Source organism: Cyanistes caeruleus, chromosome 7 (genome assembly GCF_971803275.1).
Source record: "Cyanistes caeruleus chromosome 7, bCyaCae1.hap1.1, whole genome shotgun sequence".
Taxonomy (NCBI): Eukaryota; Metazoa; Chordata; class Aves; order Passeriformes; family Paridae; genus Cyanistes; species Cyanistes caeruleus.
Window position 1 is genome coordinate 5,552,801 of NC_141707.1, and position 67,281 is coordinate 5,620,081.

Here is a 67,281-nt window from a genome sequence, read left to right on the forward strand (position 1 = left end):
CGCAATGCATGTGGGCTTTGGCTTTGGCCCTCTGGCACAGAAACCCCCCAGGGGCACAGGTCTCTGGGGCAGGAGAAGGGCACCAGCACTGCCAGGGCTTGGCTGGGGTGGCAGGTCTGCCTCGGTGGGGACTCTGCCACACCTGCTGATTTCAGTGCTGCCAGGCCCCTGTACAGATTCTGTGCAAGGCCCCGTGCCCTTCCTGCTGCGCCTGCGTCGGCAGCCCTGGGGGCTCCTTCTGCTGCCCTGAGCCTGCAGAGCAGGGCAGTGTTTGCTGATGGTTTGAGGTGTTCCTAAAGATCCTGTCTTAGACACTTTGGGCAAGGGATTCCTTCCAACATAGGCCACGCTGGGGGGATGGGGCAGAACCAGGAAGGTGGCAGGGCGTGCAAGGGCCGTTAGTGACACGGCGCAGCCTGGTAACCGTGGAATGGAACGGTGCAATGGACAAGAGCTGGCGGTGACAAGACCACACCAGTATGCCTGGTGCATGTGACGGGACAGGACACGCCAGAGCGGTGCTGTGAGGAGCCCCCACACAGCCCACTCGTTAGTGCCTGACCCGGAGCTTTTCCAAGGCGTAATTCCTACAGCTCACATTGTGAGCAGACTGTGGGAATTGGTGAGCCGGAGCTTCCTGATAACATCTCTTTAGAAGGTGCTCCCAAGGCCCGATTTTGTCATGGCGGGCAGATTCTTCAGGCTATTCAGGGTGTTCCGACGGAATAGAAGCACAGACCGTGGAGCTGCCCCAGCAGAACACCCTGAAGAGTCGGAGCAGTTCCAGCAAGGGCAGGATGGTGAGTGGCAGAGCTGGGCCGCAGGGCTGAAGCTGCAGCCAGCTGGGCCCTGCACCACCCCACCCCATCCCATCCCATCCCATCCCATCCCATCCCATCCCATCCCATCCCATCCCATCCCATCCCATCCCATCCCATCCCATCCCATGTGGACATGCCCAAGGACAGGACAGAAGAAGGGCCGGGGCTGACCCCCGACAGTGACCGTGCTCCATCCCCTGAGCCACCCCAGGGCTGTCCCTGCCTGGGGAGTGCAAGGCTGGGCTGTGTTCTCCGGCCTCTCCCGCAGTCCCTCAGCTCGGGCTGCTCTTTTCCAGATGCAGCCATGGACAAGAGACAAGAGCAGGAGCCTGCCCAGGGCCGCTTCCGCAAAACGCTGAAGGTACCTGCAGCCATCCCCACCTGGGCTGGGCCTGCTGTCACTGCTCAGGCCAGCTCTGCACTTGCAGCACTCCATGGAACATGCCTCTCTTCCCTGTCCTTTCTTCATTCTGCACAGAGGTTCCGCCAGTTCCTGCCAAGTCGGCATAGAAAGATCAGCCCCATAGGAACTGAGGGCACAGCTGAGCCTGACTCCGGGCTGACCGAGCTCCAGGCAGAGCCTGATGTCAGCCCAGATTCAGCTGCGCCCTCACAAGACTCGGACGCTGTGGTGAGTGATGACAGGGCAAACTCTGATGTGGTACTGATTGAGGACATGGCCATTCCAAACCCCAGAGAGACTCAGGGCATCACAAATACTGACACTGTGCCCCCTCCCACCATGAGTCATGCACCTAATATGGATTTTTTTGAAAGGGGACTGTTCCTTCTGACCAGCAGGTAGCCAGCCAGGGGCCGGAACTGGAGGTCTCCCAGGATCCTGTGCCCCTTCAAGCCACATCCACAGGGCCCCCTCAGCCTTTGAGGCCAGCAGAGTGTGATGGGATGGTAAGCACTTCTTGGGAGAAGCTGGGGAAGTTGCTGCCTTGGACAGCGCTCCAAGTCTTCCCCATTCCTACTCTAGGTGCCAGCTATTGTACGGAGCATCCACCAGCATCTAATGTGCTCCGTTACGGTGGATGCCAGGCTGCCAACTAACATGGTGAAGCTGGCTGAAGAACACCCGGACGATGTGGTACTGACCCTCCTGCGCTGTGCCCCATCGTGTGACAGGTATGGGGCCCACGTGCCTTGAGAGCTCAGGGCTCAGCGGCCTTTAGGGCCCATCGCCCTGCACAGCCTGTCCAATGGGCTCTGCCCAACAGGCAGAGAGGCCCAGGAGCCTCGGGCCCCTCTGTTTCCTGAGGCTGCTGCCAGTGCTCCCTCCCTGCCCCTCAGGGCACTGGGGCTCTGTCACCTGGGACCCCACAGCTACACAGGGCATGGCTCTGTGACTGAGACACCCCTGACACAGAGCTCTGATCCCACAGAGCTGCTGCCATGATGTGGCAAGCCATAGCCTCATCAGGACCAGCAATGGAGAAGGTGCTGCCAACTCTGCTCCATGTGATGGAGAACTGGCCCCTTTGCAGCATCTGCACCTCTGATGAGGACAACAAGGACGTTTTTGCTCTGGCTGTGAGTTTCTGGAACTGGCCTTGCCTGTCACCCAGGTTGCTTCTCCAGCAGCTCTTCATCCTCTCCTTGCCTCAGGCTGGGCTGAAACCTGGGCTAGGGGCAAGCTCAGGGGGCACCGGGCTCGCTGCTCCCCGTGCATCTCCCCTCGGGCTCTGCCCCATGGACGCCTTAGCACTGAGCGCTGTCTTGGTGTGATTCTTTTGCAGGCAACTCTGGTGCTCTGGGTGATTATGCAAGTGCCTCAGAGCCATGAGGCCATGATGCATTATTCCGACTCTCTCTTTGCGGCTCTGCTGTTGCACGTTTTCACCACCACACAGCTGATGCCAGCAGAAGTTGATAACTTCTGGAGAGAATGCCAGGAGCAACACCGCCTTCCCGGAGAACCCAACAGGTGCCAGTCCTCCTGTCCTTCCCATGCCCTTGTGGCTGACACCAGTGCACCCAATGTGACCTGGCCTTTGCTCTGCACACAGCTTTGCAGTGCAGGCCATGAAGGCTCTGCTCTGCTTTCTGCACTATGACAACGAGTTGATGGCCATGGAGCGCAAGTGTGGCTGGGAAACGCTGCTCCATGCTGACACCCAGCACTATGCCGTGGGTCTGTTGGCCAGGTGAGACCCCTTCTCGCCACTGCCTCTGAAATGTGTGCCCTGTGCCCAGGGTGCCCTACCACAGTCCCTGTGGTCCTGGCCAGAGGGCTTTGCCATTGACGGATGGCTGAGCAGACTAGAGAAGTCTGAGAGGAGGGTGCCCAGAAGGAGCCCCATGGTCCCAAAACACCCATGGTCCCCCCCCAGGGATGCTGGGGAAAGGCCAGATCTCCATGAGTCATCCCTGGGAGAGGTTTGGCCTCCCCCCACCCCCCACCTCTGTGTCTTGGTGCCATTTCCCCCCTTCCAGGGTGATGCGCCGTGACTTGACGCCCTTGTGTTACCATGTGGCACACCAATTTGTCCGGAGGCTCATCAGGGAGGAGGCACCTTGGGATCTGTGCTCCCTGGCATTCCTTGTGGAGGTGAGCCCCATGGCCAGCACTACCTCGCTGAGCTGCCTGCCAGCCCTGTCCCCTTGCATAGCCACAGCTGCCTGGGATGGTGCCCGCGCCCTGTGCTGCTGCCTGGGCCCAGCCCTGTGCAGTTCCAGGCTCCTGCCAGCCGGCTCCGCTGTCACTGCCCTGTGCCTTTCAGGTCCTGGATTGCCTGAACTTGAGTGACTGTGGGTACTGTGTCCTTGAGATCACATCAAAGCACCTGCAGAGCGAGTGCAGGCAGAGGCGTCGCCTGGCGCTCAGAGGCCTCGTGGTGCTCAGCCAGGAACCCTCGATGGTGAGAACAGGGCAGCAGCTGAAGCTGTGCTGGGCAAAGCAGCCCCTTGGGCTGGCTGGGCTTCAGGAGCTGAGGCAGCTGCTCCCAGCTCTCCTGCCTCACCGGCCTCAGTGCTTTGGGACAGGCCTTTGGCCTCTGGGCCCGGCAGCAGCCGGGTGGGGTTGCAGTGCCAGGGCAGTCTTGGTGCTGCAGCCGTTCAGGGCTTCCTAGCACAGCCTTGTGTTCCACACAGGCCACACCTATACGCCGCCTGTGTCAAAGCTTCCTGCAGCTGCTGAGTGACGCAGACGGAGAAGTGGTCGGCATGTCTCTGTCTGTGCTCACGAATGTGCTGAAGAGAAAAAGTCTTCATGTATCAAGGACTGCTGCCCCCAAGCTTGCTGAGCCACTTGTGCTCCTCTTTGACCATGTAAGGCTCTGTGCCCCGGCCACGGGCACTGGCTACTGCCCACACAAACTTTGGGCCTGTGGATTTTCAGGCCTTTGCCCAGGTGGGCTGGAGAAGTTGGCGCTGAGATCTTTTCCTCCTTCCTTCCTCCAGGACAAAAGCCACGTGCAGGTGCTCTCCATTCACCTCTTCCGCAATACGATGAACCTGGTACTGGAAGAGGGAAAAAATGCAATGGAGGGAATTGTGAAGCAGAGCCTGCTCCCGCTCATTTTGCACTGCCACGACGACAACCAGCGCGTGGCCGATGTGAGCTTTTGTGTGATGCTGGTGGACCACTGGGAGGCGGCTGGGCTGCCTCCTGCCCTGCTGCCTCCCAGGCTGCGGCCTCCTCCTGGCCTTGGCACAGGGATGCAACTCCTGTGCCCTGGGCAGCAATGGCATCTCTGCATCTCTCCAGGCCTCCCGGGAAACGCTGCACTGTGCTGCCACCTTCTTAAATAACACAGAGCTCCTGTGTGTGCTGCCAACAGAGGATCTGTCGAAGATCACCGAATGTGTGGTAAAGGACGGCCTGGAAACCCCAGCCTCAGCCTGGAGAAGCTCCCTGTCCCCGGGGCTCAGTGTGTGGGGCTGGCAGCTGTGGCCCAGTGCTGCACCCATGGGAGCCAGCCTGTGCCCCACACGCTGCTCCCTTCCCTGGGACACACGGGTTCCTCTTCAGGCTCCTGTGGCCCTGAGCCGGGTGCCGATGGAGCCCCAGCCCAGTGGGGCTGCTGCCCGGTGCCTCAGGGCTGGGCGGGCACGGGAGGCCGGGGCTGGCTGCAGGCAGCGCCCGGCCGAGGGGCAGAGCCCGCACCGACCCTTCCCTCCTGCCGTTCTCTGCAGCTGGCACAGGACGAGAGCCGAGCGGCCGAGCACCTGAGCCGGGCACTGCCGTATCTTGACAGCCCACAGGAGTCCCTGCGAGAGGCGGCCGTCAGCTTCATCGGTGAGCCACGGGCCCGGGCTGGCTCCCCACTCCGCCGCAGCTCGGCCCCGGCCCCGGCTGCTGCTGTCCCGGCAGCGGCACCCGGGCCCGGCGCCATGGAGCCCCGGCTGCCCTCGGGGCTGCTGCCGGCCTCTGGCAGCCGTGCCCTTGGGCTGAGTCAGGATGCGGCAAGGGCTGGGGCTGAGCCCTGCCGGGGCGGGAGGCCGTGTGGCCCCAGGGGTGGCAGCGCCGCTGGCAGGGAGCTGTGCTGCCAGGGCCCTGACAGGCTCTGTGTTCCCAGGGATGGCCAGGATGTTCATGCACAAGGGCGCACAAGGAAGAGCTGCAGACCCTCAGTGAGGGTGAGTGAGAGCAGCGGGCTGGCACTGGGGGCTGGCAGGGAGCAGTTGCAATGCCTGGGATGGGAGCTGCAATCCCTGGCCCAGCTGCAGAGTGCTTCGTTCCCTGTCTGGGTGAGGGCGGTGTGGGCAGAGAGCAGAGAGATTTCAGGGACAGGGGTGGGAGTTGTGGCCAGCACCTTCTGGCTGATCCTGTTGTCTGGTTCTCTCTTGTGGCCATTGCAAGAGCCAGGTGGAATGTCCTTGGCAGGAATGTCTCCTAGGATCCCTGCAGATGCATGCCCTGACCGTGCCTCTTGTCCTCTCTCTTCCAGCCACTGAAGCCCCGACAAAGACACCACTCCATCCCACAGCAACCTGAATATCCAAGCTCGGTTTGCCAGTGAACAAGTGTCCCAAGAACAGCAGCAGGAGACACTGAAGAGGACACCACCTCCCAGTGCCACTGGAGATCCAGGCACAGCTGACAACTGGCACAGCTGAGCCTGTGGGATTTTCACGGGGCTTCAGCCCTCTCCCAGCCTGTAGATAGCTCCCTCCAGCCCTCAGACTGTGCCCATCCCCTTTTTTCCCTCTATTCTTCCTCCCTTTTGACAGCTCCTTACCTCCAGCCCTCAGTCCATGCCCATCCCCTTCTTTCCCTTTCCAGCTCATCCCTTTGCTTCACCTTGCATTAATAAACAGTTTGCCTTTTTCACTTAACCTGCATCTGTCTGGAGTTGAAGGGACACAAATCCAGAGCACTGTGACACACAGGCCCCTCCTGCCGTTCTCTCCTGCACCGTGTTTTGTGCAGAGACGCAGAGGAAGGAGCGCAGATCAGGCTGGAAAGGTCCCTGTGCTGAAGGCCCGGCTCCACAGCATTGTGGAGTTCAAGGTGTTACTGAAGGCCAGTAGTGGGACAAGGAGCCTGGGTGTGTCAGGGACCAAAGTTGTGTCTAAGGCCCTGCCGTGTTCTGTCCTCTGTTGTGCACGTCAACAGGATGGCGAAGAACAGACTTTGAAGGAAACCTTATGGGTTAACTGCTGGGAATTTGACCCTTAAGAGGAACAATGGATTGATCAATTGATAGGAAGTTAACCTGTGAAAGAGGAACAGTAATAATGAGGCTGTTATTGGCATGGTGACCTTACCTCATGTACTGGCCAAGGGTGAGATGACATGGTGACTGGGAAAATTCCACTCCAGGGGAGAAGATAGGAGGCTTGGTTCTGCAGAGGAGAGGCAAGAAGGACAAAATGCACGCCTTTTGATGCAGGGCATGTCCTGAAGGTGCATGGCCTGCCTGCCCCTCCCATTGGAACACCATGCTCCATCTCCTGCCGCTGCCCAGTGGCTTTTCAGCAATCCAGGGGTTGGTAGGTATTATTTGCAACAGCAACTAATAAAATAAGAGTTGCTTTGCAATTTTGTGCACGGGCATCTTCCAGCACCCATGATGTTCTTGGCAATGAGGATGGGATGCCCAGAGCACAAAAACCCATGGTGTTTGGAGCACGTGTGAGTGAAAAATGGACACATGTTTGAGTGTGGGTAAGAGAAGAGGGACAGGGTTTGGGCAGTGGAGCGTATGGTTGTGTAATATATGTTGGGATAATTTGTGTTTTATTGTACACATAGAAAATCAAGTATAAAAGCATGTTTTATGTAAAACAAAAACCACAAGCAGCTTAAGATTACAAAAGCAGCTGCTGGAAATCAAGGAATTTGCAAGAGAACAACCCAGCAATTAAGATAACACTGAGAAGAGCTGGGCCAACCCAAGCAAGATAAGTGCTCTAAGGACCTGGTGATTAACGCCTGATACCGACCTGATGTGATTCTCCAGGACCATACATCTCTGTGTAGGTTTCCCAAAAAAAACTACACAGACTAAAAAAAAAAACTTCAGCACGATTCTACATCTCAAAGCCTTCTTCCTGAAAAACCACTCAAACATCATCTCCTTCTCAGAAAACTCATCAGCAGTTCAGCAGCAGAAATAGGAATATGTAACAACACAAGAAAAAGAAAGAAACTGAAACTGCATAGCCTCAAGCTGAAAAAACCTGTATAAAACACCGCTCTCCCAAAGACAAGTTGTGAACTTGTGGGAATCAGTGTGGCACAGGCTGATTCAGAGTTCACCCATTGCCGATCCCGGGTTCGACGCTGACAGTGATTGTGGTTGCTTCCATAATTCGATTTTACAGATTTTTCAATAAAATCCCTATTGATAAAATGAGGCTGAATTTCACTTGTAACATTCTGAAATGGGAGAGGCTTGGAACCAGGAGAGGCTTGAGTGGCAGAGCCAGTAATGTGCGTAGCATGAGACATAAATTGCGTGTGTGTGCGTGCCCTGAAAGGCCAGAGGAAGTGCGTGTTTGAGACGTGCTGTCAGCACAGGGCGAGTGGGGAATCCCAATCTGTGGATTCGCTCTGGGCGACTGCAAGCAGCTAGAAAAGGACAGGGTGATTGGGGTGTGTGTTTGATTGTATGAAACCCCTTTAATAAAATCTCCCCGTCTCCCCGTGGTTGGGTTGTGATAAGCATTTTTGAGGAGATGCCACCATCTAGTGACAGGAGTTAAACTGCTGACTGTTACCGTTTCTTAATTAAGCTTACATGCCTAGGAATCAGGGTCATTGGAGAGCCATGGAGAAAGAATTTCTCTTTTTAAAGAAAGGTTGTGATTGTAACCCTTGGATTGTGTTTTGTTGTGTAGTCTGTCAAAAGCCTTGGCTCCGACGGGTATTTAGGTGGAGGATCCCCAAGTGGGGAGTCTGTTTTCTTTGTAGCACAAAAGAGAATAAAGAAAATAAAGCCACCCAGATAGCGATAAAAATCTTACTAGGAACTGGTAAAGTAACCCATGGCAGCAGTGAGATATTTGAGTTATTAGAGAACGGAGTTTCAGAGACCCTAAAGGAACCAACTGACATTCTTAGGGCTGAGTGTGCCCAAGCTAATTGGGTACCTGAATATTAAAAAATGAAACTCCGAAGCTGGGATAAAGAAACATTGTGAGACAAAGAACTTCCAGGATGGGAGCAAATGGGAGTAAAGGAATTCCTAGGAGTAGTCCTTTGGGATGGCTTTTAACACATTGGAAAGAACTAGTGGGATATGTTGATGCAGAAAGCAAGAGGGAGCTTGTTAAGTTCTGTACACAATGGTGGCCACTATATAGGCTGGATGGCGTGTGAGGTGGCCAGTAAATGGTAAATGGACTATGAAACCTTATTGCAGTTAATGCTTTTCCTCCAGCATGAACACAGGTGGCTGGAAGTGACTTCTGCTGATATGGTTTTTACCCTCTGTGGCCACCCCGAGTGGCAGAGAGATTGTGGGATTAGACCCCACCGTCTGATCCCTTGGTATTGGCCCTGGAGAAAGGTAACAAAGCTAAAGGGGGAAAGCGTAAACGGTGTTGTAGAACATGCTCAATTAATCAAAGATGCCCTCACCCTGATAAAGTATACCAAACAGAGGTTTTGGAACGGGAAACAGCAAACTTACTAAGACCACCTCTTAGAATGTTAGAGAGAGGGGGGAGGTGGAAGAGGAAGCAGGCTCAGAACCACCATTGCTGAGCAGTGACAGTGAGGATGAGGAGCCTGGGCCTTCCTCATCAAGTACCAAAACTTCTAAGTCTCCCCCACCAAGCCCTGTAGCATCCAGGACCCAAAAGCAGGCTAAAGAGATTATACAAGCACCTCTGAGAGAAGCAATGACCCCTGAGGGAACAACAAGATTAGTCAATTAGTCCATTAGTCCATTTCTACAATGGATTTGGAGGTTTGGGAAAAGATTGCTAAGAGTTATCGGAGTGATCCAGTAGGCGTTGCTAAGAAACTGAGGTTTATGGTTGAGCAGCATTCAGCAGATTGGGCAGATTTACAGCCACTGTTTGATGCCCTGACAGAGACAGAAAAACCATTAGTATTAAAGGTAGCTAAAGACCTAGCTGAGGATGATTGTAGGACAACACAGGAGGATGTTAAGGATGTATTTCCCCTTCAAGATCCTGGCTGGAATCCCAATGAACAAGGGGGACTAAGACAGTTACAAGGTTATCAGGAATTACAGTGAAAGGGCTGGAAAGAGCAATTCCCAGAACTATCAATTAATCAGCTCTATATGCTATTAAACAAAGTCCTTCTCAAACACCTTCTGAATTTTTAGATCAACTGCGCGATGCAATGTGGAAACATACCAGCCTGGACCCAGGATGGAGTGAAGGAATGCAGTAGCTAATAAATTTGTTTTTAGGACAATCCACAGAAGATATCAGGAGGAAGCTCCAGAAGATCAGAGTCCGAGAGAGCCAGAATCTGGAAACCCTGGTGGATGAAGCCTGGAGGGTCTTTAGCAATCGAGAAGAAGGATATAAACAGGGGATGAGAAAATTGGTGGCATTAGTGAAGGAGGGGGAGAAAGAAAAACGTCAGCAAGGTCCACCAAAATGCGGAGGTCATGGGGTGGCTTTACCTTTAAGATAGCTTTGGGAGCTAAGGAAGTTGAAACTGCTGGTGGCTGATGGGAGTCTTTTCTCCTGACCAATTATCAGTCATTTCTAAGAATTGACTGCACTTTTGACCATTAAAAAGTTAAGTCAACCTGTGAACATCCCCTTAAGATGTAAAGCCAGAGCTCTCTTGTTCTCTTTGTTTCCTGGCTGTGAAAGGTACCAGAGCTCCAGCTGGCCTCCCGTTCCCTGCCCAGACCATGCAGCCCGGGCAGGGGCCGGGCTGGACCTGCCGCGGCTCCCGGCCGGGAGATGGGGCCTGCGGGGTTTGCCCCGGGCTCTGGCCGGGCCAGGCTGGTCCCTGGCTCGGCTGCAGTTTTTGCTGTGACTGAATTCACCAGAGACTGCCAAGTAAAAAAGAAAAAAAGCTCTGGACCTGCAGCAAGCTGAGACAGTGACCACACTCTCCAGAGCAGCCATGGAGAATCTTCCATTGCAGACAACTCCAGCTCCTGCTCGGTCAGAGAGCACAGAACCATCTACAAAGCCTGGGCAAGATTTTAACCCTTTCATTACCCAGATGAGACTTGCAGATTAATCCTTTTATCCAGAGAGAGAAAAAGAGAGTAATCAACATGTAAATAGACTTTATATACTATCAGAGACAGTAAAGAAAAGAATTAAGCTTCAGAAAAGGTAGAGAATAAGGAGATGCTTTATTAGCTGAAATATTTTTCTGTTAAAGCTATGGAGATGGACAATAGGGTCTTGAAAAAACTAATTTAATTCATGACAGAGTATATAGAGAGGAATAGAGTGTTCAAAGTTTGGATTTTGAGCAAAAGGTGGAGTAATTGTGATACAGCAAGGTGCTGGAACAGAGTGAGATAGAGTAATAGTTGAAGATTTGAGGCCTTGAGAGACAATGAGAAAACTGTTTCCAGAGAAGCTCACAGAGAGAGATGAAGAGAACTTTTGCCTTTGAATAACTCATCCTTAAAATGACATCCCTAGACTCATGGCCCATACACACATCAGAGTGATGTGAAATGGGAGGAGTGAACTGTTGACAAGATTTCTGGGCAGCCGGCATCAGAAAAATAGAAAGCTATAACAGAAATAGCTTCTTGTGGGAAACTCCATAGATTAGCAGAAGAAGACTTCTGTTTCTCTACAAAGACTGATGAAAAGACTCTAGCAGGAATTGGGACTGTTTTAAACACCAAAGTTCCAAAGTTTTTGTCTCAATGTTGTCATGTGAACAAAAGAATGGTGGATAGCAGGGGATAAAAAGGGGTTTTTGGAAGTTTATTCTGGTGTTCTTATTCTTGTAGTTTGTTAATAAACTTTCTTTATTCCTTTTAAAGTTTTAAGCCTGTTTTGCTCTTACTCTAATCCATATCTCACAGCAAGAAATAAGTAATTTTTTAGTTACTGTTTTAAAACCACGACAGAGGACCACCCCAACTGGGAAGGGATCAATGTGCATTTTGCAAGAAATCTGGACACTGCAAAAATCAGTGCCCAGAAGTAAGAAAAAGTGATGAACAGAGGAGAAATGATGGGAAAGGAAAGGGGGAGGTTGCTCATGTAAAAGAAGACTGAAGAGGACCAGAGTGCCCTACCCTAGGGGACCCTCTGGTTATAGCTCTCAATTGAGGGAATAAAGAAAAAGAAGTGGGATTTCTAAGAGATACAGGAGCAACATTTTCAGTGTTGAATAAGGCTCTAATACCTGTGATAGTAAAAGGTTTTAAAATCTTAGAAAATTCAGGGACTTGGAAAGAAAGTTAGGCTTGGCAAGCCTCGGGAAAAGTAGGCCCTGGGAAATGTTAGGCCTTGTGCTTGCTAAAGATCATGTCAAACTGCACCAGTGTAATCAATATATGATAAATGATACAATTGTTAGATGTGATTAGAAATTATTATTGTTTATAGAACATAAGAAACAATGTTAGGGGGCTGGGGGTCATCATGAGTAATCCTTGCTTGGGTAAAAACAATGCATACAATAGAACAATGGAAGTTTAATAATTAAGATGTAAGTTATATAATGATAGAGTATAAAACATGTTAATTTCAAAACCAAGTTGGGTCAGATTTGGGTATGTGTACCCCTGACACCCAGAGCTCTTCAATAAAGCACCTTCATATAATCATTCTGTGATTATGTGTGTTCCTGAACCCTAACACTTGTAACAAAAGATTATGTGATGGTAAGGGGGACAACTGGTCAATCTGAAAAAGCATATTTTTGTAAACCTTTGAAGTATAAATTGGGAAAACAATGGGCAAGTCATCAGTTTCTATATATGCCAAATGCTCCATCTACCATCTTAGGCAGAGATTTGTTGAAGCAGTTGGAAGCAAGAATAGTTTTTCAAAATGGAGAAATTAGCTTGCAGGTAGAAGACCGACAGTATGTGGGATTGCTAAGTTTAATGCTAATAACTAAAGAAATTAAAGGGGATAATGAAGAGGAAAATTTTAGAAAAATAATGGATGAAGTATTTCCTGGGGTATGGGCTTCTAATGCACCAGGAAGAGCAAAGAACGCACCACCGGTCCAAAATAAGTTGAAAGAGAAAATATATCCAGTGAGGGTCAAACAATATCCCCTGAGGATGGAGGATAAAGAAGGAACTAGCCCAATTATTGAAACCTTTTCACAAATAGGGCTATTGAAGGAGTGTCAATCTGATTTTAACACTCCTATTCTGCCAGTGAAGAAGAAGCCAGATGGGTTGTACAGGTTAGTACAAGATTGGAGGGCTGTTAACAAGATAACTGAGGATCTGTATCCAGTGCTTGCCAATCCCTATACCTTGTTAACCCATTTCACATCTGAATTATCCTGGTTTATGATTCGATTTAAAGGATGCGTTCTCTTGCCTCCCTCTCCATGAAGCCAGCCAGAAAATTTTTGCATTTGAATGAGAAAACCCCAAGACTGGGTGAAAAACTCAGCTCACATGGACAGTGCTGCCACAAGGGTACAAGAATTCCCCTACTATTTTTGGAGGTCGGCTCACGAATGGGACCCCCCGTCGGGAGAAGGACAGCTACTCCAGGACGTGGACAATCTCTTAATAGCCACCAGGAGCCAAGAGGCATGTGTGGACTGGACAGTAAGCCTTCTGAATTTCTTGGTCCAGCAAGGGCATGGAGTATCCCAGAAGAAAGCCCAAATGGTAAAACAAAGAGTTATTTATCTCGGATATGAAGTGAGTGCTGGACAAAGACCTTTGGGGCAAGATGGCAAAGAAGCAATATGCCAAACCCCGAAGCCCCAGATGGTGAAGGAATTGAGAACCTTTTTTGGTATGACAGGGTGGTGCAGGCTGTGGATTTATAACTATGGGTTGCTTGTTAAACCTCTGTATGCTTTGATTACGGAGGGGGTCAAGGATCTTCAATGGACAAAAGAAACAAGGCGAGCCTTTGATGAGCTGAAAAAGGCCCTCGTGTCAGCTCCGGCCCTGGGACTTCCAGAAGTGAGTTAACCATTCTTTCTGTTTTCTCACAAAAAACAAGAGATGGCCCTGGGAATACTGGCACAGAGCCTAGGCCCATACGGGAGAGCAGTCGCCTACCTCTCCAAGCAGCTGGCCACGGCAGCCAAAGGGTGGCCGGGATGCCTCCGAGCCGTCGCAGCAGTGGCAGTCAAACTTCAAGAGACACGCAAGTTCACCCTGGGCCAGAAGATGACTGTGCCAGTGTCCCACACAGTATCTGCAGTACTGGAGGCAAAAGGGGGACATTGGCTTTCCCCACAGGGGTTCCTGAAATATCAAGCCATATTGGTAGAACAGGATGATGTTGAGATTGTGGTAACTAACACTGCGAACCCAGCTTCATTCCTCAGCGGGAGCATGGGAGAACCGGTGATCCACGACTGCCTGGAGACCATCGAAGCCACCTACTCCAGTCACCCTGAGCTGAGGGATACTCCTCTTGAGAATGCTGAGACCTGGTTCACTGATGGAAGCAGTTACATTATCAGTGGAAAGAGGCACGCTGGGTATGCAGTTACCACAAGCCGAGAGGGAATAGAGTCTGGATCATTCCCAACAAACACCTCTGCACAGAAAGCTGAAATAATAGCTTTAGTCTGGGTCTTGGAGCTGGCAAAAGGAAAAGAATTTAACATCTCCATTGACTCAAGGTACGCATTTGGGGTAGTCCATGCACACGGAGCTGTTTGGAGAGAAAAAGGACTGTTGAACTCACAGGGGAAAAATATCAAACATGCCCAAGAAATACGGAGACTGTTAGATGCAGTAGAGCTACCTGAAAAGGTGGCCATCCTGCTTATCAAAGCACACCAAAATGTGAGCTCTGAATTGGAAGAAGGAAATGGTGGACAGAGAGGCAAAAGATGCAGCCAAAGGTACTTAAAGAAGCAGTTGAGGCAACATTAATACCGGATGGGAAAATTTCCATTAAAGGTAAGCCAGTGTATAATAAAAAAGTCAAAAAACTTATTAAAGCAGAGGGCACAAGTTACAATCAAGAGGGCTGGGCTATAACAACAGAAGGGAAACTTGTGGTACCTTCTTACCTGTTGTGAGCACTAGCACAGAAAGAACATGAGAAAACACATTGGCAAGTAGATGCCCCATATAATTACTTGAAAGAAAGAATTATAGCCAGAAAATTCCAGGGTATGGTGATACAAGTAACTCACCAATGTAGTCTTTGCCTCCAAACTAATCCCAAGAATATCCCAAAACCTAAAATTGGACAAATTGGGAAAGGCTGTGGACCTGGGCAGCAATGGCAAATTGACTTGACAGAATTGCCCAGCAAAGCGGGGTATCGATACCTATCGGTGCTAACTGATACCTTTTCAGGGTGGCCAGAAACTTTCCCTGCTAGGACAGCTAAAGCTCAAGAGGTAACCAAAGCATTATTGCAAGAAGTAATACCACGTTTTGGAGCTCCAGCCACCATTTCCTCAGATAGAGGGCCCCACTTAATTTCAAAAATTGGACAACAAATCAGCCACCATTTGGGAATAGATTTGGAAGTGCATACTCCACATCATCCTCAATCAAGCGGCCAAGTAGAAAAAATGAACCATTTGATTAGGCAACACATCGTGAGGTTGGGACAAGAAGCAAATTTAACCTGGCCTCAAGCTCTTCCACTGGCATTATTGAGAATCCAGACAAAACCAAAAGCCAAACTAAAACTATGTCCATTTGAAATATTGTGTGGGAGGCCACATGCAGTCCAAGAGGGAACAACACCTACTCAAGTTGGGGAAGAAACCTTGTACAGCTACATGGTGGCCTTGAATAAACAACTTCAGGAAACTGGAAAGTGTGTGGCTGGAGCCCAGAACAGGGAATTAGATGGGCCAGTGCATGATGTACAGCCTGGGGATTATGGGTATGTTAAGTCTTTTGCAGAAAAGACCCTAGAACCTCAGTGGGAAGGACCATTCCAGCTGCTCCTCACCACCCTCACTGCAATCAAGATCAAGGAACAGAAAGCCTGGATTCATCACTCCCAAGTGAAGAAAGCCCCCAAAGGAATCTGGAAAGTCACACCAGGTGAAGAAGAGTTGAAGCCGAAACTCATTCAGAACACTGAGTAAACAAACTCTTAGTCATTATGCACATAATGTGGAAAGTTGGGACTTTAGTCATTTTGGCCGCAGCTACTATTGAACAGCACCACGTAGACACAATATAACTGAGATAAACGGCTGCTACGGAAAAGCATACAATCCTCATGCACGTAAAGCTTTGAGCATGATGCTAAAAGTCACAAAGGCGAGTTTGTGGGAAGGGAGAAATGTTCGGGGGCGTGAGTACGAATTTGTGCAAGATGGGTTTCATGAGGCTCATCACCCACCCATGAAAATCATCCGGATGGGTCCTGAGTGTTGTGACAAATGCTTGTCCAAGTGTCCTGAGTTCAGAATGAAGATAGAAGGGGGTTCAGTGAAGAGGTATGATATTGATTTTAATATCACCCAGGTATGTGTTGGCCCTGGAAGCAAGGCCAAAACCACCCCCAAAGTGCTGAGAAAGACTGTGAGCACCTGTCATGGAGTTACTTTACCTTTAAGGGAGTTGGAGTTGCTGGGAAGTGCTCGGAGTCTTTTCTCCTGACCAATTATCAGTCATTGCTGAGAATTGACAGCAGTTTAGGCCATTGAAAAGTAAGATCAACTTTTGAACCCTACCTTAAAGTGTAAAAGCAGAGCTCTCTTGGGTCTTTTGTTTCCTGGCTTGAAGAGTGGTGGAGATCCAGGCCTCCGTTCCCTGCCCACGCCATGCGGCCAGGCGGGGATGGGGCCGGGCTGGGCCTGCCCCGTCTCCCGGCCGGGAGATGGGGGCGGGGGGGGCTGGGGAAGGTTTTCCTCGGGCCCAGGCCGGGCCGAGCCGATCTCTGGCTCGGCTGCAGGTTTTGCTGTAACTACATTCACTAGTAACTACATTCACTAGAAACTGCCCAGTGAAGAAAGAGAGAGGCCCTGGACTTACAGCAGGCTGGAGCAGCGACCACACTCTCCAAAGCAGCTATGAAGAACTTTCCATCGCAGACGGCTCCAGCTCCTGTTCAGCAGAGATCACTGAATTTTCTACAAAAGCCTGGGCAAGATTTTAACTCTTTCATTACCCAGATGAGACTTGCGGATTAATCTTTTTATCCAGAGAGACAAAAAGAGAGTGATCAACATGAAAAGAGACTTTATAAGCTACCAGTGACAGGAAAGAAAAGAAGCTTCAGGAAAGGTAGAGAATTAAGAAGATGCTTTAATTAAGCTGAAATATCTTTCTGTTAAAACTATGGAGATGGACAATGAAGTCCTGAAAAGAACTCCTTTAATTCATGATACAGGATCTAGAGAGAAATAGTGTTCAAAGTGTAAATTTGAGTAAAAAGTAGAGTAATTATGGTATAGTGAAGTGCTGGGAGATTTGAAGCCTTGAGAGGCAATGAGAAAACTGTTGAGAGATTTGAAGCCTTGAGCGGCAATGAGAAAAACTGTTTTCTGGTGAAGCTCACAGAAACAGATGAAGAAGACTTTTTTTTTTGCCTTTGAATAACTTATCTTTAAAAATGCTATCTCTAGACTCATGGCCCATACACACTTCAGAGTGATGTGAAAATGGGAGGAGTGAGCTCTAATAATAGCAGCTCTGGGCAGCTAATATTAGGGCAATAGAAAACTATAACAAAAATAGTTTTCTTGTGAGGAACACCATAAATTAACAGGAAGAAACTTCTGTTTCTCTATAAAGACTGATGAAAAGACTGTAGCAAGAATTGGGACTGTTTTAACCATCAAAGTTCCAGAGTTTTTGTCTCTGTTGTCATGTGAACAAGGGAATAGTGAGTAGATAGGGGATGGAAAGGTTTTTCTGGAAGTTTATTCTGGTGTTCTTATTATTGTAGTTTGTCAATAAACTTTCTTTTTTTTTCCCGTTTAAGCTGTATGCCTGTTTTGCTCTGGTTCTAATCCATATCTCACAGCAAAAAAATAACTAATTTTCTTAGTTATTAGTTTAAAACTGAGAGGAATGATGAGTTTGTCTTTACAAACAAGCTGTGGGTCAGTTGATAAGATGTAGCTATCAGTGAGAGACGACAGAAACAATGGGATGGATTCTGGTAGAAGATCAAACAGGCACTGAAAGAACACTATGAATTCCATAAAAGTTAAGAAGGGATTATGCATTGGGGGTGGGGGAGGGAAGGTACCCCAGGTATCAGGCGTTCCGGGAAGCCTGTACCTCTCAAGTACCTCAGCCTATGGGGAAAGAGAGAAGGGACAAGCGACCGGGAATTAGGATAAAAAGGAAGCTGGGCCCTCCAAAAATTTGGGAGACCCCAGGGGAATGCCCCATGGCCTCTCCCTTTATTTGAATAAAGAAAAAGGACTCCTCTGTCTCCTTTTTGGACATAAACCTCTGGTGTTCGTGGATTAATTTTCTGACATATTTTTGGGGGCTCGGTCCGGGATATTTCCACCATCCGGGGCGGCGGGCAGCGAGCGGAGCTGAAGGCGCGCCTCACCCAGTTTCGGTGATCAGCTCCCCTTGGTGGCGGCCGGCACCGGGCGATCGATTGGGTTCCAGAGACTGTCCAGGAGACAGACGAGTGGCGGACCAGGGGGGTCCGTGAAGAGTCCACAGGGAAGGACCACTGAAAACCTCACCAGTGAGTAAAATGGGATCTTCGGGGAGCAAACCTGGGAGGGCACCCAGGGAGGGTAGCACAGGCAAGCCTGGGAGGGCACCCAGGGAGGGTCGCACAGGTCAAACAGAGCACCCATGGAGGGTTGTGGGAAGGGGTCTCGGCAAAAGGGATGACGATCCCACAATACCCCCGGAGAGTCCCTTGGGGAGAATGCTGAGAGCTTGGGACACATTATGCATTCACACAGAGGTAACTATGGAGATGATGGTAAAATATTGTTATTATGTATGGCCAGAGTATAAGATGCCAAATGGACTTGTATGGCCACCTTAGAAAACAGAATTCATTTGTGTTGAGTTCTGTGAAGGTATCTAGAGGAGAATTGGGAAAAAATGAATTAAAAGGGAATGTGGATTGATATGGTTTAAACAAACAACAAAAGAAATCTATGTGTTAAGAAAAAAAAAAAGGAGAAGAGGAAAAACGGGGGGTGGGGAAGAAGAAAACAGTGAAGATTAAAATGTTTTTCCGCACCTTCCCCCGTCTTGTCCTCCGGTGGTACCAGCTGACCTAAGGCCAGCTGCAGGTCCCTGTATCCTCACCTTCCAGGGCAAAGGGATCAGGGAAGTGCTGTCCCTACAGCTCCACCTGAGAACAACAGTGGTGTAGGGGGAAGGGAGCAGCATATCATATCAGTGCCTGGAACTAGAAGGGATCTCGAGAATCCACGCCCGGGGTGGGGGGGCAATAAAGGAAGTCAAGAAAGAGTCTTTGGCAGCAGGAGATGGATGGATTGTGTTTGTGTGCTGGAACAGAATTGGTTAATGGAGAGTGTGGAGAGACATGGTTGAAGCAGGGACCAGGAGTGGAGGTGCAGGACCAGGAGCACAGGCTGGGGGGCCTGTGAGGCTGCTGGGACTCAGCATTGGGCAGTGCCTGACCCCACCGGCCCCGGGCAGGGGCAGCAGCAGCTGCCGGCCCTTTGAGGCTGCGGGACGCCCTGGCCGCCTGTGGTGCTGCCGGCCGTGCCTGCCAGGAGCCCTGGAGTGGGGAGGAGCTGTTTGGACAATGTGGCAGGACAGGGACTGGCTCTGGTATTCGGTGTGTGGTAAATAGAGTGAGCACAAGGAGGAAAGGTGAAGGTGATGGCCTTTTTCAGGCCAGAGAAAGAAAAACCGCAAGGTCCAAGGGGTCCCCCGGGACAGAGGGGACGGGATCGGCCACAAGGAAGTGGCAGAGGCGTTCTCTCCCCAGCAAGGGAGACCCAAGCCAAACAGTGTCTGGGAAAGGATCAGTGTGCTGTCTTCAGGGCGTATAACACTGAAAACGGCAATGTCTGCAAAAAAAAAAATAAAGCCAAGAACAGCTGGACTGCCGAGAAAGTCCAGAAGATAAGAGAAATGGATTGTTAAGAGTGTCAAAAGCTCTCATTATATCCACCAACCTAGAGCCGTTATCAACTTTTAAAGTGGGTCTGGATCGAGGAGAGGTGTGTGTCTTAGTAAAAACAAAGACCTCTCGATTCACCTTAATTTTTATCCCCGAGGGGGAAAATTGTCTAAAGAATTTTTTTAATCGTTCAAAAGAGTTGTGAGAATTGTAGTTTCTTCTGTGGGCTCAGAAGTTTAACCATCTTTCTTTGAAAGAATTGTAAAAATTGTAGTAAATTAATTTGGAGATTTAATTAATTTGTCTACATGAAGTTTTGGGCAGAATGGCTCCAGTTTGGAGGGGAACAAACCCTCTGCTTTTTGTATGTTTTGTTGTAAAAAGCTAAAATTGGCAAGTTTCAGTTATGAAGCCAATGCTGCAAGTCATACCTTGTGGGGAACATTCCCCACCAGTCTGTGGTTTGTTGTAGCCCTAAAGCAAATTCTGTAACTGCAACCTTGTAAAAATAGTGTCCTATGGAAGGCCTGGGTATTTGCCATGCACTTCCTCTGTGGAAGCTATGGGAAAACTTTAAAGGAAAGTATTTTGTTTCTTTCCTTAATAAAAGTTTTAAATGTTAAAAGTTATAAAATGTTATAAATATTAGAGTTTCCTTAATGGAAGTTAATTTGTTAGTCATCTCCCTATGCCTAAGATGGACTTAATGCAAAAATTAAGATAAGGAGTGGTTAGTTACTAAAAGGAAAAAAAATAAATAAAGAAATGTAATGGAATTGGCTTGAAGCAGTGGCATTACTTGCTGCTGAACTAAATCATGTTTATACAAAGTCACACAAAAGAAATTTTAGCTCAGGAGCATGGGAGAACACAGAAACCTGTTGCCTATTTTTCTAAAATGTTAGACCCAGTGGCCAGAATCTGTCCCCATTGTCTGCAGAACTGCGCAGCCACAGCTCTGATGGTGGCTGAGGCCCGAAAGCTGACAAGGGGGGGTTATCTGATTGTTGAAGTTTCACACCAGATTAAAGCGTTGTTAACTGAGAGAGCCTCTAAGTAGATGACCAGCTCTCGGTTGCTACAATATGAATCTTGTCTATTAGAACAGGAAGATTTAGAATTTAGAAGCAAGGAAAGTTTTAACCCAGCCTCCTGTTTGAATGGCCCTGAGGAAGGGAGCCAAGGAAAATTCCATGATTGTATTCAAGTAATAGATCTACAAACTAGGGCAAAGAATGATCTGAGAGACATCCCATGGCCTGAGGGGGAAAACGTGTTTATTGATGGGTCTTCAAAGGTGATAGAAAGAAGAAGATTTACAGGATACTCTGTCATGAATGGAAAGCAATTAAAGGGAGGGGGGAGGTTACCAGCCAGCTGGTCAGCTCAGACGGCCGAGCTGTATGCCCTCGTGAGAGCCTGCGAGTTATACCAAGACAAGACAGTAAATATTTTTACTGATTCTAAATATGCATATGGTGTGATACACGCATTTGGGAAACTGTGGGAAGAGAGAGGTTTATTAACCTGCAGAGGAAAAACGTTGGCTCATGAGAACTTAATCTCCCACCTATTGGAGGTGGTGAATTTACCAAAAAAGGTAGCAAAAATACACATCAAGGGACACCAGGCAGGGTGCTCGGAAGAGGCAGTAAGAAATAGACTGGCTGATGAAGAAGCTTGGAAAGCTGCATTGTTGCCAGAAATCTCTAAGTTACTTCCCTTGCTCCCAGTAACTGCCCCCTTGCCAGAAAAGCTGTCTTTTCCACCAGAAGAACTTGACATAGTTAAAAAGAGTGGGGCAGAAGAAAGAGGGGGTGATTGGTTTACAAGAGATGGTAAGCAGTGGATACCAAAAGCTTTAGCCTCCCAACTGCTAAAACAGCTCCACGAAGGGAGTCATTGGGGCTCCCGAGGGATAGCAGAAGCCTTCCTCAAAATGTATGCTGCTGTGGGTCTTTTTGTTCTGGCAAAACGAGCTGTTGATGGTTGTTTGATTTGTGCTAAGACAAATAACAAAGTTACAAAGAAACTGGCCAGGGGCGGGAGGCCTTGGGCTGTACGTCCCTTCCAGAGGTGCCAAGTGGATTTTACTGAGATGCCCCGGGTGGGGAGATTGAAATACCTTTTGCTAATAGTATGTCAATTAACAGGGTGGCCAGAAGCCTTCCCAGCTGCTTCAGCAACTACAGGGTCAGTTATTAAAGTATTTTTAGAACAAATAATCCCAAGATATGGGATGGTGGAAGCGATAAACTCAGATAGAGGAACTCATTTTACTGGAAAAGTTCTTAAAGGAGTAATGACTACTTTAGGGATACAATGGAACCTCCACACTCCCTGGCATCCCCAAAGCTCAGGCCGGGTTGAACGGATGAATGGAGAAATAAAAAAACATCTTCTGAAGCTAGTGACAGAAACGAAAATGCCATGGCTGCGGCTCTTACCACTAGCTTTAGCAAGAATAAGGGCCAGACCCAGGGAAGATATTCAACTGTCTCCTTTTGAACTGATGTTTGGAATTCCTTATCCTTGTAATTCTCAGCCTGGGGTGGGGGTAGAGATAAGTGATGTATATCTAAAACAGTATGTGGCTCGGATACCGTCTCTTGTGAAATTCATTCGACAGGAAACTCTGCTGGCACAGACCCTGCCTTTGGACAAGTGAGAACCAAGAGACTAAGTCCTAGTTAAAGAGTGGAAAGAAGCACCACTGGTAGCTAAGTGGCGTGGACCTTTCCAGGTGTTGCTGACCACAGAAACAGCCGTCAAGAGAGCTGAACACGAGTCAAGGTCTCTGAGGCCCCAGAGGTTTGGACATCTCAGCTGGAGGAGAAGGATGGGAAGCCGCGACTGACACTCCGCAGGAGTGGACTGGAGCAGTAGCTGGTGCGTCGACATCGGGGGAAGCCCTGAGTGCCTACCCACAGACTGCCTGCTGAAATGGCCTGTATGGGCATCCCTACTCTCAAATCTCCAGACACTGGGAGCCAATCCATGCTGTCATTGCTTTCTTTATGCTAAGCTGTTTCTGTGCTTTCACTTGCCACAGGTGGTGTAGAAGACACCGTGAAATTGAAAATTAGAAATTAGATTATAACACTATTAGAATGTTTCTCTTAATAATTTTACCTTTATATTTTCAGTTAAGTTGGGGTCTAAAGTGGGAAAATATTTTTTTTACTTTAGGAGAACAAGTAGCAAAGGCCTTTAACCTTAAACAGGGATATGTTATATGGGGTATATTAGACCATTGTTCTTTCTGCTACCACAAGTTCAAGGAAATCAGTTAAGAATCAAAGTATATGATGATCTAATTAGAGAGAAGCGGTCCATTGATACATCCCTGGTTGGAAGGAGCACCCAAAAGTGGGGAAAAGATGAATGGCCACCTGAACGAATCATACAACACTATGGCCCATCTACCTGGAACCCAAATGAATTAATATCAGGTGCCAGAGAACCCATTTACAATCTAAATCGGATAATTAAGTTGCAAGCTGTCTTTGAAATAATAATCAACCAGACAGCTACAGCTCTTGACCTTCTTGTTGACCAGTCTACTCAGATGAGAAATGCAATATTTCAACATCGGATGGTATTAGACTATTTATTAGCAGAAGAAGGGGGGGGGGGGTGTGTGTGGAAAATTGAATGACTCAAACTGCTGTTTGCAAATAGATGACAATGGAAAAGTGGTGAAACAAATAACAAAAGAAATAAGAAAGCCCATGTACCGGTCCAAACATGGAAAAGATGGGAATGGGACATGTTTTCATGGTTACCTGGTGGCCTATGGGTCAAACAAATGCTTTTTTTCCTCTCATGTGTTGTAGCAACTCTAATCTTTTTACCATGCATGATCCCTTGCTTAATACAACTCATTCAACATGTGATCAAAAGAATGCAGGCAGTAGCTGTGCCTACTGATCCAGAGATAGCTACAAAAGGGCAGAAAGTAATGCCACTGCAAATAATTGCAAAGCCAAAAAGAACCCAAGAACAAGAAATTAGGTCAATGGTAACTAAGGTTTGTAAAGACAATTATTAACAAAAATTAAAAGAGGAGGGATTGAGAGGAATGATGAGCTTGTCTTTACAAACAAGCTGTGGGTCAGTTGATAAGATGTAGCTATCAGTGAGAGACGACAGAAACAATGGGATGGATTCCGGTAGAAGATCAAACAGGCACTGAAAGAACACTATGAATTCCATAAAAGTTAAGAAGGGATTATGCATTGGGGGTGGGGAGGGAAGGTACCCCAGGTGTCAGGCATTCCGGGAAGCCTGTACCTCTCAAGTACCTCAGCCTATGGGGAAAGAGAGAAGGGACAAGCGACCGGGAATTAGGATAAAAAGGAGGCTGCGCCCTCCAAAAATTTGAGAGACCCCAGGGGAATGCCCCATGGCCTCTCCCTTTATTTGAATAAAGAAAAAGGACTCCTCTGTCTCCTTTTTGGACATAAACCTCTGGTGTTCGTGGATTAATTTTCCTGACAAAACCACGACAGCACCCAAGTGCCAAAAATTTCAGAAAAAGAAGAAAAACAACAAATAACACCCATGATCACAAAGATTGGACCATATGCCATTAAAAAGACAGGAGTTCAAAGGCTGCTGACAAACGCAAAATGGTCCCTGAAAAGCATAAGAATGGGAATGCAAGTAAATGCCTCTGCTGTTTGGCCAGAGTGTGCCCCGTTTCTCAAAATTCTTTCATAGATTGGATCAATTGGCTTCAAAAACATATGTCTCCTAAAAGAAAAAGAGACCTCACTGGACTATTAGGAGCTAACTGGACAGGATTAGGAGCTTTGAACACTGTAGAATCAGAATTATTAACGAATAAGCTGACTACAGTAGGGAGTGAGTTAGTCAAATTACAGCAGCCTCTGCAATCGTCCTTGTTGGCGTTGGGCAAGAAGCATTGGGAGCTGACTAAAGTGTTGCCCGAATGGGAAAACACAGAAGAAGGAGACCATGAATGGATGATTAAGGCACTAGGCAGAGCTAGTAAAGACATTTCTTTGGCTCTTGGCTGCACACAGGCACCGCTGTGGATGCACTCAGTGGCTGCTGCAGTCATTAGAGAAGGAGGAGAGGGGATATTCCCTGTTGAAATTCGTCAAATTGTTTGGGACAATAATTCCAATATGGAAAGGGAACTGCAAGCCTGGTGGGTTTTAGTTAATTTCACCTATGATTTTATGGTAAGTGTGGTGACAGCCTTTGTCCTGACCATGTCTGATGTGTCAGTGAGTTTAATCTATTCAGTTGTGACCCTAGGAGGAAATCATGAGAAAGCAGTGTTATATCCTTCAGAACACAGAATGTGGGCATGAGAGGTTGAGGGAAAGTGATGGACCATCGATTTGAAAGCCTGTTCTATGAGGAAACAATTAGGGTCCATATGTGAAGGAATTTTGGCAGATGATAAAGACACTTGCTTAGACGCAGATCAGAGCACTTGTCACTTTGAAATGCATTCAGTGAACCAAACCACCTTGCTTGCATATGTAGGACAAGGTTGTGTCTGTCTCAGGACAGCATGTCCCACCATAATGGTAGACAATCAAATAGGGAATGAAACTCAGTTTAACTTGTGTGCTTGTAACTTTGTTGAAATTGAAGGCTGTGATTTTTCCTATCAAGCCCCTGCAGTGTCACAGCAATACCTAAAGGCAAATTTGGCAACAGTGCAAGAAATATCACCTGTGCCTATAGGAATGAATTTGGCCTTACTCACCCAATTGTTAAAACATCAAGAATTGAAAGATTTCCTAAAAGAAATTCAAGATGCAGGGAAAAAGACCTTGATTACTATACACCATGATACTGAGACAATCAAAAGAGTTTTAAGTGATTTGAAGAACACTTGTCTCATCAGTGGTGGGATGTGCTTTTTGGATGGTCACCAACAGCAACTGGTATACTTAACACCCTGATTCCCCCTATTGTCGTTTTGCTTATTTTAGTAGGCGTTAGTTTGATTTTATCTATTGCAATGCTTGTTTGGAAATGGAAGATACTACGAAATGTGACAGCTTTGACATGACTATCAACAGCATATGGCTTAGTCTTGAAAGACGCTGGCCATACAGCCTTGATGGATGAAGAGTCTGTATATTGAGTAAAAGAATTCACTCATTTTTAAGAGGAAGTGGGGAATGAAGCATAAACTTTGAAGAATTTAAGATATTCAAAAAGCTAAGACCTTAATTAAAAGTAATTTTTGTTAAATCTAAAAATTAATCCCTGTTAAATTTAATAGAGCGGCACTACTAGAATGAGGAGGTAATCATTAGCCAATAACTAATTGTCTGTCAACCTTGTGTTCACTTTGGACTGAAAAGGTAGAAAGGTCACAATAAGGAAGAAATATATTCCTTCCTCCTTTTGTGACCACTTCCCATAAGAAGACCATCAACTCATTTCAAGGAACAAACTGTGCATGCTTAATTGCTTCTTTCTTAATTGGCATAGGAACCGGGGAGTGAGGAGTGACTGAGTTATGAATATGTATTTATATTCAATATCTCGGTAAATAAAAGCCTGTGTTCACCTGTACTCGTGGCCCTGTGTATTAAGGGGTGACCCTGCCCATCGGCCCAGCACTGCCAATAAACACACACTTTTTAACCGTAATCAGTTAAAGAGTCTTTCTCTGTTATAGTTGGATACTGATACTAGATCATACCCATATTTTAGTAAATCAACTCCAAGTTGCCAAGTTGAACTGATTCCTTGCAAGAATGAACAACAGGACTTGATGGTAATGCATAAAGGATTCGACAGCATGTGCCAGAGAACTTCCCTGACCATTCTAAGTCAGTGTTCAATTCAGGTTCCATCTGGTAATCAACAAGTTACTAAAGGGACCTCTGATGCTGTGCTTGTTCTCTTTCCTGCAGGGGCCTAGCAGGACATTCCAAATGCTGCCTTTCTGCCCTAAAAGGAAAAAGAGGAGCTGTGGCTGCTAAATGCAAAAAGCAAGCAGGGAACACAGCCTGTGTGGAACTAGGTCACACAAGCTTCTCAATCTGGCCTGAGGAAGCATAAGGAAGAATCCAAACAATCCGTGGAGAAAGACAACAATCTTTGCAGGTGTTGTTTAGGATCCTTGCTGTTTACTTGCAAGAAGCAGTCAAGGGGTGGTGTTGCACTTGTCCAATGATAATGATGTGTAAGTTTAATGCCCAGTAAGAGTTTTACCACTCTGACATTCTCAAAGATGTCTATAAATGAAGATCAAAAATAATAAATCTCTCTCTTGATCAACCCAGCCAGAGAGTCTGTGTCATATATCTCGCCGTTTCTAATATAGTGCGACACTTCACAGCCGGGTTCAGGGCACACTCAGCTTGGCTCTTCCAAAATCCAAGGCCTTCAGGGTGCTAAGCAAGACCTTTAACTCCACAATGCTGTGGAACGGGGCCTTCAGCACAGGGACCTTTCCAGCCTGATCTGCACTCGTTCTTCTGCGTCTCTGCACAAAACACAGTGCAGGAGAGAACGGCAGGAGGGGCCTGTGTGTCACAGCGCTCTGGATTTGTGACCTTCAACTCCACAGAGATGCAGGTTTAGTGAAAAAGCAAAACTGTTTATTGATGGGATGCGAAGCAAAGGGATGAGCTGAGGGGCAAAAAAGGGGATGGGCAAGGTCTGAGGGCGGGGGGATGGAGCTGTGAAAAGGGATGGAAACTAGTGGGAAAAAGAAGGGATGGGCAGTGTCTGAGGGCTGGAGGCATGGAGCTATCAAAAGGGAAGGAGAATGGAGGGAAAAAGAAGGGATGGAAAGTGTCTGAGGGCCACAGGGAGGGAGGTATTCAAAAGGGAGGGAAACTGAAGGGAAAAAGAAGGGATGGGCAGTTTCTGAGGGCTGCAGGGACAGAACTATCTACAGGCAGGAGGAAAGGGCTGAAGCCATGCGAGCTTCCCACAGGCTCAGCTGTGCCAGTTGTCAGCTGTGCCTGGAGCTCCAGCTGGTCTCTTCTGGTTTCAGCATAGTCTCGTCTTCCATGGCATCTTATAGGAAGACTGGTTCTCCTAAAGCAGCAGACGAGTGAACTTCTGCTGTTCTTTCAATAAATGTCTGCTGAAAAACTGTGCTCCTCTGAGAAGGGTTGTCATCTCTTCTCAGGGCTTGAAGTGCTGCAAGAGAGGGGAACAGAGCCACGATCAGAGCCCGGATCTGTGGCAATCCTAGGAGAAAGTCCTGCCAGAGCCATGCCAGCCTGCTCTTGCTGTGGCCACGAGAGTGAAGAGGCCAACAGGATCAGCTGCAAGGTCCTGGTCACCCCACCCAAATCCGCCCCCCAAGTCCCTGAAATCTCTCTGTGATGTTCCCACAACACCAAGGTGTGCACATGAGGACAGAAGCTCTCTGCAGCTCACGCACGGATTGCAGCTCCCCCAGTGCCAGCCCCTCACTGCCAGCTCTCACTCACCCTCGATGAGGGCCTGCAGCTCTTCCTGCGCCCCCCTCAGGTGCTTCCCGGCCATCCCTGGGAACACAGAGCCTGTCAGGGCCCTGGCAGCACAGCTCCCTGCCAGCGGCGCTGCCAGCCCTGGGGCCACACGGCCTCCCGCCCCGGCAGGGCTCAGCCCCAGCCCTTGCCGCATCCTGACTCAGCCCAAGGGCACGGCTGCCAGAGGCCGGCAGCAGCCCCGAGGGCAGCCGGGGCTCCAGGGCGCCGGGCCCGGGTGCCGCTGCCGGGACAGCAGCAGCCGGGGCCGGGGCCGAGCTGCGGCGGGGCCGGGAGCCAGCCCGGGCTCGTGGCTCACCCATGAAGCTGACGGCGTTCAACAGTGAGACAATCTCTTCAGTCCTTCACAAGCAACACGGCTGCAGGCCTCTAATAAATCCATGGGCCTGACAGTTTGTTACTTTTCTCAAGGCTTGCAAGCTGGGAAGAAACAGGACGCCTTTCCTGTTCTCAGATAGTGTGTAATCTACTTTCTTCCAGGCTTCCCAGCAATCTTCTGCACTTTCAGCCTTGCTTCTTTCTCACACTCACCCCTCTACCTTTGTATTTCCTTCTACTGTTTCCATTCCTGTTTTCACAGTGACAGCTCTCCACCTTTAGCTTTACACAACTTCATGTGTTTGGCTCAGGTGTCAGTGAATGAGACATCATGAGATACAGGAGGTTTCCCCATGTTGGGATTGATTTTCCTGGGGTTTGCAGGCTGTTCAAAGCATCGCTGCGCACTACATCTTCCCGGACTTTGTGTCATCTCCCAACTAAACAATCTCTTAGTTCAGTTGGGGTCCCTCTCAGAAAAGGTCTTAACACATTAAGAATCCTTTCTGCAGAGGCTGGGATCATTTCATCTGCACGTTTGTGTTTTGTTGGTAAGTAGTCAATTTTTGTAGCAGCAGCAGATATTCTTAGCTGAGTATGGAGGGGTTGAGGTAGGTTCCCCTGTTTTAAGAATATGCAATTCTGCTGGTCGTTTAATGGGTTTTGTCAGGATGGTCTGGTCTGAGGTGCAGAAGGGCACTCACATGCCAGAATCCAAAACTTTCCATAGCACCTGTATGGGTTCTGACCAAGGTAAAGTTCACAGCCCTTCCAGTGCTGTGCTATGCATTGGTACCTGGGTGGGTGTTGACAACAGACCAGTGTTTTGGCAACTGCCTGGCAGTGCTGTCCCTCTGACATTCCTTCCCACATCAAAGGGGATGGGAGTGGGCAAGATCCTGGGAGAGGACACAACCAAGCCAACTGACCCAAAGTAGCCAAAGGGATATTCCATACCTTATGACAACAGCACAGAGAGGTAATCTAAGAGAGAGAGGAGGAAGGGGGCGGGTATTTCTGAGTTTTCAGTGTTTGCCTTCTGGAGGACCCGTTACGCATGCTGAAGCCCTTCATTTCAGAAAATGTCCAAACATCAGATGGGAAGTAGAGAGTGACTTTTTTCTCTTCAGCCCATGCAAGCACAGATCTCTGCTTAGTTGTTTATTTTACTGTAATAAAACTGCCTTATCTCACCCTGCTGGCTGTTCTCTGTCTTATTCTCTTCCCCGTCCCAGTGGGAAAGACAGTGACAGAGTGACAGTGGACACCTGGCACCCAGCCACGGTCGACCCACTGCAGTCGTTTAGGCACCCAAATGTGGGGTGATATAAAGTTGGTGAAATGGACTATAGCAGGAACCTGGAGGGGCCAGGATGGAACTGCAGAGGAGTGCAGGCCCGGGGTGGCAAACAGTTTAGCAATGAGCTCAAAGCTGTGGCAGGAGCAGCATGAGGCTGGGCAGACCCAGAGATGTTGAGCTAGAAGTGTACTAAAAATCCAGAGCAGCAGCAGAAACAGCAGGGTCTGGGCAGCCCTGGAAGGAGAAAAAAAAGGTGGAGGGGGGGTTTGTTTTTGGGTGTTCCCTGGCTGTCACCTGTGTAATGCCCTGGCAACAGCAGCAGCTGCTGGGCTCCCACAAGCAGCCGTGAAACGCTCCCTTACAGAGGTGGTCGGGGTCCCTGTTTTCCCCTCAGGCACCCAAGCACATGGTGAGGATCCCTCCCAGAGTGATTGGGTATTGAAAGGACCCAGTTACATGGCCACACCTGGGAGCAGAGGCTCACCCACATTAAAGAGACACAGAGATGGAAAAGTTCTGCAGTAGCAGTGGATCCTCTGGGCAGCAGCAGTCCTACACCAAAACCTCAACCATCTGCCCTTTGAGCCGTGTCCCCCAGCTAAGAGACAGCCATAACCCCACTGCCTGTCCCTCCTCCCCCAGGCACGACTCCCAAAAGCTCCTTTCCCTTGGCTGACTCCTTAGTGTGGGATGTAGGAGGTCTCGGCCACGTCTTTTGTTTCTTCATGACCTGTATTTGTGGCCCGGACAACCGCTGCCTTCACAGAGTCTTCCTTTCAGATGGGAAACAATTCCCTAAAGAATCCAAACCAAAAGAAGGGCCTCTACTTTGCTGTGTTGAAACAAAATCAAATGCTAAAAATTAGCTAAAATACAGAATAAAAAAAAAATAAATTCTTAGTTTATAATGGCTCAGCTCCTTATCAAATTCAGGGATCCCTAAATTTCTAGCTAAATACAATCTCACTCATTTTCAACATGTAAACAAGACAGCCAGTCCTGTCCTGCTGGCTCCCAGCAGCGCCTTGCAGCAGTCCTGCATCCACATCAGGATGCTGGCCCGCACAGGGCTGTCCTGGAAACTAAGGTGGCTGACTTGACGTTTGTGCAGGTACCCAGAGGCCAAGCCCAGCGGTGTTCCCTCAGGATACAGCAGTCCTGAGTGATCTCCCCTGACGTCACCCGCTCCTTGTGGCACCAGTTGCTTTCCTGTGCAATGTTCTAGCTGCCCCAAGAGTAAAGAGGGAGCTGGAGAAAGAGCTTGCCAGGCTGCTCTCCATCCTTTCCCAGCAATCCTGCTTAAGGGGAGAAGTCCAAGCTGAGCTCAAATGTGTAAATGGAAGAGCCGTGCACAGGAAGGGTCAGTGGGAAGGATGATCCAGGAACCATTGGCCTGGCAGCCTGAGCTTGCTACCGCGGAAGGCCGTGGAGCAGATCCTGCTGAGTGCCATGCCACGGCATGTGCAGGGAACCAGGGGCTCTGCTGGAGGGTGGGAAAGCTCTGTGGAGGGATGGGAACAGCTGGGGGTCCTGGTGGGGTGTTGAGGAGTTCTGTGAGCATGTTTTGGGGGGTGTTGGTATTGGTGGGTGTGTTGGGGAAGGAGTTGCCTGGAAGTGAGAGGTCTAGGCTGGAATTTGAGTCAGTTTAACAGCATCATCTGTGGTTTAGCACAGCCTTGCTTATGGAGGACATAAGGAATATGTGTGACTTTTCCTGTTAGTGGTCCTGGTTCTCATGCAAAAAAGAAGAGGGGAGAGCTGAAATTTATTGGCCACCTAGATATCTGTACCAGGGGGAGGATTAGCCTTTTTGCAGTCGACTCAATTGTTTGGACTACTTTTGTAATACTGAGTGGACTTTGTTTCCTTGAGAGCTTTAATCCTTCAGAGAATTAGGATATTATCATCCCTCCATAGAAAAGCAAAGGTTTGCAAATCAAAGAATGGCCTTTTTTTAGCCTCTGTGCAGTGTTATATTTTGTAATGTGACTCTCAAAGGATGATGTTAAGGCAAAGGACTTGCTGCTTTGAGATGGGAAGCAAACTTGCACATCTTTCACATTCTCCGGCCACTCCAATTAATTGGTGAAGTCTGCCAGATCCTTCTGTGCCTTCCCAACAAAGATGTTTTTTGAGGTGCATGAAATGACTTCAATTGGAAAATAATTCCAATTAATGTAATTAATCTGACCAAGACTAAGAGTTACCAGCAGTTGTTCCAAATGTTCCTGCCAAGACCCCTGCAGGAAGGAGCCCAGCCCCCAATGCACGTGGGCTTTGGCTTTGGCCCTCTGGCACAGAAACCCCCCAGGGGCACAGGTCTCTGGGGCAGGAGAAGGGCACCAGCACTGCCAGGGCTCGGCTGGGGTGGCAGGTCTGCCTCGGTGGGGACTCTGCCACACCTGCTGATTTCAGTGCTGCCAGGCCCCTGTACAGATTCTGTGCAAGGCCCCGTGCCCTTCCTGCTGCGCCTGCGTCGGCAGCCCTGGGGGCTCCTTCTGCTGCCCTGAGCCTGCAGAGCAGGGCAGCGTTTGCTGATGGTTTGAGGTGTTCCTAAAGATCCTGTCAGGCTGTCTTAGACACTTTGGGCAAGGGATTCCTTCCAACCTGGGCCACTTTGGGGGGGATGGGGGCGGAACCGGGGCAGGTGGCAGTGTGTGCAAGGGCCCTTTGTGACACGGTGCAGAATGGTAACCGTGGAATGGAAAGGGACAGGGTGTCCAAGGGCCCTTTGTGACACATGGTGACATAGGGGCTGTCCCAGTGCGGTGACAGGGCCATGCCCCAGTGCTCAGTGCACGCGACGGGACAGGACGCGCCAGAGCGGTGCTGTGAGGAGCCCCCACACAGCGCACTCGTTTGTGTCTAACCCGGAGATTTTCCAAGGCGTTTCTTCTACAGGTGACCTCGTGGCAAGACTGCGGGCCTTGGTGGCCCGTGGCTTTCCCGAGGCTTTTCTTTTGCAGCTCCCCACGGGGAAGACTGCGGGCCTTGGTGGCCTGTGGCTTTCCCGAGGCTTTTCTTTTGCAGCTCCCCACGGGGAAGACTGCGGGCCTTGGTGGCCTGTGGCTTTCCCGAGGCTTTTCTTTTGCAGGTGCCTGCGGGGCAAGACTGTGGGCCTTGCTGGCCCGTGGCCTTCCCAAGACTTTTCTTTTGCAGGTACCTTCAAGGCCAGACTCCGGTACTTGGTGACCTGGAGCTTTTCTGAGGCATCTCCCATCCTTCTGACCTCTGTCCTAAAGGTGAGACTGTGGGACCTGGTGACCACAGTCATTTACAAGGAGCCTCAAGTCATTGTGGCCGGAGCCCTCGAGACCAGACTGCAGGACTTGCTGTCCTGTAGCCTTCCTGAGGCTTCTCTCTCACAGGTGCATTCAAGGCTCAACTGCACAGTTTGTTTTCTCAGTTTGATTTCCCAAGGCATCTCGCTTTAAGGTGCCTTTGAGGCAGGATTCCATCATGGCAGGCAGATTCCTCAACCTGTTCAAAGTGTTCCGACGGAACAGAAAAACAGACCGTGGAGCTGCCCCAGCAGAACAGCCGGAAGAGCTGGAGCAGTTCCAACCACTGCAGGATGGTGAGTGGCAGAGCTGGGCCACAGGGCTGATGGCTGCAGCCAGTTAGGAACCATCCCATCCCATCCCATCCCATCCCATCCCATCCCATCCCATCCCATCCCATCCCATCCCATCCCATCCCATCCCATCCCATCCCATCCCATCCCATCCCATCCCATGTGGACATGCCCAAGGACAGGAGAGAAGAAGGGCTGGGGCTGACTCCCGCCAGTGACCGTGCTCCATCCCCTGAGCCACCCCAGGGCTGTCCCTGCCTGGGGAGTGCAAGGCTGGGCTGTGTTCTCCGGCCTCTCCCGCAGTCCCTCAGCTCTGGCTGCTCTTTTCCAGATGCAGCCATGGACAAGAGACTAGAGCAGGAGCCTGCCCAGGGCCGCTTCCGCAAAACGCTGAAGGTACCTGCAGCCATCCCCACCTGGGCTGGGCCTGCTGTCACTGCTCAGCCCAGCTCTGCACATGGAGCACTCCTTGGAACATGCCCCTCTTCCCTGTCCTTTCTTCATTCTGCACAGAGGTTCCGCAAATTCTTGCACATTCGGCGTAGAAAGAACACCACCACAGCAGGAACAGAGGGCACAGCTGAGCCTGACTCTGGGCTGGAGGAGCTCCAGGCAGAGCCTGATGTCAGCCCAGATTCAGCTGAGCCCTCAGAAGTTTCTGAGACTGAAGTGAAGAATGACAGGGCAGAGGCTGACATGGCAGAGACTGAGGACGTGGCCATTCCAGATGATGACACCAGAGAGACTCAGGGCATCGCAAATGCTGACAGGACACCCACTCCCACTGTAAGCCAAGAGCTCATATGGGATTATTTCAAGGAAGCTTGTGTTTCTTCTGACATTGTTGACAAGAGAGCTGCTTCTTCTGACCAGCAGGTAGCCAGCCAGGGGTCAGAACTGGAGGTCTCCCAGGATCCTGTGCCCCTTCAAGCCACATCCACAGGGCCCCCTCAGCCTTTGAGGCCAGCAGAGTGTGATGGGACGGTAAGCACTTCTTGGGGGAAGCTGGGGAAGTTGCTGCCTTGGACAGCGCTCCAAGTCTTCCCCATGCCTCCTCCAGGTGCCAGCTATTGTGAGGAACATTTACCAGAGTCTGGTGTCCCATGTCCCTGTGGATGCCAGTCAGCAAACCGACATAGTGAGGCTGGCTGAAGAAGACCCTATTGATGTGGTGCTGACCCTCCTGTGCTGTGCCCCATCGTGTGACAGGTATGGGGCCCACGTGCCTTGAGAGCTCAGGGCTCAGCGGCCTTTAGGGCCCATCGCCCTGCACAGCCTGTCCAATGGGCTCTGCCCAACAGGCAGAGAGGCCCAGGAGCCTCGGGCCCCTCTGTTTCCTGAGGCTGCTGCCAGTGCTCCCTCCCTGCCCCTCAGGGCACTGGGGCTCTGTCACCTGGGACCCCACAGCTACACAGGGCATGGCTCTGTGACTGAGACACCCCTGACACAGAGCTCTGATCCCACAGAGCTGCTGCAGTGATGTGGCAAGCCATAGCCTCATCAGGACCAGCAGTGAAGAGAGTGGTGCCAATACTGCTCTGTGTGATGGAGAACTGGCCACTTTGCAACATCTGCACCTCTGATGGGGACAACAAAGATGTTTTTCCCTTGAGTGTGAGTTTCTGGAGCTGACCTTTGATCACCTGCAGCTTGCTTCCCCAGGAACTCTCCATCCTCTCCCTGCCTCAGGCTGGGCTGAAACCTGGGCTAGGGGCAGGCTCAGGGGGCACCGGGCCCACTGCTCCCTCTGCATCTCCCCTCGGGCCCTGCCCCATGGACACCTCGGCACTGAGCGCTGTCTTGGTGTGATTCTTTTGCAGGCAACTCTGGTGCTCTGGGTGATGGTCCAGATGCCTCAGTGCCATGAGGCGATGCTCATTTATACCCCTCGCCTTTTTGTGGCTCTGCTGTTCCAAGTTGTCATCACCACACAGCAGATGCCACCAGAGGAATTTGACAGCTTCTGGAGAGCATGCCAGGAGGAACACCACCTTCCCAGCAACCCCAACAGGTGCCAGTCCTCCTGTCCTTCCCATGCCCTTGTGGCTGACACCAGTGCACCCAGTGTGACCTGGGCTTTGCTCTGCACACAGCTTTGCAGTGCAGGCCATGAAGGCTCTGCTCTGCCGACTGGGGTGCTCCAAAGAGGTGATGGCTATGGAGCGCAAGGGTGGCTGGGACACGCTCCTCTGTGCTGACACCCAGCACAATGCCGTGGGTCTGCTGGCCAGGTAAGAGCCCCTTCCCCCCCACTGCCTCTGAAATGTGTGCCCTGTGCCCCTCATAGTCCCCATGGTCATGGCCAGAAGGCCTCATCACTGAGGGATGGCTGAGCAGACTGGAAACGGCTGATAGAGGAGGGTGCCCAAAAGAAGCCACCTCCCAAAGCACCCATGATCCCTCCAAGGATGCTGGGGAAAGGCCAGATCTCTGTGAGTCATTCATGGCAGAGATTTGCCCCTCCACACCTCAAGTCTTGGTGCTGTTTTCCCCCTGACAGGGAGATGCGCCATGGATTGGTCCGCTTCTGTTCCCGCATTGCAATCCAGCTGCTCAAGGCACTCGCCAGGGATAAGGCACCCTGTGAACTGTCCTCCCTGGCATTCCTTGTGGAGGTGAGCCCCATGGCCAGCACTACCTCGCTGAGCTGCCTGCCAGCCCTGTCCCCTTGCATAGCCACAGCTGCCTGGGACGGTGCCCGCGCCCTGTGCTGCTGCCTGGGCCCAGCCCTGTGCAGTTCCAGGCTCCTGCCAGCCGGCTCCCCTGTCACTGCCCTGTGCCTTTCAGGTCCTCGAGTACTTAGATTTGATTACATACGGTGAGGATGTCCTTGAGATGGTGTCAAGGCACCTGCAGAGCGAGTGCAGGCAGAGGCGTCGCCTGGCACTCAGAGGCCTCGTGGTGCTCAGCCAGGATCCCTCGATGGTGAGAACGGGGCAGCGGCTGAAGCTGTGCTGGGCAAAGCAGCCCCTTGGGCTGGCTGGGCTTCAGGAGCTGAGGCAGCTGCTCCCAGCTCTCCTGCCTCACCTGCCTCAGTGCTTTGGGACAGGCCTTTGGCCTCTGGGCCCGGCAGCAGCAGGGTGGGGTTGCAGTGCCAGGGTGGTCTTGGCGCTGCAGCCGTTCAGGGCTTCCCAGCACAGCCTTGTGTTCCAAACAGGCCATAAGGATGTGCAGCCTGTCTCAACGCCTTCAGGACCTGCTGGGTGATGCAGATAGAAATGTGGTTGGCATGACCCTCCGTGTGTTCATCAATATGCTCAAGAATAAAGACATCGTGGTATGCAGCACCACTGCTCCAAAGCTGGCTCAGGCACTCATGCTGCTCTTTGATCACGTAAGGCTCTGTGCCCCCAGCCATGGGCATTGGCTGCTGCCCAGAAACTTTGTGTCTTACAGATTTCTGGGTCTTTGTCCAGTCGAGCCTGGAGGAATAGGTATTAAGGTATTTTTCATTTCTTTTCCTCCAGGGCCACAGCCACATGCAGTTGCTCTCCCTTGACCTCTTCTTCATGACAATGGATTTGGTAGTGGATGAGGGAAAGAAGCCTCTGGAGAAGATTTTGAACCAGAGCCTGTTTCCACTCTTCATCCACTGCTATGATGAGAACTGGCGTGTGGCAAAGGTGAGGTTTGCTGTGATGCCGGTGCATCCCTGGGAGGGGCATCGGCTTCCTCCTGTCGTGGAACCTCCCAGGCTGCAGCTTCCTCTGGGCCCTGTCAGCCAGACAAGAGTGCTGTGCCCTTGGCTGCAGCGCCATCTCTGCATCTCTGCTGCTCTCCAGGCCTCTCAGCAAACGCTGCTCCGTGTGGCCGACTTCCTCAAGAGGAGGAATCTCAAGCAGCTGTTGAGAAAAGAGCAGCTGTGGGAGTTTGCTGACTGTCTGGTAAGAACGGCCTGGAGAAGCCCAAATTTGAGAAGCTCCCTGCCCCCAGTGCTCAGTGTGTGGGGCTGGCAGCTGTGGCCCAGTGCTGCACCCATGGGAGACAGCCTGTGCCCCACACACCGCTCCCTTCCCTGGGCTGCACGGCTTCTTCTCCAGGCTCCTGTGTCCCCGAGCCGGGTGCCGATGGAGCCCCAGCCCTGTAGGGCTGCGGGCCTGGGGGGCAGCGCGGCTCCCCGGGCAGCAGCCGGCCCTCTGCCCCCTCCAGAGCCCGGCGCCAGTGGCTGCTGCCCGGTGCCTCAGGGCTGGGCGGGCACGGGAGGCCCGGGCTGGCCGCAGGCAGCGCCCGGCCGAGGGGCAGAGCCCGCACCGACCCTTCCCTCCTGCCGCTCTCTGCAGCTGGCACAGGACGAGAGCCGAGCAGCCGAGTACCTGCGCCGGGCCCTGCCGTACGTGGACAGCCCACAGGAGTCCCTGCGAGTGGCAGCCATCAGGTTCATCGGTGAGCCACGGGCCCGGGCTCCCTCCCCTCCCCGCCGCAGCTCGGCCCCGGCCCCGGCTGCTGCTGTCCCGGCAGCGGCACCCGGGCCCGGCGCCCTGGAGCCCCGGCTGCCCTCGGGGCTGCTGCCGGCCTCTGGCAGCCGTGCCCTTGGGCTGAGTCAGGATGCGGCAAGGGCTGGGGCTGAGCCCTGCCGGGGCGGGAGGCCGTGTGGCCCCAGGGCTGGCAGCGCCGCTGGCAGGGAGCTGTGCTGCCAGGGCCCTGACAGGCTCTGTGTTCCCAGGGACGGCCAGGAAGCACCTGAGGGCATAGTAAGAAGAGCTGCAGGCCCTCATCGAGGGTGAGTGAGAGCTGGCAGTGAGGGGCTGGTACTGGGGGATCTGCAATGCCCGGGAAGGGAGCTGCAATCTGTGCCCCGGCTTCGGACGGCTTCTCTCCCTGTGTGGACACCTTGGTGGTGTGGGAATATCACAGAGAGATTTCAGGGACATGGGGGGCAGATTTGGGTGGGGTGACCAGGACCTTGCAGCTGATCCTTTTGGCCTCTTCACTCTCGTGGCCACAGCAAGAGCAGGCTGGCATGGCTCTGGCAGGACTTTCTCCTAGGATTGCCACAGATCCGGGCTCTGATCGTGGCTCTGTTCCCCTCTCTTGCAGCACTTCAGGCCCTGAGAAGAGATGACAACCCTTCTCAGAGGAGCACTGTTTTTCAGCAGACATTTATTGAAAGAACAGCAGAAGTTCACTCGTCTGCTGCTTTAGGAGAACCAGTCTTCCTATAAGATGCCATGGAAGACGAGACTACGCTGAAACCAGAAGAGACCAGCTGGAGCTCCAGGCACAGCTGACAACTGGCACAGCTGAGCCTGTGGGAAGCTCGCATGGCTTCAGCCCTTTCCCCCTGCCTGTAGATAGTTCTGTCCCTGCAGCCCTCAGAAACTGCCCATCCCTTCTTTTTCCCTTCAATTTCCCTCCCTTTTGAATACCTCCCTCCCTGTGGCCCTCAAACACTTTCCATCCCTTCTTTTTCCCTCCATTCTCCTTCCCTTTTGATAGCTCCATGCCTCCAGCCCTCAGACACTGCCCATCCCTTCTTTCTCCCACTAGTTTCCATCCCTTTTCACAGCTCCATCCCCCCGCCCTCAGACCTTGCCCATCCCCTTTTTTGCCCCTCAGCTCATCCCTTTGCTTCGCATCCCATCAATAAACAGTTTTGCTTTTTCACTAAACATGCATCTCTGTGGAGTTGAAGGGTAACAAATCCAGAGCGCTGTGACACACAGGCCCCTCCTGCCGTTCTCTCCTGTACTGTGTTGTTGTCTTTTAAAGCAAGGCAGACCCTTTGCCTGGTTCAGGAGCCAGCACAGTGACCAACACCCAGGCCACTCGGTCCATTGCACACAGACATCAATGTGACGGATGGCAAATGGTGTTTATTGCTGGAGAATTTGACATTTTATAAGCTAGGGTCCCTGTGTTACTCCCATCTGCTTTCATCACAGCTAGGTGCTATTGGCTAATTGCAGGGCTAATTACTACACTAAAGATGAGGGGGGGGAGGGTTACTATCTTTCCCTTACATCCCAATATCTTCCGAGCGCTAGACCCTACTTCAACATATTCCCCCCTCTCTATGCATAACTAATTTGCTAGAATATAAGGTGTATTAGTCTTAAAAAGTTCTAACGTTATTTTCTATATATCTATTTCTAAACACTTTGCCTAACTTATCTATATTATAAAAAGTTTTAAAAGCAGATATTATAAACTTGAGTAAAATATAGGGTACACTATACTTAACTAAAAGGCTAAAACTTATAAAATAGATACTGCAGTTTTTCATTAGTAAGCATAAGGCACACGCAGTGACTAAGTGTATTTTTAGAGCATCTGTTGCCTTTCTACAAACAGAATGTTGACTCTTTCTAGTCGGCTCTAAACAAAGATACAAGCTTATTTAAAACACACGGTTTTTCAATTATCTGCAAGTCTTCATCAGTTGTCATTTGTAGCTGAGACAGTCTCTGTTGTTGGGTGACGATGGCAGAGACACCTGTGGCAGCACCAGTTGCTCCCAGGTTAAGCAGCATCGCTATGGTCACACCTGTCACCAGTTCTGTTTTCTGAAGCCGGGTGGGTCTCTCTGCTTGCAGGCTCAACTCTTTATCCAGGTGGTACAGGACCCTGGGAACAATCACAACTTGCACAGAAAAATAGTTAGAAACAGCGAAGTTATAAACTGATAGGCATGTGGTCATCATTGTCTCGTTTGTGCTTATCAGCTGTTGCAGGCTGGAGCCTTGCCGTTTAGGATTTGTTGGTGAGAGAACTCTCTGTCTCCCCTCTGTCACCTGGACTGGGAACGCTAGCGCAGCTGAAGGGACCCAGCTGGCATATGGAGCTTTTATCTGTCCCCAGTCTGTGAGAGGGGTATCCACTCTCTGTTCTTTTTTAGTGTGGAGAGGGATATTCTTGTTTATCTTTATTGTTTTCTCTTCCGAGGACTCAGCCTCTGACCATTCCTCGCTAGCGTCCCCATCGGAGTCAGAGCTCGACTGGCTAGCCACTTCCCATTTCCCGTACCTTTCTGTTGGGCTCCGGCCCCACCTACCACCCCTGTGGGCGGGCTGTTCCCTCCCTCTTGGCTCTCCTCGCCCTTCAGTCCACCCTCCACTCTGCCTTTCACCCCACCTTTCACTCCTCCCTTCACTCCACCTTTCACTCCGCCTTTCACCCCACCTTCTGTTCCTCCTTCTGCTCCCCCTCTCTCCCTCATATTCTTTTACATTCCTATCTTTCTCCCTCCATACACTTCCCCCGCATCTTTCTTCTTCACATTCCTTACCTTTTCCAACCTCCTGACCATGTCCATCTCTCAATGCCAGCGTTTGTTCTTTGTTTTCACTAAGGATATTTCTTTCCCGCTTTATGTCTTTTTGCTCAGCGCCATTTTTAGGCACCAGGGAGGATGTTTCCCTCCGGGCTTTTCCCACGGCACCCCTAGCTTCTTCTGTTAACTTTCTCCAAAAGGCTTCTGCTCTTCGCTGTTTCTCTGAGAGCAGATAAGGATTTGGGGATTGAGGAGACGTGTCGCCCTCTTGGGCCCCTTTTGGCTCAGCTGAGCTGCTCTTGTGTGGAGGCTGTGAAGCCTGAGTGGCTGCTCTGACCCCAAAATTTGGGGTGGCCAACAGACAGTTTTTTGCCGCCCTCCAGGTCTCTTTGGCAAGGGTTTTAGTACATCTGTCCCACACCTTAGGGTGGATAAACTTTACTAGCTGATTTATGACCCCAATATACAAAAGCCTTGCAGTAGCAAGAGTAAAAGAATTAGGTTTACAATTTAATTGCAATCTGACCTTTATCAAGGCTTTCATCTTCCTTCTGGACACAGGGACGTCTCCCTCGCCAGGACTAGTCCAGCTGGTCCTGACCGCTGCTCCTGTATTCCAGGCAACCCTCGCTTTCTGGGTTTGAATCCCGCTTTTTGAATTCTCACGGGTTTCAGCACCAAATGTTGTCTTTTAAAGCAAGGCAGACCCCTTGCCTGGTTCAGGAGCCAGCACGGTGACCAACACCCAGGCCACTCGGTCCACTGCACACAGACATCAATGTGATGGATGGCAAATGGTGTTTATTGCTGGAGAATTTGACATTTTATAACCTAGGGTCCCTGTGTTACTCCCATCTGCTTTCATCACAGCCAGGTGCTATTGGCCAATTGCAGGGGGCCTTACCATACACTGTGGAGGAGGGGGGTTACTATCTTTCCCTTACAACCCGATATCTTCCAAGCGCTAGACCCTGCTTCAACACCGTGTTTTGTGCAGAGACGCAGAGGAAGGAGCGCAGATCAGGCTGGAAAGGTCTCTGTTCTGAAGGCCCAGTTCCACAGCATTGTGGAGCTAAAGGTCTTGCTGAGCACCTTGAAGGCCTTGGATTTTGGAAGAGCCAAGCTGAGTATGCCCAGAACCCGGCTGTGAGGGATTCTGTGGCAAGCATGCACAGAGGGCAAAGGAGCTTGGAATGCCTGAGGCTTTCTAGAACAGCTTCCTGAAAGCACAGCAATGCTCCATCCCTGCACAGGATCAGGAAGAGGGCAGAACTGTTAGAGCCAGCAGAGAGATGGGGACTTCAGATGGCTCTTCTTTAGAATGCTGTTTATTCTATCGACTAGATTACAGCAAGGGGTCGTGGGTCAGCCTACAGCTGCTGGCTACAGGCAAGCCCTGAGTCCTGAAGCCCACTTAGTTCTGCTTACAGTGCATTATATCTCTTTCTTTTGCTGTGTGTATCATTGCATAACAACCAATCAGCATCATACACAATACCTTTACATGTACATATATCCTATCAAAACTGCTGAAATTACCATATATGTTAGTGACTACCTAATCATTTGAGTTAGTAATTAGATGGTAAACTCTGAAAGTTGTTTTGCAGTGGAAAATTCTTTTTGCTTTGGTAAAAAACGTCATTCTGTCTGCCTATGCTTTTTCACTTCGTAGAAAACATGCTTTGTTTGAAGGCCACTTAAAGCTGTTGGACTTCAGCCATAAAACCTCCTTCTAACTGACTAAACCTCTGTTCTAAACCTTCCAGCTTGACTAAACCTTTGTTCTCTCGGTGGTTGCAGCAATAAGTGGCCCTACAAATGTCTTTTTATATATCCATGCTTGCTTTCATTTCTATAGAACCTTCTGTAAGCATTCATATCTGTGAAAGTTTTCTGTTAAATTCTCATCCTTCCTAACATCTCCCCTGGCCTGATGAACAACACAGATGCTAGAAATCGTCTGATTCATCATTTGTGCACACATTGAAGTATACATGTGTCACAATCTGCTCACACAGGCGGGTGTCGTGAGAGGTTCGTTTGATCTCAGAATGCAAAAAGGACACCAAGGGATTTCAGTTTAAATCAAAACAGCAATAATGCATCTTTATTTTAGTGCCAGCATCATGGGTTATGCAATAGATGAGAAGGAGAGAAAGAGAGAGAGGGAGAGGAATAAAGAGGCAAAGTAAAGAGAGAATACGGGGGGGAGGTATCGCTACCAATGGACAAGATGGGGTCGCCAGTGTCTTCTTCCGTGGGGAACTCTCTCTCCAAAAGCAACTTAGAAAAGTCACCTTTAGAGTCTCAAGTTCCAAGGTGAGGGCAGTTGGCCAAAAGGTGGGGAGATGTATAGGCTATTGTGGTGTGACCCGTTGCTGTGGGAAGCAGGTGTGAGGTACTGAACAGGCCCCGCTCCTCACAAGTCCCTGCTCAGCAGCAGGAACGAAGGCAGTGTACCGTGGCAGCACAGCAAACACCTGCAAACAATCACTCTTGTGCTGTAGGTCGAGCACCCCTTCAAACAATGGCTTAGCAAGCATCCACCTCAACCAGGCCAGAACCCCTGCACAAAGTCCCCTGGGCTCCTCAGGGTCTTGGTCTCTGTTCTTGCCATGCTCGTGAGGCAAATGAGGGAAACTTCAGACCGTCTCTTACACCACCCCGTGACTCACGATCAGCGTCAAGAGGGCTCCTTTGTAGTGTTGTTACAAAGTCTTCATGTCTCCTCAAAGGCTGGTAGAGTACCCTAGAAAACAGAGACAGAAAATCAGACAGAAAAAGAAAAGTAGGAAAAAGATAAGGGCAAGAAAAAGGGAAAGACAAAAGTAAAGAATCAATTTTCAATTAAAATAAACATTCATCTTCTTATTACAAAGAATAAGTAATTTCAATTAATCAAATAAAACCCAAATAAACAATTTCAGGCAATTTCTTTATCACGAGGGACAATTTCCTATTTTTACTTTTCCAAAATTTCAATTAAATCCTGCTGAAGCAACAGTTGCTTTACCTGAGTGAGGTTCATCCCAATAGAGGTAGGCAATAAATGGTGGATCAGTGTGTAAATGGACTGTAAAAGGTGGTAAGAAATAACTGGGACTATATAAGAAAAATCACCTCCTGCAATCTTAGTAAAATTACAAACACAAAAATTTGAATGATTTTTTTGTATTCACTACTAAGATTTCTAGAAGTACACTATCACAAGCAGTTCTCAAACATGCACATCCACGTCCTATATGCACAAGTAGTTTCAGAAGTCTCGGTACGATGGATTTCAGAGTTGCAGATATTTTGTTCCATGTCCAAACAAATATCTTGAGCTCTGGTTGCATTACTTTCACAGATAAACGTTTGTTGTTCCCGGAAAATGCAGTTTCCAAATTAACAGTGAATTAATTATTAATGAAGTTTCCAAACCAACAGTTTGCCACTTCTCACCAATTTGATGAGCCCATTCCTTGTGCTCCAAAGGATAGAGAGCAGCTCCATCATGATTCAGCCCTAATGCAATGACAGGGAATATTGAATGCGCTGAAGCATTCCGTATAGTCAGTACAAAGGCTGTGGCTGCGTTTGTGCTGGGGTCACAGGTAAAATTTACTAGGTTCCACCAGGATTGGAATTCTTTTTCCAAATCAGTGGCATTGTCCCAAATTATTTGTTGACTTTCAGCAGGAAAAGTGCCTTCTTTGCCTTCTCTTACAATTGAGGCAGTAACTGACTGCATCCACAATTGAGCCTGAATGCAGCTAAGAAGCGACAAAGAGATGTTATTTTGTGTGGCACCGAGTGCATCAATTATCAATTTGTGATCATTTACATTTACCTTTTCCCAATTTGGTAATATGTTTGATAGTAACCACTGTTGGGTTCCCAAAGCCGATAAGGATGACTGCAGTGGTTGCTGTAATTTGGTTACATCCCCACTTGTGGTAGCCAATTTGTTCATCTGCACTTCTGAATCAATACTATTCAAATTTCCCAGTCCTGTTCCCACAGCACAGGTTATGATCTTGTCATTCGTTTCTTAGAAGGATTACGCTTTCACAAGCAGGTGTCCACCTCTCAAAAGAAGTTTGCAAAAAAGGTGAACAAGCTGGCTGAACTTCTGAGACATTGTTTTGCATTAGCAATTTGACTTGGTTAAGAGACCATGCCAGATTAAACAATATTTGTTGTTGGCCAGTTTTTCTGATTATACATGGCCCGATTTCAAAATTTCTCGGGCTCAGTATAACCGAAGGTTGGGTTGTGGTAGGTGTAGGTGTTACAACATTGACATCAAGTTCTCCCCAGTATTTGGTATTGTTTTTCCCACACACGATTTGATGGGAAAATTGTACGTCAGTCAGCTTTAGCCAACAATTCTGATTTTGAATTTCACAAAACAGAACATGGCCATGAGGTCCCGTGCCATAACTGTATACAGGTTCAATGAGGATTCAGCAATTAATTTTCAGGTTATTGTCACATCATCACCTTGCATTCCCATAAAGGGAGGGAAAACATTATGTTTGTCATCCAGCACTGGGGGGTGCTTACACCATGGTATGTGATTACTGCACTCAGTGCCACTGCATTGATTTTGAGTCTATGAATTAGACCTTTCAGACCTGACTGATGTGTCAGGTCATTTTGCCAATTACATGTTACAGAGGTTGATTTGGTTCAAGTGAAATGATACCAACAGTCAGTAGATTGGTTTTTACAAAGCTTTGTAATTTCCACCTTGTTGGTACAGGGGTCCAGGGTATAGTAACTAATATTTTTCTGATGACAACACGGTATGAGGGGGAATTATTTGTTCCATGACCACACTGCTGTGGCGCAGAGTTTTGCCATGATGTTGGGTGCAAATTGCTTGTCACATCTGATTCTAGAAAATTTCCAACGATTGCAACGGTGGAAGCTTTCTCATAAGGAGACTTTTCCATTTTTCTGCATCCTACCTTAATTTCTTCACCAATTGTTCCAGTTATCACTCTGGGCCAATCTTTTCGGTCCCAACCCCAGTCATTTTGACGGTATGTACCTCAAGAGTCGTGTAGTACTACGGTCACTAGGTTTGGGTGACGGCTTCTGGGGTAGGATCCTAGAACACATCAGGTGTACCTGATGGTAGCTTCAGACCACGGCCACTCAGCCGAGTTTTGGCCATGGTGTTGTGGTAAGATGCAGACAAGTATCTTACCATAGTAAGTACTTACTATTTAATACTAGTATTATCATGGTTTATCTGGTCTTCATGGCCCTCGGTGTTCTTCTGTGGAAAGTGAACACAACAGAGTCTGCCCCCAAAAGGCAGAAACTTAAAATGATGGAATTACCCAGCATGTGTTGATCCAATGCTTTTTTCCCAGAGTGTCGGAGGGCACCCATGCATATTTATTTGGAGAGGTTTTTAGTACTAGTGGTACTTGCCCTACACTAGGAAGGTCCACCAGGGCAGGTTGTCCAGGGTAGTGTGCTGGATCCTTAGGGTCACTTGGTCCTCATAGAGTGGGAATTATGCTTGGGGCTTTTGGACAAAAGGCAGTGATTTTGGGACACCTGTTTAATCCCCATCTGTCATTTACATTTTTTACAGCTTCCCTTAGCCAAAGAGCCCAACTTCCCTCCTGTGGTTTAAGGAGCCACTTCAGGAAACCATTGGTTCTTTCTACAATCCCGTTATCTTGAGGGCAGTAAGGGGTGTGAAAAGTCCATTTTATTCTTTCACCATTTGCCCAATCCTGTACAATTTTGGCAGTGAAGTGGGACCCGTTATCAGATTGACTTTCTTGTGGTTTTGGGAAAATTCCAAACCACCCTTGCAATGCTTTGACAGTATTATCTCCTGTAGTTCTTTTCAAAGCTTGGGCTTGGATAATCTCCACTCCTACCAGCACAAAGTGTTTACCACCTGACTTCTTCAAGGGACAAATATAATCCACCTGCCACGCATCCCATAAGCCTTTACCCTTTCTTAAGTGCATAGGTCATCTTCTCAAGGATGGCTTTGCAGTCATCTGTGACATTGCTTGCAGGCTGATATGCAAGTTTTACACATTTCCTTGGTGACAGGCCAGCTGTCGGCAAGAGCTTCTTTGTAAAAATCTTTGGCAACTGAGTGCCGTCTTTTTACCTGCAGCCATTCCAAAAGGTGCTCCCAGTCCTCTGAAATTTGTTCTTCTCTCAGGCTGAAACATAAACTTTGCAGAATTTAAGATATTAGAAAAGCTAAAGCCTAAATTAAAATTAATCCTTACGTGCAACAAATGTATTTGTGGTTTTGTTTGTATGTTTCCACAGAAAAATTTGTCCTAAGACTGTGTGCTCTTAATTTTTGAGCAGGAGGAGCAGCGTAAGCTGCCGGTGGTTTGTGTTTTAAGCAGTGCCAGGAGCGCACTGGGAGTTAATAGTTTGTGTCTTGAGGTGAAAATGTGGTAACAACAGGATTGCTGGTTTGCTGTGTTTTGGGAGCCATGGAGGCTCCCATTTTGTTAGATTTGTGATTAAAAAGCGGCCTGGTAGGTCGCAGTTTGTGGTTTTGGTCACAGGTTCAGGGACAAGAAAGGTCCTGGTGAGAGCTGTAAAGGTTGATTTTGGGTCCCAGGAATTTATGCTGAAAGTGTGGAGTGACAAAGGTAGCAGGAAGCGGTATTAGCTGCTGGGGATTTGTGTGGCTAGGCGAGGGCCGAGGGGGGCTGGGCAGAGTGATTTGTGTCACAAGCTGAGAGAGGCTCAGCAGAGGTGATTTGCAGCAGCCGGTGCGCTGTTGGGCTGGTTGTTCTTGTAATATGTGTTAGTATAATTTGCGTTTTATTGTACACATAGAAAATGAAGTATACAAACAGGTTTTCTGTGAAAAACAGAAGCAACTTGAGATTGAAAAAGCAGCTGCTGGAAAACCAGGAATTTGCAAGAAAATGACTCAGCAATTAAGGTAACATCGGGTAGAGGAGGGTCCACTCAAGCAAGATAAGTGCTCTACTGACTTGGTGATTGACGCTTGATGCTGACTTGATCTGATTTTCTCGGACCATGCATCTCAATGTCGGTTTCCATAAAAAAACTACACAGACTAAAAAAAAAAACTTCACCACGATTCTACATCTCAAAGCCTGCTTCCCGATAAACCACTCAAACTTCATCTCCTTCTCAGAAAACTCATCAGCAGTCCAGCAGCAGAAATATGAATATCTAACAACACAAAAACAAAAAAAAGAAAAAGAAAGTAACTGAAACTGCATAGTCTCAAGCTGAAAAAACCTGTATAAAACACAGCTCTCCCAAAGACAAGTTGTGAACTTGTGGGAATCAGTGTGGCAGAGGCTGATTCAGAGTTCACCCATTGCCGATCCCGGGTTCGACGCTGACAGTGATTGTGGTTGTTTCCATAATTCGATTTTACAGATTTTTCAATAAAATCCTTATTGATAAAATGAGGCTGAATTTCATTTGTAACATTCTGAAATGGGAGAGGCTTGGAACCAGGAGAGGCTTGAGTGGCAGAGCCAGTAATGTGCGTAGCATGAGACATAAATTGCGTGTGTGTGCGTGCCCTGTAAGGCCAGAGGAAGTGCGTGTTTGAGACGTGCTATCAGCACAGGGCGAGTGGGGAATCCCAATCTGTGGTTTCGCTCTGGGCGACTGCAAGCAGCTAGAAAAGGACAGGGTGATTGGGGTGTGTGTTTGATTGTATGAAACCCCTTTAATAAAATCTCCCCGTCTCCCCGTGGTTGGGTTGTGATAAGCATTTTTGAGGAGATGCCACCATCTAGTGACAGGAGTTAAACTGCTGACTGTTACCGTTTCTTAATTAAGCTTACATGCCTAGGAATCAGGGGCCTTGGAGAGCCATGGAGAAAGAATTTCTCTTTTTAAAGAAAGGTTGTGATTGTAACCCTTGGATTGTGTTTTGCTGTGTAGTCTGTCAAGAGCCTTGGCTCTGAAAGGTATTTAGGTGGAGGATCCCCAAGTGGGGACTCTGTTTCCTTTGTAACACAAAAGAGAATAAAGAAAATAAAGCCACCCAGATAGCGATAAAAATCTTACTAGGAACTGGTAAAGTAACCCATGGCAGCAGTGAGATATTTGAGTTATTAGAGAATGGAATTTTGGGGACCCTAAAGAAACTAATTGACATTCTTAGGGTTGAGTGTGCCCAAGATAATTGGGTACCTGAATATTACGAAGTGAAACTCCAAAGTTGGGATAAAAAAACATTGTGAGAAAAAGAACTTCCAGGATGGGAGCAAATGAGAGTAAAGGAATTCCTAGGAGTAGTCCTTTGGGATGGCTTTTAACACATTGGAAAGAACTAGTGGGATATGCTGATGCAGAAAGCAAGAGGGAGCTTGTTAAATTCTGTACACAATGGTGGCCACTATATAGACTGGATGGTTTTAAAGGTAGCTAAAGAGCTAGCTGAGGATGATTGTAGGACAACACAGGAGGATGTTAAGGATGTATTTCCCCTTCAAGATCCTGGCTGGAATCCCAGTGAACAAGGGGGACTAAGACAGTTACAAAGATATCAGAAATTAACAGTAAAAGGGCTGGAAAGAGCAATTCCCAGAACTATAAATTAATCAGCTCTATATGCTATTAAACAAAGTCCTTCTCAAACACCTTCTGAATTTTTAGATCAACTGCGCGATGCAATGTGGAAACATACCAGCCTGGACCCAGGATGGAGTGAAGGAATGCAGTAGCTAATAAATTTGTTTTTAGGACAATCCACAGAAGACATCAGGAGGAAGCTCCAGAAGATCGGAGTCCCAGAGAGCCAGAATCTGGAAACCCTGGTGGATGAAGCCTGGAGGGTCTTTAGCAATTGAGAAGAAGGATATAAACAGGGGATGAGAAAATTGGTGGCATTAGTGAAGGAGGGGGAGAAAGAAAAATGTCAGCAAGGTCCACCAAAACGAGGACCACCCCAACTGGGAAGGGATCAATGTGCATTTTGCAAGAGATTTGGACACTGGAAAAATCAGTGTCCAGAAGTAAGAAAAGGAGATGAGCAGAGAAAAGATGATCGGAAAGGAAAGGGGGAGGTTGCTCATGTAAAAGAAGACTGAAGAGGACCGGAGTGCCCTACCCCAGGTGACCCTCTGGTTATAGCTCCCAATCGAGGGAATAAAGAAAAAGAAGTGGGATTTCTAAGAGATACAGGAGCAACATTTTCAGGGTTGAATAAGGTTCTAATACCTGTGATAGTAAAAGGTTTTAAAAGCTTAGAAAATTCAGGGACTTATAAAGAAAGGTAGGCTTGGCAAGCCCTGGGAAAAGTAGGCCCTGGGAAATGTTAGGCTAAAGATCATGTCAAACTGCACGTGTGTAGTCAGTAGATGATAAATTGTTACATGTGATTCGAAATAATTATTGTTTATAGAACAAGAGGAACAATGTTAGGAGGCTGGGGAGAATCACAAGAAATCCATGCCTGGGTAAAAACAATGCATGCAATAGAACAATGGAAGTTTTATAATTAAGATGTAAGTTATATAATGATAGAGTATAAAACATGTTAATTTCAAAACCAAGTCGGGTCAGCTTTGGGTATGTGTACCCCTGACACCCAGAGCTCTTCAATAAAGCACCTTCATATAATCATTCCGTGATTATGTGTGTTCCTGAATGCTAACAGCTCTGTTCCTCTCTTCCAACCCTTGAAGTTATGGCACACAACATCAGCCCCGCCATCAGAAGCCTGGCAATTCAAAAATTTTATATCCTCCAGGCAGTAGAGAGAACTCAGTATTCCATCTTTGGAAACCTGCAAGATCAGCTCCACATGGCATAGAGGACACGGTCTCATCTCTCAGGCCTTGACTGGATGCGCTGCTGGAGCTCTGCTGAGAGCTGATCTGGGAGGCTTTGTCTGCTGGGGCCACCTGAGCCAGCCAGGATTTTATTTTTCTGCAAAATTGTTCTTTCCTTACTTTTGTTTTTGTTTACTATGTAAATATAGGATAGGTTCTAAATATACAGACTCCCAAGAGCTTTCTTTTGCTGCCCAAGTTCTCCAGGATACCAGAGAAGAGAGGGAAAAGGGTGCTCGTGCTCAGTAACCTGCCAGGGTGTGCAGTGGTGCAGGGAAAATGGCCAGAAACCCCTTGGCCTTTGGTGGTTCTGCTGAAGGCACAAGCTCTGTCCCAGCCAGGAAGCGCCATCTGTGTCCTCGTGCCAGTGTGGTGCTGGCTGGGCTGCTGAGGGCTCCCAGGTGCCTCTTGATGCAGCTCCTCTGGAGCTCCTGTGGGGCTGCGGCGCTGATGGCGGGCCACGCTGGGGGAGACCCTGAGGAAACAGGGTGCTGGGAGGCCATGAAGGGATGAGGGGCTGTGGAGGCCCTGACGGGACAAGGCCGTGGGAAGGCACAAGGGGGATGTGTGAGGGAGTGGGTGTCAAAAGACTCCAAGGGGACAGGAGGCCCCTGAGGGGCCGGGGTGGTGGGAAGACCTGAGGAACTGGGTGTCAGAGGCCATAAGCAGCCCCCGGGCAGCCGCCTGGTTCCTGACACCCGGCTGTTCTGGCGCTTCCCCAAAATGTCTGCCAGGCCTGCAGCAGAAGCCGTTGGGGCTGGGACAGTACACCTCCAGGAGGGTGGGGTCAGCCCGAGGTGTGCTCAGCCTGGGCTGGCTGGGGACATGGAGGGCAGGGGGTGCTGCCAGGCCACGGCCACTGGGTGCCTGCCATAAGGGGCAGTGGGCAGAGGCAGGGCTGGCGGCCAGGCCGGGCCCTCGCGACTGCCCAGGCCACGCTGCTGTGACCGAGGCCCCCCTGACACAGAGCTCGGGGCCCGCAGAGCTGCTGCCACCATGGGGAGGGCGGCGGTGTCTCCTCCAGCAGGGCTGCCCAGTGGCTGCTGCCCAAGCGGCTCTGGAGCCCACAGAAACAGCAGCAGAGTGTGCACAGGAACAGCAGCAGCCCCAGCGTCGGCACCTGCGAACTGAGGCGTCCGCAGCAGCCGGCTGCCAGACAGAGGGAGGCTGTGGGCACAGCTGCCTTTGGTTTGGCAAAAGGCCTCAGCAGAATTGGCCACAATGGCTTTCTCTTGACTTGCCAGCCTCACAGCAACGCTTGGCAGCTTCAGCTGCAGCCTGTGCCCGTGGCTGACTTGAATGGCTGTGCTTGAGGGCGGGCTCGCCTTCCACACTCCGGTGTCCCAAGGCAGCGGCCTTGGTGCCATCGTGACACGGAGAGAGAGAGAGACTCAGGACATGAGAACACAGGAACAGCCTGTTTGGCTCATTCTTGAGTTTGCTGCTCCTGCCTAAAATAATCATCAGGAATATATGCTGATGTAAAGTTATAGCCGAACACCAAGGACTTTTTCTGTAGTGTCTAAACTAGTGTAGAACTAAAACCTTGTGTGACTGTTCAGAGACTCTAAAATGCAGGGTGAAAATGACAGCTTTGGTTTGTAAGAGTCCTAAAAATTTTGACATGTGATTTTTCAAGTCAGGGATTTTAATTCCAATGTGGAAACTACAAAAATATTAAAATTTGTTTTCATTGGCAACCCCTTTGAAATGGCATCAGCACACCTACAGGTGTACTAGGGACAGTACTTGGCAATTCATGGCTTCAGTTGTGGGAGACAAATATTTTGTCTGGGTTCAACCTGAAGTTTAAAGTTTTCCCAGGGCTTTGATTGACTGGTCACTGCAGGTAACTTTAACAAATGCAAAAGGATGTGAAAGCACAATTTCTTGAGAATGTGCATTGGGGATAGAGAGAAAACATTGAAAACAGTCAGCAGGCTCTGGAAAACTTAAAAAATATTAAAATTACAAACATAATGTAAAAATAGATGTAGCTCTGTGACTGTTCAAGCAGGATTCTATGTCTGGAGGAAATGTTTGACTTGCATCAGCTGTAACACAGACAGACACACAGCAACTGGGGCCTTGAACATTTGTGCTACTGCAAACCTCTTCCATGAAAAACATCATTCCAGGAAGGAGCAACATCATCTGACAGATAGCAAGAGTGGCCAGCAATAGCTCCAGGAGCTCCTGCCAAGACCCCTACAGGAAGGAGCCCAGCCCGCAATGCATGTGGGCTTTGGCTTTGGCCCTCTGGCACAGAAACCCCCCAGGGGCACAGGTCTCTGGGGCAGGAGAAGGGCACCAGCACTGCCAGGGCTTGGCTGGGGTGGCAGGTCTGCCTCGGTGGGGACTCTGCCACACCTGCTGATTTCAGTGCTGCCAGGCCCCTGTACAGATTCTGTGCAAGGCCCCGTGCCCTTCCTGCTGCGCCTGCGTCGGCAGCCCTGGGGGCTCCTTCTGCTGCCCTGAGCCTGCAGAGCAGGGCAGTGTTTGCTGATGGTTTGAGGTGTTCCTAAAGATCCTGTCTTAGACACTTTGGGCAAGGGATTCCTTCCAACATAGGCCACGCTGGGGGGATGGGGCAGAACCAGGAAGGTGGCAGGGCGTGCAAGGGACGTTAGTGACACGGCGCAGCCTGGTAACCGTGGAATGGAACGGTGCAATGGACAAGAGCTGGCGGTGACAAGACCACACCAGTATGCCTGGTGCATGCGACGGGACAGGACACGCCAGAGCGGTGCTGTGAGGAGCCCCCACACAGCCCACTCGTTAGTGCCTGACCCGGAGCTTTTCCAAGGCGTAATTCCTACAGCTCACATTGTGAGCAGACTGTGGGAATTGGTGAGCCGGAGCTTCCCGATAACATCTGTTTAGAAGGTGCTCCCAAGGCCCGATTTTGTCATGGCGGGCAGATTCTTCAGGCTATTCAGGGTGTTCCAACGGAATAGAAGCACAGACCGTGGAGCTGCCCCAGCAGAACACCCTGAAGAGCCGGAGCAGTTCCAGCAAGGGCAGGATGGTGAGTGGCAGAGCTGGGCCGCAGGGCTGAAGCTGCAGCCAGCTGGGCCCTGCACCGTCCCGTCCCATCCCATCCCATCCCATCCCATCCCATCCCATCCCATCCCATCCCATCCCATCCCATCCCATCCCATCCCATCCCATCCCATGTGGACATGCCCAAGGACAGGACAGAAGAAGGGCTGGGGCTGACCCCCGACAGTGACCGTGCTCCATCCCCTGAGCCACCCCAGGGCTGTCCCTGCCTGGGGAGTGCAAGGCTGGGCTGTGTTCTCCGGCCTCTCCCGCAGTCCCTCAGCTCTGGCTGCTCTTTTCCAGATGCAGCCATGGACAAGAGACAAGAGCAGGAGCCTGCCCAGGGCCGCTTCCGCAAAACGCTGAAGGTACCTGCAGGCATCCCCACCTGGGCTGGGCCTGCTGTCACTGCTCAGGCCAGCTCTGCACTTGCAGCACTCCATGGAACATGCCTCTCTTCCCTGTCCTTTCTTCATTCTGCACAGAGGTTCCGCCAGTTCCTGCCAAGTCGGCATAGAAAGATCAGCCCCATAGGAACTGAGGGCACAGCTGAGCCTGAGTCCGGGCTGACCGAGCTCCAGGCAGAGCCTGATGTCAGCCCAGATTCAGCTGCGCCCTCACAAGACTCGGACGCTGTGGTGAGTGATGACAGGGCAAACTCTGATGTGGTACTGATTGAGGACATGGCCATTCCAAACCCCAGAGAGACTCAGGGCATCACAAATACTGACACTGTGCCCCCTCCCACCATGAGTCATGCACCTAATATGGACTTTTTTGAAAGGGGACTGTTCCTTCTGACCAGCAGGTAGCCAGCCAGGGGCCGGAACTGGAGGTCTCCCAGGATCCTGTGCCCCTTCAAGCCACATCCACAGGGCCCCCTCAGCCTTTGAGGCCAGCAGAGTGTGATGGGATGGTAAGCACTTCTTGGGAGAAGCTGGGGAAGTTGCTGCCTTGGACAGCGCTCCAAGTCTTCCCCATTCCTACTCTAGGTGCCAGCTATTGTACGGAGCATTCACCAGCATCTAATGTGCTCCGTTACGGTGGATGCCAGGCTGCCAACTAACATGGTGAAGCTGGCTGAAGAACACCCGGACGATGTGGTGCTGACCCTCCTGCGCTGTGCCCCATCGTGTGACAGGTATGGGGCCCACGTGCCTTGAGAGCTCAGGGCTCAGCGGCCTTTAGGGCCCATCGCCCTGCACAGCCTGTCCAATGGGCTCTGCCCAACAGGCAGAGAGGTCCAGGAGCCTCGGGCCCCTCTGTTTCCTGAGGCTGCTGCCAGTGCTCCCTCCCTGCCCCTCAGGGCACTGGGGCTCTGTCACCTGGGACCCCACAGCTACACAGGGCATGGCTCTGTGACTGAGACACCCCTGACACAGAGCTCTGATCCCACAGAGCTGCTGCCATGATGTGGCAAGCCATAGCCTCATCAGGACCAGCAATGGAGAAGGTGCTGCCAACTCTGCTCCATGTGATGGAGAACTGGCCCCTTTGCAGCATCTGCACCTCTGATGAGGACAACAAGGACGTTTTTGCTCTGGCTGTGAGTTTCTGGAACTGGCCTTGCCTGTCACCCAGGTTGCTTCTCCAGCAGCTCTTCATCCTCTCCTTGCCTCAGGCTGGGCTGAAACCTGGGCTAGGGGCAAGCTCAGGGGGCACCGGGCTCGCTGCTCCCCGTGCATCTCCCCTCGGGCTCTGCCCCATGGACGCCTTAGCACTGAGCGCTGTCTTGGTGTGATTCTTTTGCAGGCAACTCTGGTGCTCTGGGTGATTATGCAAGTGCCTCAGAGCCATGAGGCCATGATGCATTATTCCGACTCTCTCTTTGCGGCTCTGCTGTTGCACGTTTTCACCACCACACAGCTGATGCCAGCAGAAGTTGATAACTTCTGGAGAGAATGCCAGGAGCAACACCGCCTTCCCGGAGAACCCAACAGGTGCCAGTCCTCCTGTCCTTCCCATGCCCTTGTGGCTGACACCAGTGCACCCAATGTGACCTGGCCTTTGCTCTGCACACAGCTTTGCAGTGCAGGCCATGAAGGCTCTGCTCTGCTTTCTGCACTATGACAACGAGTTGATGGCCATGGAGCGCAAGTGTGGCTGGGAAACGCTGCTCCATGCTGACACCCAGCACTATGCCGTGGGTCTGTTGGCCAGGTGAGACCCCTTCTCGCCACTGCCTCTGAAATGTGTGCCCTGTGCCCAGGGTGCCCTACCACAGTCCCTGTGGTCCTGGCCAGAGGGCTTTGCCATTGACGGATGGCTGAGCAGACTAGAGAAGTCTGAGAGGAGGGTGCCCAGAAGGAGCCCCATGGTCCCAAAACACCCATGGTCCCCCCCCAGGGATGCTGGGGAAAGGCCAGATCTCCATGAGTCATCCCTGGGAGAGGTTTGGCCTCCCCCCACCCCCCACCTCTGTGTCTTGGTGCCATTTCCCCCCTTCCAGGGTGATGCGCCGTGACTTGACGCCCTTGTGTTACCATGTGGCACACCAATTTGTCCGGAGGCTCATCAGGGAGGAGGCACCTTGGGATCTGTGCTCCCTGGCATTCCTTGTGGAGGTGAGCCCCATGGCCAGCACTACCTCGCTGAGCTGCCTGCCAGCCCTGTCCCCTTGCATAGCCACAGCTGCCTGGGATGGTGCCCGCGCCCTGTGCTGCTGCCTGGGCCCAGCCCTGTGCAGTTCCAGGCTCCTGCCAGCCGGCTCCGCTGTCACTGCCCTGTGCCTTTCAGGTCCTGGATTGCCTGAACTTGAGTGACTGTGGGTACTGTGTCCTTGAGATCACATCAAAGCACCTGCAGAGCGAGTGCAGGCAGAGGCGTCGCCTGGCGCTCAGAGGCCTCGTGGTGCTCAGCCAGGAACCCTCGATGGTGAGAACAGGGCAGCAGCTGAAGCTGTGCTGGGCAAAGCAGCCCCTTGGGCTGGCTGGGCTTCAGGAGCTGAGGCAGCTGCTCCCAGCTCTCCTGCCTCACTGGCCTCAGTGCTTTGGGACAGGCCTTTGGCCTCTGGGCCCGGCAGCAGCCGGGTGGGGTTGCAGTGCCAGGGCAGTCTTGGTGCTGCAGCCGTTCAGGGCTTCCTAGCACAGCCTTGTGTTCCACACAGGCCACACCTATACGCCGCCTGTGTCAAAGCTTCCTGCAGCTGCTGAGTGACGCAGACGGAGAAGTGGTCGGCATGTCTCTGTCTGTGCTCACGAATGTGCTGAAGAGAAAAAGTCTTCATGTATCAAGGACTGCTGCCCCCAAGCTTGCTGAGCCACTTGTGCTCCTCTTTGACCATGTAAGGCTCTGTGCCCCGGCCACGGGCACTGGCTACTGCCCACACAAACTTTGGGCCTGTGGATTTTCAGGCCTTTGCCCAGGTGGGCTGGAGAAGTTGGCGCTGAGATCTTTTCCTCCTTCCTTCCTCCAGGACAAAAGCCACGTGCAGGTGCTCTCCATTCACCTCTTCCGCAATACGATGAACCTGGTACTGGAAGAGGGAAAAACTGCAATGGAGGGAATTGTGAAGCAGAGCCTGCTCCCGCTCATTTTGCACTGCCACGACGACAACCAGCGCGTGGCCGATGTGAGCTTTTGTGTGATGCTGGTGGACCACTGGGAGGCGGCTGGGCTGCCTCCTGCCCTGCTGCCTCCCAGGCTGCGGCCTCCTCCTGGCCTTGGCACAGGGATGCAACTCCTGTGCCCTGGGCAGCAATGGCATCTCTGCATCTCTCCAGGCCTCCCGGGAAACGCTGCACTGTGCTGCCACCTTCTTAAATAACACAGAGCTCCTGTGTGTGCTGCCAACAGAGGATCTGTCGAAGATCACCGAATGTGTGGTAAAGGACGGCCTGGAAACCCCAGCCTCAGCCTGGAGAAGCTCCCTGTCCCCGGGGCTCAGTGTGTGGGGCTGGCAGCTGTGGCCCAGTGCTGCACCCATGGGAGCCAGCCTGTGCCCCACACGCTGCTCCCTTCCCTGGGACACACGGGTTCCTCTTCAGGCTCCTGTGGCCCTGAGCCGGGTGCCGATGGAGCCCCAGCCCAGTGGGGCTGCTGCCCGGTGCCTCAGGGCTGGGCGGGCACGGGAGGCCGGGGCTGGCCGCAGGCAGCGCCCAGCCGAGGGGCAGAGCCCGCACCGACCCTTCCCTCCTGCCGCTCTCTGCAGCTGGCACAGGACGAGAGCCGAGCGGCCGAGCACCTGAGCCGGGCACTGCCGTATCTTGACAGCCCACAGGAGTCCCTGCGAGAGGCGGCCGTCAGCTTCATCGGTGAGCCACGAGCCCGGGCTGGCTCCCCACTCCGCCGCAGCTCGGCCCCGGACCCGGCTGCTGCTGTCCCGGCAGCGGCACCCGGGCCCGGCGCCCTGGAGCCCCGGCTGCCCTCGGGGCTGCTGCCGGCCTCTGGCAGCCGTGCCCTTGGGCTGAGTCAGGATGCGGCAAGGGCTGGGGCTGAGCCCTGCCGGGGCGGGAGGCCGTGTGGCCCCCGGGCTGGCAGCGCCGCTGGCAGGGAGCTGTGCTGCCAGGGCCCTGACAGGCTCTGTGTTCCCAGGGATGGCCAGGATGTTCATGCACAAGGGCGCACAAGGAAGAGCTGCAGACCCTCAGTGAGGGTGAGTGAGAGCAGCGGGCTGGCACTGGGGGCTGGCAGGGAGCAGTTGCAATGCCTGGGATGGGAGCTGCAATCCCTGGCCCAGCTGCAGAGTGCTTCGTTCCCTGTCTGGGTGAGGGCGGTGTGGGCAGAGAGCAGAGAGATTTCAGGGACAGGGGTGGGAGTTGTGGCCAGCACCTTCTGGCTGATCCTGTTGTCTGGTTCTCTCTTGTGGCCATTGCAAGAGCCAGGTGGAATGTCCTTGGCAGGAATGTCTCCTAGGATCCCTGCAGATGCATGCCCTGACCGTGCCTCTTGTCCTCTCTCTTCCAGCCACTGAAGCCCCGACAAAGACACCACTCCATCCCACAGCAACCTGAATATCCAAGCTCGGTTTGCCAGTGAACAAGTGTCCCAAGAACAGCAGCAGGAGACACTGAAGAGGACACCACCTCCCAGTGCCACTGGAGATCCAGGCACAGCTGACAACTGGCACAGCTGAGCCTGTGGGATTTTCACGGGGCTTCAGCCCTCTCCCAGCCTGTAGATAGCTCCCTCCAGCCCTCAGACTGTGCCCATCCCCTTTTTTCCCTCTATTCTTCCTCCCTTTTGACAGCTCCTTACCTCCAGCCCTCAGTCCATGCCCATCCCCTTCTTTCCCTTTCCAGCTCATCCCTTTGCTTCACCTTGCATTAATAAACAGTTTGCCTTTTTCACTTAACCTGCATCTGTCTGGAGTTGAAGGGACACAAATCCAGAGCACTGTGACACACAGGCCCCTCCTGCCGTTCTCTCCTGCACCGTGTTTTGTGCAGTGACGCAGAGGAAGGAGCGCAGATCAGGCTGGAAAGGTCCCTGTGCTGAAGGCCCGGCTCCACAGCATTGTGGAGTTCAAGGTGTTACTGAAGGCCAGTAGTGGGACAAGGAGCCTGGGTGTGTCAGGGACCAAAGTTGTGTCTAAGGCCCTGCCGTGTTCTGTCCTCTGTTGTGCACGTCAACAGGATGGCGAAGAACAGACTTTGAAGGAAACCTTATGGGTTAACTGCTGGGAATTTGACCCTTAAGAGGAACAATGGATTGATCAATTGATGGGAAGTTAACCTGTGAAAGAGGAACAGTAATAATGAGGCTGTTATTGGCATGGTGACCTTACCTCATGTACTGGCCAAGGGTGAGATGACATGGTGACTGGGAAAATTCCACTCCAGGGGAGAAGATAGGAGGCTTGGTTCTGCAGAGGAGAGGCAAGAAGGACAAAATGCACGCCTTTTGATGCAGGGCATGTCCTGAAGGTGCATGGCCTGCCTGCCCCTCCCATTGGAACACCATGCTCCATCTCCTGCCGCTGCCCAGTGGCTTTTCAGCAATCCAGGGGTTGGTAAGTATTATTTGCAATAGCAACTAATAAAATAAGAGTTGCTTTGCAATTTTGTGCACGGGCATCTTCCAGCACCCATGATGTTCTTGGCAATGAGGATGGGATGCCCAGAGCACAAAATCCCATGGTGTTTGGAGCACGTGTGAGTGAAAAATGGACACATGTTTGAGTGTGGGTAAGAGAAGAGGGACAGGGTTTGGGCAGTGGAGCGTATGGTTGTGTAATATATGTTGGGATAATTTGTGTTTTATTGTACACATAGAAAATCAAGTATAAAAGCATGTTTTATGTAAAACAAAAACCACAAGCAGCTTAAGATTGCAAAAGCAGCTGCTGGAAATCCAGGAATTTGCAAGAGAACAACCCAGCAATTAAGATAACACTGAAAAGAGCTGGGCCAACCCAAGCAAAATAAGTGCTCTAAGGACCTGGTGATTAACGCCTGATACCGACCTGATGTGATTCTCCAGGACCATACATCTCTGTGTCGGTTTCCCAAAAAAAACTACACAGACTAAAAAAAAAAGCTCTCCACGATTCTACATCTCAAAGCCTTCTTCCTGAAAAACCACTCAAACATCATCTCCTTCTCAGAAAACTCATCAGCAGTCCAGCAGCAGAAATAGGAATATGTAACAACACAAGAAAAAGAAAGAAACTGAAACTGCATAGCCTCAAGCTGAAAAAACCTGTATAAAACACCGCTCTCCCAAAGACAAGTTGTGAACTTGTGGGAATCAGTGTGGCACAGGCTGATTCAGAGTTCACCCATTGCCGATCCCGGGTTCGACGCTGACAGTGATTGTGGTTGTTTCCATAATTCGATTTTACAGATTTTTTAATAAAATCCTTATTGATAAAATGAGGCTGAATTTCATTTGTAACATTCTGAAATGGGAGAGGCTTGGAACCAGGAGAGGCTTGAGTGGCAGAGCCAGTAATGTGCGTAGCATGAGACATAAATTGCGTGTGTGTGCGTGCCCTGAAAGGCCAGAGGAAGTGCGTGTTTGAGACGTGCTATCAGCACAGGGCGAGTGGGGAATCCCAATCTGTGGATTCGCTCTGGGCGACTGCAAGCAGCTAGAAAAGGACAGGGTGATTGGGGTGTGTGTTTGATTGTATGAAACCCTGTTAATAAAATCTCCCCGTCTCCCCGTGGTTGGGTTGTGATAAGCATTTTTGAGGAGATGCCACCATCTAGTGACGGGAGTTAAACTGCTGACTGTTACCGTTTCTTAATTAAGCTTACATGCCTAGGAATCAGGGGCCTTGGAGAGCCATGGAGAAAGAATTTCTCTTTTTAAAGAAAGGTTGTGATTGTAACCCTTGGATTGTGTTTTGCTGTGTAGTCTGTCAAGAGCCTTGGCTCTGAAAGGTATTTAGGTGGAGGATCCCCAAGTGGGGACTCTGTTTCCTTTGTAACACAAAATAGAATAAAGAAAATAAAGCCACCCAGATAGCGATAAAAATCTTACTAGGAACTGGTAAAGTAACCCATGGCAGCAGTGAGATATTTGAGTTATTAGAGAATGGAATTTTGGGGACCCTAAAGAAACTAATTGACATTCTTGGGGTTGAGTGTGCCCAAGATAATTGGGTACCTGAATATTACGAAGTGAAACTCCAAAGTTGGGATAAAAAAACATTGTGAGAAAAAGAACTTCCAGGATGGGAGCAAATGAGAGTAAAGGAATTCCTAGGAGTAGTCCTTTGGGATGGCTTTTAACACATTGGAAAGAACTAGTGGGATATGCTGATGCAGAAAGCAAGAGGGAGCTTGTTAAGTTCTGTACACAATGGTGGCCACTATATAGACTGGATGGTTTTAAAGGTAGCTAAAGACCTAGCTGAGGATGATTGTAGGACAACACAGGAGGATGTTAAGGATGTATTTCCCCTTCAAGATCCTGGCTGGAATCCCAGTGAACAAGGGGGACTAAGACAGTTACAAAGATATCAGAAATTAACAGTAAAAGGGCTGGAAAGAGCAATTCCCAGAACTATAAATTAATCAGCTCTATATGCTATTAAACAAAGTCCTTCTCAAACACCTTCTGAATTTTTAGATCAACTGCGCGATGCAATGTGGAAACATACCAGCCTGGAGCCAGGATGGAGTGAAGGAATGCAGTAGCTAATAAATTTGTTTTTAGGACAATCCACAGAAGACATCAGGTGGAAGCTCCAGAAGATCGGAGTCCCAGAGAGCCAGAATCTGGAAACCCTGGTGGATGAAGCCTGGAGGGTCTTTAGCAATTGAGAAGAAGGATATAAACAGGGGATGAGAAAATTGGTGGCAGTAGTGAAGGAGGGGGAGAAAGAAAAATGTCAGCGAGGTCCACCAAAATGAGGACCACCCCAACTGGGAAGGGATCAATGTGCATTTTGCAAGAGATTTGGACACTGGAAAAATGAGTGTCCAGAAGTAAGAAAAGGAGATGAGCAGAGGTGAGATGATCAGAAAGGAAAGGGGGAGGTTGCTCATGTAAAAGAAGACTGAAGAGGACCGGAGTGCCCTACCCCAGGTGACCCTCTGGTTATAGCTCCCAATCGAGGGAATAAAGAAAAAGAAGTGGGATTTCTAAGAGATACAGGAGCAACATTTTCAGGGTTGAATAAGGTTCTAATACCTGTGATAGTAAAAGGTTTTAAAAGCTTAGAAAATTCAGGGACTTATAAAGAAAGGTAGGCTTGGCAAGCCCTGGGAAAAGTAGGCCCTGGGAAATGTTAGGCTAAAGATCATGTCAAACTGCACGTGTGTAGTCAGTAGATGATAAATTGTTACATGTGATTCGAAATAATTATTGTTTATAGAACAAGAGGAACAATGTTAGGAGGCTGGGGAGAATCACAAGAAATCCATGCCTGGGTAAAAACAATGCATGCAATAGAACAATGGAAGTTTAATAATTAAGATGTAAGTTATATAATGATAGAGTATAAAACATGTTAATTTCAAACCCAAGTCGGGTCAGCTTTGGGTATGTGTACCCCTGACACCCAGAGCTCTTCAATAAAGCACCTTCATATAATCATTCCGTGATTATGTGTGTTCCTGAATGCTAACAGCTCTGTTCCTCTCTTCCAGCCCTTGAATTATGGCACACAACATCAGCCCCGCCATCAGAAGCCTGGCAATTCAAAAATTTTATATCCTCCAGGCAGTAGAGAGAACTCAATATTCCATCTTTGGAAACCTGCAAGATCAGCTCCACATGGCATAGAGGACACGGTCTCATCGCTCAGGCCTTGACTGGATGCGCTGCTGGAGCTCTGCTGAGAGCTGATCTGGGAGGCTCTGTCTGCTGGGGCCACCTGAGCCAGCCAGGATTTTATTTTTCTGCAAAATTGTTCTTTCCTTACTTTTGTTTTTGTTTACTATGTAAATATAGGATAGGTTCTAAATATACAGACTCCCAAGAGCTTTCTTTTGCTGCCCAAGGTCTGCAGGATACCGGAGAAGAGAGGGAAAAGGGTGCTCGTGCTCAGCAACCTGCCAGGGTGTGCAGTGGTGCAGGGAAAATGGCCAGAAACCCCTTGGCCTTTGGTGGTTCTGCTGAAGGCACAAGCCCTGTCCCAGCCAGGAAGCGCCATCTGTGTCCTCGTGCCCGTGTGGTGCTGGCTGGGTTGCTGAGGGCTCCCAGGTGCCTCTTGATGCAGCTCCTCTGGAGCTCCTGTGGGGCTGCGGCGCTGCTGGCGGGCCACGCTGGGGGAGACCCTGAGGGAACAGGCTGCTGGGAGGCCATGAAGGGATGAGGGGCTGTGGAGGCCCTGACGGGACAAGGCCGTGGGAAGGCACAAGGGGGATGTGTGAGGGAGTGGGTGTCAGGAGACTCCAAGGGGACAGGAGGCCCCTGAGGGGCTGGGGTGGTGGGAAGACCTGAGGAACTGGGTGTCAGAGGCCATAAGCAGCCCCCGGGCAGCCGCCTGGTTCCTGACACCCGGCTGTTCTGGCGCTTCCCCAAAATGTCTGCCAGGCCTGCAGCAGAAGCCCTTGGGGCTGGGACAGTACACCTCCAGGAGGGTGGGGTCAGCCCGAGGTGTGCTCAGCCTGGGCTGGCTGGGGACATGGAGGGCAGGGGGTGCTGCCAGGCCACGGCCACTGGGTGCCTGCCATAAGGGGCAGTGGGCAGAGGCAGGGCTGGCGGCCAGGCCGGGCCCTCGCGACTGCCCAGGCCACGCTGCTGTGACCGAGGCCCCCCCTGACACAGAGCTCGGGGCCCGCAGAGCTGCTGCCACCATGGGGAGGGCGGCGGTGTCTCCTCCAGCAGGGCTGCCCAGTGGCTGCTGCCCAAGCGGCTCTGGAGCCCACAGAAACAGCAGCAGAGTGTGCACAGGAACAGCAGCAGCCCCAGCGTCGGCACCTGCGAACTGAGGCGTCCGCAGCAGCCGGCTGCCAGACAGGGGGAAGCTGTGGGCACAGCTGCCTTTGGTTTGGCAAAAGGCCTCAGCAGAATTGGCCACAATGGCTTTCTCTTGACTTGCCAGCCTCACAGCAACGCTTGGCAGCTTCAGCTGCAGCCTGTGCCCGTGACTGACTTGGATGGCCGTGCTTGAGGGCGGGCTCGCCTTCCACACTCCGGTGTCCCAAGGCAGCGGCCTTGGTGCCATCGTGACACGGAGAGAGAGAGACTCAGGACATGAGAACACAGGAACAGCCTGTTTGGCTCATTCTTGAGTTTGCTGCTCCTGCCTAAAATAATCATCAGGAATATATGCTGATGTAAAGTTATAGCCGAACACCAAGGACTTTTTCTGTAGTGTCTAAACTAGTGTAGAACTAAAACCTTGTGTGACTGTTCAGAGACTCTAAAATGCAGGGTGAAAATGACAGCTTTGGTTTGTAAGAGTCCTAAAAATTTTGACATGTGATTTTTCAAGTCAGGGATTTTAATTCCAATGTGGAAACTACAAAAATATTAAAATTTGTTTTCATTGGCAACCCCTTTGAAATGGCATCAGCACACCTACAGGTGTACTGGGGACAGTACTTGGCAATTCATGGCTTCAGTTGTGGGAGATAAATATTTTGTCTGGGTTCAACCTGAAGTTTAAAGTTTTCCCAGGGCTTTGATTGACTGGTCACTGCAGGTAATTTTAATAAATGCAAAAGGATGTGAGAGCACAATTTCTGGAGAATGTGCACTGGGGATAGAGAGAAAACCTTGAAAACAGTCAGCAGGTTCTGGAAAACTTAAAAAATATTAAAATTACAAACATAATTTAAAAATAGATGTAGCTCTGTGACTGTTCAAGCAGGATTCTATGTCTGGAGGAAATGTTTGACTTGCATCAGCTGTAACACAGACAGACACGCAGCAACTGGGGCCTTGAACATTTGTGCTACTGCAAACCCCTTCCATGAAAAACATCATTCCAGGAAGGAGCAACATCATCTGACAGATAGCAAGAGTGGCCAGCAATAGCTCCAGGAGCTCCTGCCAAGACCCCTACAGGAAGGAGCCCAGCCCCCAATGCACGTGGGCTTTGGCTTTGGCCTCTGGCACAGAAACCCCCCAGGGGCACAGGTCTCTGGGGCAGGAGAAGGGCACCAGCACTGCCAGGGCTTGGCTGGGGTGGCAGGTCTGCCTCGGTGGGGACTCTGCCACACCTGCTGATTTCAGTGCTGCCAGGCCCCTGTACAGATTCTGTGCAAGGCCCCGTGCCCTTCCTGCTGCGCCTGCGTCGGCAGCCCTGGGGGCTCCTTCTGCTGCCCTGAGCCTGCAGAGCAGGGCAGTGTCTGCTGATGGTTTGAGGTGTTCCTAAAGATCCTGTCTTAGACACTTTGGGCAAGGGATTCCTTCCAACGTAGGCCACGCTGGGGGGATGGGGCAGAACCAGGAAGGTGGCAGGGCGTGCAAGGGACGTTAGTGACACGGTGCAGCCTGGTAACCGTGGAATGGAACGGTGGAATGGACAAGAGCTGGCGGTGACAAGACCACACCAGAGTGCCTGGTGCATGCGACGGGACAGGACACGCCAGAGCGGTGCTGTGAGGGGCCCCCACACAGCCCACTCGTTAGTGCCTGACCCGGAGCTTTTCCAAGGCGTAATTCCTACAGCTCACATTGTGAGCAGACTGTGGGAATTGGTGAGCCGGAGCTTCCCGATAACATCTCTTTAGAAGGTGCTCCCAAGGCCCGATTTTGTCATGGCGGGCAGATTCTTCAGGCTATTCAGGGTGTTCCGACGGAATAGAAGCACAGACCGTGGAGCTGCCCCAGCAGAACACCCTGAAGAGTCGGAGCAGTTCCAGCAAGGGCAGGATGGTGAGTGGCAGAGCTGGGCCGCAGGGCTGAAGCTGCAGCCAGCTGGGCCCTGCACCATCCCGTCCCGCCCCGTCCCATCCCGTCCCATCCCATCCCATCCCATCCCATCCCATCCCATCCCATCCCATCCCATCCCATCCCATCCCATCCCATCCCATCCCATCCCATCCCATCCCATCCCATCCCATGTGGACATGCCCAAGGACAGGAGAGAAGAGGGGCTGGGGTTGACCCCCACCTGTGACCGTGCTCCATCCCCTGAGCCACCCCAGGGCTGTCCCTGCCTGGGGAGTGCAAGGCTGGGCTGTGTTCTCCGGCCTCTCCCGCAGTCCCTCAGCTCTGGCTGCTCTTTTCCAGATGCAGCCATGGACAAGAGACAAGAGCAGGAGCCTGCCCAGGGCCGCTTCCGCAAAACGCTGAAGGTACCTGCAGGCATCCCCACCTGGGCTGGGCCTGCTGTCACTGCTCAGGCCAGCTCTGCACTTGCAGCACTCCATGGAACATGCCTCTCTTCCCTGTCCTTTCTTCATTCTGCACAGAGGTTCCGCCAGTTCCTGCCAAGTCGGCATAGAAAGATCAGCCCCATAGGAACTGAGGGCACAGCTGAGCCTGAGTCCGGGCTGACCGAGCTCCAGGCAGAGCCTGATGTCAGCCCAGATTCAGCTGCGCCCTCACAAGACTCGGACGCTGTGGTGAGTGATGACAGGGCAAACTCTGATGTGGTACTGATTGAGGACATGGCCATTCCAAACCCCAGAGAGACTCAGGGCATCACAAATACTGACACTGTGCCCCCTCCCACCATGAGTCATGCACCTAATATGGACTTTTTTGAAAGGGGACTGTTCCTTCTGACCAGCAGGTAGCCAGCCAGGGGCCGGAACTGGAGGTCTCCCAGGATCCTGTGCCCCTTCAAGCCACATCCACAGGGCCCCCTCAGCCTTTGAGGCCAGCAGAGTGTGATGGGATGGTAAGCACTTCTTGGGAGAAGCTGGGGAAGTTGCTGCCTTGGACAGCGCTCCAAGTCTTCCCCATTCCTACTCTAGGTGCCAGCTATTGTACGGAGCATTCACCAGCATCTAATGTGCTCCGTTACGGTGGATGCCAGGCTGCCAACTAACATGGTGAAGCTGGCTGAAGAACACCCGGACGATGTGGTGCTGACCCTCCTGCGCTGTGCCCCATCGTGTGACAGGTATGGGGCCCACGTGCCTTGAGAGCTCAGGGCTCAGCGGCCTTTAGGGCCCATCGCCCTGCACAGCCTGTCCAATGGGCTCTGCCCAACAGGCAGAGAGGTCCAGGAGCCTCGGGCCCCTCTGTTTCCTGAGGCTGCTGCCAGTGCTCCCTCCCTGCCCCTCAGGGCACTGGGGCTCTGTCACCTGGGACCCCACAGCTACACAGGGCATGGCTCTGTGACTGAGACACCCCTGACACAGAGCTCTGATCCCACAGAGCTGCTGCCATGATGTGGCAAGCCATAGCCTCATCAGGACCAGCAATGGAGAAGGTGCTGCCAACTCTGCTCCATGTGATGGAGAACTGGCCCCTTTGCAGCATCTGCACCTCTGATGAGGACAACAAGGACGTTTTTGCTCTGGCTGTGAGTTTCTGGAACTGGCCTTGCCTGTCCCCTAGGTTGCTTCTCCAGCAGCTCTTCATCTTCTCCTTGCCTCAGGCTGGGCTGAAACCTGGGCTAGGGGCAGGCTCAGGGGGCACCGGGCCCGCTGCTCCCCGTGCATCTCCCCTCGGGCTCTGCCCCATGGACGCCTTAGCACTGAGCGCTGTCTTGGTGTGATTCTTTTGCAGGCAACTCTGGTGCTCTGGGTGATTATGCAAGTGCCTCAGAGCCATGAGGCCATGATGCATTATTCCGACTCTCTCTTTGCGGCTCTGCTGTTGCACGTTTTCACCACC

General features: G+C 50.6%; 4 protein-coding genes and 2 long non-coding RNA genes across 15 annotated transcripts in view; 4 read left to right on the forward strand and 2 right to left on the reverse strand.

The window, feature by feature from the left end:
• Nucleotides 1–79: 79 nt before the first annotated feature.
• On the forward strand, nt 80–6,107 carry LOC147652146 (maestro heat-like repeat-containing protein family member 6). Its single transcript, XM_086898085.1, has 16 exons — nt 80–800; nt 1,118–1,182; nt 1,300–1,452; nt 1,620–1,730; nt 1,807–1,955; nt 2,213–2,360; nt 2,567–2,754; nt 2,837–2,974; nt 3,264–3,378; nt 3,551–3,688; nt 3,921–4,097; nt 4,230–4,385; nt 4,537–4,638; nt 4,965–5,067; nt 5,348–5,408; nt 5,720–6,107. Exons 1-15 carry the CDS (start codon nt 683–685, stop codon nt 5,404–5,406), a joined length of 1,920 nt encoding a protein of 639 aa, XP_086754211.1. The 5' UTR covers nt 80–682; the 3' UTR covers nt 5,407–5,408; nt 5,720–6,107.
• A 20,875-nt stretch (nt 6,108–26,982) lies between these two features.
• On the reverse strand, nt 26,983–27,890 carry LOC147652147 (uncharacterized). Its single transcript, XR_015289308.1, has 2 exons — nt 27,851–27,890; nt 26,983–27,554 (listed from the first exon to the last, which is right to left on the reverse strand). It is a non-coding gene; the product is annotated as an uncharacterized LOC147652147 (long non-coding RNA).
• Nucleotides 27,891–30,722: 2,832 nt separating this feature from the next.
• LOC147652148 (maestro heat-like repeat-containing protein family member 7) lies at nt 30,723–38,690 on the forward strand. Of its 8 annotated transcripts, none has more exons than XM_086898767.1 (18): nt 30,723–32,458; nt 32,523–32,749; nt 32,901–33,084; nt 33,413–33,477; nt 33,595–33,867; nt 33,958–34,065; nt 34,142–34,290; nt 34,548–34,695; nt 34,902–35,092; nt 35,175–35,312; nt 35,582–35,696; nt 35,869–36,006; nt 36,239–36,415; nt 36,549–36,704; nt 36,864–36,965; nt 37,362–37,464; nt 37,745–37,801; nt 38,119–38,690. In XM_086898767.1, exons 3-17 carry the CDS (start codon nt 32,967–32,969, stop codon nt 37,771–37,773), a joined length of 2,010 nt encoding a protein of 669 aa, XP_086754893.1. In that variant the 5' UTR covers nt 30,723–32,458; nt 32,523–32,749; nt 32,901–32,966; the 3' UTR covers nt 37,774–37,801; nt 38,119–38,690. The 8 variants fall into 8 exon arrangements, with proteins under 8 accessions (XP_086754893.1, XP_086754886.1, XP_086754888.1 ...); XM_086898760.1 differs by having other exon boundaries at nt 31,942–32,458; nt 32,914–33,084; nt 33,955–34,065; XM_086898762.1 differs by having other exon boundaries at nt 32,248–32,458; nt 32,851–33,084; nt 33,955–34,065.
• Nucleotides 38,691–42,367: 3,677 nt separating this feature from the next.
• Nucleotides 42,368–51,301, reverse strand: LOC147652149 (uncharacterized). Its single transcript, XR_015289558.1, has 3 exons — nt 50,357–51,301; nt 45,508–47,482; nt 42,368–43,043 (listed from the first exon to the last, which is right to left on the reverse strand). It is a non-coding gene; the product is annotated as an uncharacterized LOC147652149 (long non-coding RNA).
• On the forward strand, nt 50,542–58,441 carry LOC147652150 (maestro heat-like repeat-containing protein family member 6). Of its 2 annotated transcripts, none has more exons than XM_086898768.1 (16): nt 50,542–53,134; nt 53,452–53,516; nt 53,634–53,786; nt 53,954–54,064; nt 54,141–54,289; nt 54,547–54,694; nt 54,901–55,088; nt 55,171–55,308; nt 55,598–55,712; nt 55,885–56,022; nt 56,255–56,431; nt 56,564–56,719; nt 56,871–56,972; nt 57,299–57,401; nt 57,682–57,742; nt 58,054–58,441. In XM_086898768.1, the coding sequence occupies exons 1-15, from the start codon at nt 53,017–53,019 to the stop codon at nt 57,738–57,740; spliced, it is 1,920 nt and encodes a 639-aa protein (XP_086754894.1). In that variant the 5' UTR covers nt 50,542–53,016; the 3' UTR covers nt 57,741–57,742; nt 58,054–58,441. The 2 variants fall into 2 exon arrangements, with proteins under 2 accessions (XP_086754894.1, XP_086754895.1); XM_086898769.1 differs by having other exon boundaries at nt 51,228–53,134; nt 53,957–54,064.
• Nucleotides 58,442–62,708: 4,267 nt separating this feature from the next.
• The window catches only part of LOC147652151 (maestro heat-like repeat-containing protein family member 6), an 8,006-nt gene continuing 3,433 nt past the window's right edge, over nt 62,709–67,281 (forward strand). The window contains exons 1-7 of one of the 2 annotated variants that reach the window (XM_086898770.1): nt 62,709–65,367; nt 65,725–65,789; nt 65,907–66,059; nt 66,227–66,337; nt 66,414–66,562; nt 66,820–66,967; nt 67,174–67,281. The exon at nt 67,174–67,281 is cut by the window's right edge and continues 80 nt beyond it. In XM_086898770.1, the coding sequence (XP_086754896.1) occupies nt 65,250–65,367; nt 65,725–65,789; nt 65,907–66,059; nt 66,227–66,337; nt 66,414–66,562; nt 66,820–66,967; nt 67,174–67,281 (852 nt within the window). In that variant the 5' untranslated portion in view covers nt 62,709–65,249. The remainder of the gene's footprint in view (nt 65,368–65,724; nt 65,790–65,906; nt 66,060–66,226; nt 66,338–66,413; nt 66,563–66,819; nt 66,968–67,173) is intronic. The other variant, XM_086898771.1, reaches the window with a different exon arrangement.

What these genes read in the sequence shown, in the direction of transcription:
- LOC147652146 (XM_086898085.1), top strand. Translation starts at nt 683, where the DNA reads ATGGCGGGCAGATTCTTCAGGCTATTCAGGGTGTTCCGACGGAATAGA. An exon ending in GCCGTGGGTCTGTTGGCCAG is followed by an intron (nt 2,975 to 3,263) that starts GTGAGACCCCTT and finishes CCCCCCTTCCAG; the next exon opens with GGTGATGCGCCGTGACTTGA. An exon ending in TCAGCCAGGAACCCTCGATG is followed by an intron (nt 3,689 to 3,920) that starts GTGAGAACAGGG and finishes TGTTCCACACAG; the next exon opens with GCCACACCTATACGCCGCCT.
- LOC147652148 (XM_086898760.1), top strand. Translation starts at nt 32,967, where the DNA reads ATGGCAGGCAGATTCCTCAACCTGTTCAAAGTGTTCCGACGGAACAGA. An exon ending in ACAGGACACCCACTCCCACT is followed by an intron (nt 33,868 to 33,954) that starts GTAAGCCAAGAG and finishes TCTTCTGACCAG; the next exon opens with CAGGTAGCCAGCCAGGGGTC. An exon ending in GGCAGCCATCAGGTTCATCG is followed by an intron (nt 37,465 to 37,744) that starts GTGAGCCACGGG and finishes CTGTGTTCCCAG; the next exon opens with GGACGGCCAGGAAGCACCTG.
- LOC147652150 (XM_086898768.1), top strand. Translation starts at nt 53,017, where the DNA reads ATGGCGGGCAGATTCTTCAGGCTATTCAGGGTGTTCCAACGGAATAGA. An exon ending in CCCTGGCATTCCTTGTGGAG is followed by an intron (nt 55,713 to 55,884) that starts GTGAGCCCCATG and finishes TGTGCCTTTCAG; the next exon opens with GTCCTGGATTGCCTGAACTT. An exon ending in TCAGCCAGGAACCCTCGATG is followed by an intron (nt 56,023 to 56,254) that starts GTGAGAACAGGG and finishes TGTTCCACACAG; the next exon opens with GCCACACCTATACGCCGCCT.